At 46.3% G+C, this 58,103-nt stretch overlaps 1 long non-coding RNA gene and 1 pseudogene across 1 annotated transcript; one reads left to right on the forward strand and one right to left on the reverse strand.

The window, feature by feature from the left end:
• The first annotated feature begins 5,509 nt into the window (after positions 1-5,509).
• LOC148143192 (uncharacterized) lies at positions 5,510-15,820 on the forward strand. The gene is made up of 3 exons (XR_015751138.1): positions 5,510-5,624; positions 12,120-12,224; positions 15,748-15,820. It is a non-coding gene; the product is annotated as an uncharacterized LOC148143192 (long non-coding RNA).
• Positions 15,821-29,854: 14,034 nt separating this feature from the next.
• LOC148143193 (uncharacterized) lies at positions 29,855-32,140 on the reverse strand (annotated as a pseudogene).
• Positions 32,141-58,103: the final 25,963 nt, after the last annotated feature.

Raw genomic sequence — 58,103 nt, forward strand, 5'->3', positions numbered from 1 at the left:
TTAAGTCAGGGAATTAAAGGTTGTTGGGACAATGCAGGGAAGAGGAGCTTAGACAATGGATGCATCAGCCCTGATCTTAATGTAGGCTGGAAGGGCCAAATGGCCTACTCCTGCTTCTATTACTATGAAACTATAACCCTGCATTTCCCATGGTTAACCCACTTAACCTGCATATCCCTGGGCACTGTGGGCAATTTAGCATGGCCAATCCAAATCAAGACCTGTGAGTAATGTAGTGATGTGGAGCCAGAGGGTGGGTAGGCCACCCTGATGCCAGTCGCCCTGAGAGCTAGACGGTGGGTTGGCTGTTCTGAGCACTGTCATCCTGATAAGGGGTAATCGGGACGGGCTGTCCTAGAGGTGGTCGAAAGGTGTCAGAGCAGAGAGCCAGAAGGCACGTAGGGGCGGGCTGAGATCCGGAAGGCTTGTGGGCTACCCTACACGCTGTCGTCCCAGGGAAGGGGACGGGCTGTCCTGGAGGTGGCCGAAAGGTGTGCCAGGATAGCCCACTGCTCGGAGGTGCAACAGGGTGGGTGAGAGCCCAATGGTACGTAGGGGCAGACCGAGAGCCAGAAGGCGGGTAGCCGTCCTCAGCGCTGTCACCCCGGGCAGGTACCGGGGCGGGCTGCCCCAGAGGTGGTCAGAAGGTGCTGAGGGTGGTTAGTGAAGCCGGAATGTGGGTAGGCTGTCCTGACCGCGGTCACCCTGGGCGGGTACTGGGGCGGGCTGTCCTAGAGGTGGTCGAAAGGTGTGTCAGGGCGGACCGAGAACTGGAAGGGGCATGGGGTGGACCGAGAACCGGAAGGTGGGTAGGGGCGGGCTGCCTTAGAGAGGTCGGAAGGTGGGAGGGATGGGGGCTTGCTGCGTCTGTATTGTCTGCACTTTTGTATGTAACAGGACTGTCTAATGTACAACTGTCACTGCTGTTGTCTCTTTATATCTTTGTGGAACTGGGATTTGAGGTTTGTCCTCATGTCCCTGAAAAATGTATGGTAGGTTTGGGGCCTGACTTTGCTGCTCCTCTCCCTTGTAAAATTGCTGTCTCTTGTATGCAGCTGTAAATGTAACTGTTTGTTGTAAACTGTTTTTGTAATTTGTTTAATAAAATAATATGTAGTGATGTGGAAAATGAATATCAGAGAACAATAGAAAGGGACAAGGAGAGTAAATATACCAGCAATGAAAACTGGATACTAATGTCACAAAAACTGAAATGATACATGGTGAGTCTGAATGCGTGCCACATTGTAACAAAAGTGAATGAATTAACTGCACTCATTGAAATGAATAATTATGGTCTGAGACTCCTTACAGACACATGGCTTCAGGATGGCAAGGATTGGATCCTGAATATTGAGGGGGGAGTCAGATGGGAAGCTAGGTAAAGGCAGAGGGTTGGCACTGCTCATCAAAGCACTGAGCACACGGTAGTCTGGTGTCAGCTCGGGTTTCAGGGCCTGATTTCTCTGTCCTCTGATCTCCCTGTTCCCACTGAGTAAGATGTTGGTCTGTTCTCAGCTTTGCTGGACTTCTGCTGAAGCTTTCACACCTCTTTTACAGCTTCCAGAACAAGAAAACATTCAGAGCTGAAAATGTGTTGCTGGAACAGCGCATCAGGTCAGGCAGCATCCAGGGAACAGGAGAATCGATGTTTCGGGCATAAGCCCTTCTTCAATAAAACATTCAGTCAATCGAAAGCCAACCCACAATCTCAGCCTGTCACCCATCCAGACACAGAGTGTAGTCACAGCAGGGAATCAAACAAGAAAAATGAAACAAAATCAGAAATAAATAAAGGCTTAATGTTTGTTCATTAGGAAGTAAACCAGAAATAGGGCTCTCCCAGGATTCTGATAGTGCCCTACTTGAGGAATTCTCTCTCCATTCGATGTAACTATTAGTACTGTTGGGACAAAGTAACTCGTGTGCCAAATCATTTAAAGCAAGGTAGTCAGGAGAGGAGACCTTGAGCAATTAACTAGCTTTATTCGTTGCCATTGGGGAATACCTCAAAATAAAGTCCGACGTATTCCAATAAAATACAGAATGTTACAAGTTTTATGGTAAAACACAAGCCCCACTCTCCAATAATAATGCAACTGAGGGGCAGTCGTAAGGTTCACATACATTGTCCAGACCTACATTTCTTAATTTCTACAAAACTGAATGTTATCTTATACTGCAGGTTCAGCTCAGCTCGAATTACCACTAAGGGACAGAGAGAACCAATCCATCATTCTCTGAAGCAGCACAGTCTAATGGCCTGAGGAGCAGAGACAGCTATCAAAACAGAATTCCTTAGCCAGGGCTCAGACAGCATTATGTTAACAGGCTACGTTTTACTGCAAACATTGCTTTGTGACAAAATGACTTCCATGCAGTTTTGTCAATTTTGATCACATTCTCCCACAATCCCTCCTTTTTTATTAAAAAGAGGAGATTGGGGGTGTCAGCAAAAGGGGGAGTATACCCAGAGCCAGGGGTTGGTGCTTGGAGATCGGACTGATAGTCCTCGGGTTCAGTAAGGACAGGGGCAGAAGGCTCCAGGGATTGGGAATCATCATCAGGGGTTTATCAGGAATGGGAAATCTCAGCATCTGGGAGATCACTGGAGGGGAGGGCCACAACAGTGAACTGAGCCGAGCACAGGATTGTCTGCGGGGTGACTTTGATATCCAATCGAGCAGTTCCAAAGGCAGGGGAAAAGAAAGCTGCAAGTTACTCAAACTCCATAAGGGCTCGCTTGGTACGAGTTCAGGACGGATGGGGATATGGGCACATACCTAGCAGCTAGAGTGGTTGACCTTCTGTGCATAAAAAAAGTATTTAACTGTAATTCCTGTTTACTAGAGGTTATCAGGCCCAATCAAACATAGTTAGTGAAAGAAAGATAAGGAATAGTGCAGTGAAAAGCAGAATGATCAGGCTGAGCCATTCACGGATGAAGGCTGAAGATGTGTCTCTGACGGGGTCTTCTGGTGTTCCTCCAGGAGGTGGCGCTCGTTTGCATTGTATTGTGTGTGTCCATGCGGCCTCCCCTTGACCCTGACTGCTGACCGGGTAACCCAGCAGGACTAGGAACGGGCCTTTCCATCTCAGCTCCAATATGCCCCGGTCCTAATGCTGAGGCTTGGCGTACCCATGAATGTAAACTCTGAAGAGTTTTGGTTAACTGACCAACAAGAGTGTCAGCTGTTTCAGCCATTGGGATGGTTTTGATTAATCTACTAAATACATCTACTCTTATTCGACAATGTTCATAACAATGTACGCGAGGTGATTCTATAAAAGCAAGTTGTAGACAGGGAAAAAGGCCGACCAGGCAAGGAGGTGGTTAACAAACACACTCTCTCTGGATCAATGATGCTGGAAGAGCACAGCAGTTCAGGCAGCATCCAAGGAGCAGGAGAATCGATGTTTCGAGAATGAGCCCTTCTTCAGGAAAGGGCTGAAGAAGGGCTCATGCCCGAAACGTCGATTCTACTGCTACTTGGATGCTGCCTGACCTGCTGCGCTTTTCCAGCAACACCTTTTCAGCTCTGATCTCCAGCATCTGCAGTCCTCACTTTCTTCCTGAGAATTGAGTCTGGCAGTATTCCAATCTTGAGTCAGACTGGTTCTATTTCCAAATTCATAAAATATTACATGGATTGACTGCCTGGAAATTGTGTGCTTTTTGAGCAAAATTGAATACATCTGCAAATATAATTCTGCCAATACAAATTCACCCCATAGAATTGTGTGTGGGTGCATGTGAATGTGTACATGCTTGGTAAAGTGTGAGTGTGATGGAGGAAAAGCCTGAGAGAGTATTGGGTGTGTGTGTGTGTGTGTGTGTGTGTGTGTGTGTCTGAGGGGGAGCATTTGTGAGAGAGGTATTAATACAAGCAAGGGGTTGCATTTTGCTAAAACAAGAAAGGGCAGGACTTGTACAGATAATGGTAGGGCCCTGGGTCATGTTATAGAACAGACAGACATGAGAGAGTGGTGTTCAGGTACATAGTTCGTTAGAAGTTGCATCACTGATTGACAGGGTAGTTAAGAAGGCATTGAGCAGCATAGCATTCATTTTCACACCATTGAGTACAGGGGTTGGGACATCATGTTGAGGTTGTACAGAATGTTGGTGAGGCCACTTTCAGAGTACTGTGTACAGTTCTGATAGCCCTGTAATCGGAAGTATTCTTATCACAGAGGGTTCGGTAAAGATTTACCGGGACGTTGCCAGGACTGGAGGGTTTGAGTTATAAGGAGAGGCTGGGACTTTATTCACTGGAGGAGAGGAAGTGAGGGGTTGACATCATTGAGATTGATAAAATGAGGAGTGGAGGTAAGCTGAATAACAAAGGGCTCTTGCTTAGCGGTCGGCGAACTCAAAACTTGGGGGCATATTACTTAAGGTGAGGAGAGAGATTTAAAAGGAACCGGAGGGGCAACATTTTGAAAGAGGGTGGCTTTGTATGTGGAATGAACTTACTGACGATGGGGTAGTTGCCGGTACATTTACAACGTTAAAACAGCATTTGGATGGGTAGATGAATACAAAGGTTTAGTGGGATATGGGCCAAATGCAGGCAAGTGGGACTGGTTTAGTTTGGAATCCTGGTCGGCCTGGACGAATTGGACCAAAGTGTCTGTTTCTGTGCTGCATACCTTTACTGAAACCAGTAGAATTATGAAAGGGGCATGACAGGATAGATGTAGATAAAATGCTCCTTTATGGGGAGGGTCATACAATCCCAACAATGTGGAAGCAGACCATTCAGCCCATCTATTCCTCTCTGGCCCTCTGAACAGTATCCCAACCATACCCAACCCCTTACTGCGTATTCCCCATGGCCAAGCCACCCTAACCTGTACATCCCTGATCACTATGGGTAATTTAGCACGGCCAATTCTCCCTAACCTACACCCGAATCTATAACTTACCTTCTCAAGAATGTAATTTAAATGCAGAGCTTTTCTAAGAAAAATGTCAGTCTGACTCAACATTGGGACACAGACAGAATTCACACCTATTGTCTCTACTTATAAATAGGGCAACGTCTCTTCGAAATGTAGATTCATTTAGATATAACTGCGTCACTTTACATTTTATGATATCCCTTTGAATGTGCCCACATCCCTTTGAAATGTAATCTCGTCTATTTAAACCTCTTTATTTGCAGAAGTAGCCCGTTAAAATGTCCATGTCCCTCTAAAATGCAGATTTCCCCCTTTAGATATGACGCCGTTCCGTTAGATGTCGGAATAACTGTTTAAATTGAGCCGTGAGCTTTCCCAATGGAGACAGGGCTCCTGGAAACGTGGCAGTGTCCCCCCTGCAGCTGCAGAGCGAGACAGGAGAGTTTGTTTTTGTGAATGAACAGTTGTAGCGCGAGGTGGCTGTTGCTTGGTGACGGTGAGGCTCCCCGGCCCCGCCCATCCCCCCGTGCAGACGTCACGCGGGGGCGAAGGCGGTTGGGAGGAGAAGTCGCTCGAGCGGGGAAGCGGTGGGGAGTCGGCCGTTAGGAAAATGGCGCCGTGCGGCTCGGGGCAGACACCCGTCACTGGGCACCGCCGCCTTCCTGGCGCAGCTGCTGTGTCACGGCCACACCGGCCGGCTGTACAGCAGCCAGGAGCCGGTGAGCATTCTGGAGGCGGATGGGGTTAAGGGCCTGCTTGGGAACTCGTCGGCCTCCTGGGTGGTGGAGTTCTACTGGTCGTGGGGCGGCCCCTGTGTCAACTATGGGGCCACCTGGAAGGTACTGGGCCCGGGAGGTGAAAGGTGAGGCAGGTTGTGGGGGACGGAGGGGAAGGAATGTGGGGCCTGTCCTGTCATAGTGACATTTTACACTCACTTTCCATCTGCTTTTACTGGCGCTTGTGCTGTTTCCCCCTCACTGTGTGTTTAATCCTTGTGCTGTTTACCCCCTCACTGTGTGTTTAATCCTTGTGCTGTTTACCCCCTCACTGTTTGGTTTAATCCTTGTGCTGTTTACCCCTCACTGTGTGTTTAATCCTTGTGCTGTTTGCCCTCAACCACACTGCTGTGGGTCTGGAGAACTCAGTGTTGAGTCCTCCGGGCTGTTGACTACTCAGACAGAAGATGAGGTTTTGTTCCTCCAATTTGTGGTTTGGTTTGTTGTGGTAATGGAGGAAGCCAAAGATAGTCATGTCAGAAGGGGAGTGGGAAGGGGCATTAAAATGGGAAGTCCGCTCAGCCTCTGCGGACCCAGCTGGGATGCTCAGTTCCCCAAGTTTACGCTCGCTTTCCCCGATGTAGAGAAGACCACAATTGGCAAAGCACAGCAGGTCAAGCAGCATCCGACCAGTAGGACAGTCGAAGTTTTGGGCACGAGCCCTTCATCAGGAATGATGCATGGATGTTCAGAGGGGCATCAGTGTCCTTCTGTGCCAGTTGTCAGACAGGTGCAGCAGGCAATGAGCAAGGCAAGTGGTGTATTAGCAAGAGGAATTAAGTTCAGAAGTGGGGATTTCTTCCTTCAGTTAGGGGGTCATTGAATATATTCAAGGCTGAGTTCATCTGATTTTTATGTGAATGTTCTCAAACTAAACCAGTCCCACCTGCCAGTGTTTTGGCCCATATCCCTCCAAACCTTTCATATTCCTGAACTTATCCAAATGTCTTTTAAACATCGTTACTGTACCTGCATCCATCACTTCCCCTAGACATTTAGTCCGCATGTGCACCACTTTGTATAAAAAAAATTGTGCCCTTCAAGTCTTTTTAAAATCTTTCTCCTGTCACCATCAAAATTTGCTCCCTAATCTTGAAACCCCAACCCTAGGGGAAGGACACCCGTCGTTCACCTCATCTCTCCCCTCATGATTTTATAAACCTTGATAAGGTCACATCTCCACCTCCTATGCGCCAGTGAAAAAGTTCCAGCCCATCCACCTAGATGCAGGTAGGTCCATAACCAGTCATGATCGGTTCAATGCTGGTCCCAATTCTCTCGGTGTCCAGGATAGCAAGAGACCACAAGACATAGGAGCAGAAATTAGGCCACCAGGTCTGCTCATTCCATTCAATCGTGGCTGATAAGTTTCTCAGTTACATTCTTCTGCTAGAAGCAAAGTGAAAATGGAGGGAGTGAGTGTGGGATGGAGATTTTTAGCTTCCAGGGAATAAGAGAGGAAAGAGTTCACTATAATTTGGAATTTATGGGATCGGCTGATGAACCGAGGAGTGTCAGTTGGAGTTTAATTTAGAGAAATTAGAGATTTGCATTTTGGTCAAGCGATCCAGGCAGGACTGACACAGTTAAGGGGAGTGTTGCAGAATAAAGAAACCTTGGAGTGCTGGAGTCTCAGGTGGACAGAGTAGTGAAGGCGGCGTTTGGTTTGCTTTCCTTCATTGCTCATAGCATTGAGTATAGAAGTTGTGAGATCATGTTATGCACACTTCCCACTCGAACGTGTGATCTAACTGCTTAACTGTTTTTAGTGAATATAATACACACCTCCCGCCGCTGCCATAACGTGGTTTGTTTGGAAGCCCTAACTTTCAGAGCGATTAGATTTATTTTAGATTTTATTACTTAGTGTGGAAACAGGCCCTTCAGCCCAAACCGACCCTTCGAAGAGCAACCCACCCAGACCCATTCCCCAACATTTACCCCTTCACCTAACACTATAGGCAAATTAGCATGGCCACTTCACCTAACCTGCACATCTTTGGACTGTGGGAGGAAACCCACGCAGACACTGGGAAAATGTGCAAACTCCACACTGACAGTTGTCCGAGGTGGGAATTGAACCCGGATCTCTGGCACTCTGAAGTGCTGCTGCTGCTGCTTCAGGTGGTTGTGGGGAATAAGATCATGATTAGACTATTTATAGCCAATAGAGTCCAGTTCATGGAGATGTGATACATTAAACAATTTAGATTAAATCTTTCATCTTTTAGAATGGGGTTCTGTTCTTTGGTATGTTAATCAGTAACTTTCAGTAACTTTCTCAAGAACGTAATTTAAATGCAGAGCTTTTCTATCAAAAATGTCAGGCTGACTTGACATTGGGACCCAGACAGAATTCACACCTATTGGTGGGTAGGCTGGGACTTTTTTCACTGGAGCACAGGAGGTTGAAAGGTGAAGGTATTGGGTGCCTCATTAGCAAGTTTGCAGATGACATTCAGATTGATGGAATATCAGATAGTGAAGGGGACTGTCAGACGATACCGCAGAATGTAGATTGGAGTGTTGGGAAGAGAAATGGCAGATGGAGTTCAATCCAGACAAATGCAAGGTGATGCATTTTGGAAGATGCAATTCAAGAGCAAGCTATACAGTAAATGGAAAGGTCCTAGAGGAAATTGATGTACAGAGAGATCTGTGTGTTCAGGTCTATTGTTCTCTGAAGGTGGCAACGCATGTCAGTAGAGTGGTCAAGGCAGTATACAACACGTGTTCCATCATCGGACGGATTGAGTAAAAGGGCTGGCAGGTCATGTTAAAGTTATATAAGATTTTGGTTTGGCGCATTTGGAATACTGCGTACAATTCCAATCGCCAGATTTCCAAAAGGATGTGGATACTTTTGGAGAGAGTGCAGAGGAGGTTCACCAGGATGTTGCCTGTTATTGTTTTAAAAAATTCTCAAGGTCAGGTTCGTAGGAGAGTAGTCTGACACAGAACAAACGACCAAGAGGCGAGTCTGCTAGAATATGAGCATTTTATTCCCCGCAGCGTCGCCACAACCAGGTCTCATACTTACAACGGGTCTGGCTTATACTCACTCTACATGTTACCGGAACTGGGAGCCGTCAGTTCTCGTAGAGCGGTTGCCAACAACCCACGCTCGGCGGTTAAACGTAACCCCGGAGCAGACTCCCGGGTCTGGTTTATACTCACTCTACATGTTACCGGAACTGGGAGCCGTCAGTTCTCGTAGAGCGGTTGCCAACAACCCACGCTCGGCGGTTAAACGTAACCCCGGAGCAGACTCCCCGAACTGGAGACTTTTCCAGCTGATATACTCTTTTCCAGATATAAACATTCATGTGAACAGCAGAGCAAGGCTAAAAAACACATTCCATTCTGGTTACATACAGATAAGAAGATTCACACGGGGAGGTGTGTAATAAGATTCACACGGGACTAAGCAACACCTCCATTCCGGTTAGATTCACACATGTATTGGGACATAATTTTTAACCGTTTTACACCACAGTTATGGAGAGCGCGAGCTATAAGGAGAGATTGAGTAGATTAGGATTATTTTCATTGGAAATAAGGAGGTTGCGGGGGGGGGGGGGGGGGGTCCTGATTGAGGCCTAAAAACCATGAGGGGTGTAAACAGGGGTGGATAGTAAGAATTATTTTCCCAGAGGGGAAGACTTAATTACTCAGGGTCACGAGTTCAAAGTGAGGGGGGAAAGGTTTGAGGGAGATATACATGAAAAGTTCTTTACACAGGGTGGCGGGCGCCTCGAATGCATCGCCAGTGGAGGCAGTAGGGGTGGGATCGATAGCGTCATTTAAGATGTATCTAGACAGAGACATGAATCGGCAGGGAGCAGAGGGATACAGATCCTTAGAAAATAGGCGGCAGGTTTAGATAGAGTATCTCGATCAGCATAGCCTTGGAGGGCTGAAGGGCCTGTTCCTGTGCTGTAAGGTTCATTGCTCTCTTTATCGAGGTTTACAAAACCATGAGGGGCGTAGATAAGGTGATTGGCATGTGTCGTTTCAAGATTAGGCTGCAAATTAAGGTGAGAGGAGAAAGATTTTAAAAAACACATAAGGAGCACCTTTTTTTTAAACAGTGGTTTGTGTGGAATGAATGTCCAGAGGAAATGGTGGATGCAGGTTGAGTAACAACGTTTAAAAGACATTTGGATAAGTACATGAATAGGAAAGGTTCAGAGGAATATGGGCCAAACCCAGGCAGGTGGGACTAGTTTAGTTTGTGAATATAGTCAGCATGGACTAGTTGGGTTAAAGAGTCTGTTCTGTGCTGTATGACTCTAACTGTTCTGTACTGGTCTTAAAACCATTTTACTTGCCTTCCCCCATAAACATCCACTTCATGGTTGTTCCAAAATCAGATGAACTCAGCCTTGAATATATTCAATGTCCCCCTAACTGCAGGAAGACATCCCTACTTCTGAAATCAATTCCTCTTGCTAATATACCTCTTGCCTTGCTGATTGCTTGCTGCATCCGTCTGACAACTGGCAGTGACTGGTGTGGAAGGATGCTGAGGCCACTTTTTACGTCCACACATCATTTCTGAGGAAGGGCTCGTGCCTGAAACGTCGATTCTCCTGCTCCTCGGATGCTGTCTGACCTCCTGTGCTTTTCCAGTGCCACACTTTTCGACTCTCATCTCCAGCATCTGCAGTCCTCACTTTCTCCCCATCCCAATATGTCACCATTTGAACAACGTACCTCCTTTTGGCAGTTATTTTTTCATAACCGAGGTTATAACTTCACACTGTGGGACTGCATTTGCTGTGCGTTTGCCAATTGAGACACAGACCTGGACCAACCTTTCCCGACTCTGTCCCCTCCCTGGATTCACTCGCTTTCTTTTCAGTTGCTGCAAGTCAACAATTTAACCCCAGAATGAAAAAATGAAATGGTAAAGACAGTGCCGTACTCACAGATGGCGGATAGAGGAAGGAAGTTGCAGTCTGAGGTGAAGCTCGATCTTCATTTGGAGAGAAGCAGCAGCTTCAGAACCTGATGGTCCATCTTCCGCATTCAGACAATTGGGGAGTTCTGATTGGCAGGAGGACCAGGCTCCTTGTCTGGCTTCTCATTGGTCCATTTGAAGAAGGGTTTGCACTGTTTCTGTAGACAGAGCATGCGCGGCTTTTGCTGAACCAGCATAGAGTCAGAAGTGTACAGCATGGAAACAGACCCTTCGGTCCAACCCGTCCATGCCGACCAGATATCCCAACCCAATCTAGTCCCGCCCCTCAACACCTGGCCCACATCCCTCCAAACCTTTCCTATTCATATACCCATTCAAATGCCTCTTAATTGTTGCATTCGTACCAGCCTCCACCACTTCCTCTGGCAGCTCATTGCATACACGTACCACCCTCTGTGTGAAAAAATTGCCCCATAGGTCTCTTTTATATCTTTCCCCTCTCACCCTAAACCTATGCCCTCTAGTTCTGGACTCCCCAACCCAAGGGAAAAAACTTTGTCTATTTATCTTGTCCATGCCCCTCATAATTTTGTAAATCTTTATAAGGTCAGCCCTCAGCCTCTGACACTCCAGGGAAAACAGCCCCAGCCTGTTCAGCCTCTCCCTCTAACTGTACCTCTTATGCTCGCATCCAAGTCATTTATGTAAATGACAAAAATAGAGGACCGAGCACCGATCCTTGTGGCACTCCATTGGTCGCAGACCTCCAGTCTGAAAAACAACCCTCCACCACCACCCTCTGTCTTCTACCTTTGAGCCAGTTCTGTATCCAAATGGCTAGTTCTCTCTGTATTCCTTGAGATCTCACCTTGCTAATCAGTTTCCCATGGGGAACATTGTCAAACGCCTTACTGAAGTCCATATAGATCACATTACTGCTCTGCCTTCCTCAATCCTCTTTGTTACTTCCTCAAAAAACTCAATCAAGTTTGTGAGACATGATTTCCCACACAAAAAGCCATGTTGACTATCCCTAATCAGTCCTTGCCTTTTCAAATACATGTACATCCTGTCCCTCAGGATTCCCTCCAACAATGTGCCCAACACTGACGTCAGGCTCACTGGTCTAAAGTTCCCTGGCTTGTCCTTACCACCCTTCTTAAACAGTGGCACCACATTAGCCAACCTCCAGTCTCCTGGCACCTCACCTGATATGCACAGTATGCTCTATGGAGATGCTGTTCCTGATGGATTTAAAGTGTCCAAATGCCACAATTTCAACCCCCCCCCCCCCCCAGTCACTTGATATAACCGTGCAGGGTCCTCGCTATTTTTGATGCTCATGTTACCTAGAACCCTCATGATTATATCAATCTCAATGAGGTCACCCCTCAACCTCCTGTGCTCCAGTGAAGAGAGTCTCAGCCTCTCCTTATAACTCAAACCCTCCAGTCCTGGCAACATCCTGGTAAATCTTTACTGAACCCTCTGTAATAGTATTCTTCCTATTACAGGGCCACCAGAAGCGTTCTCAGTACTCTACAAGTGGCTTCACCAACATCCTGTATAACTTCTAAATGATGTCCCAACTCCTTTATTCAATGGTGTGAACAAATAAGGTAAGTGGGCTGAATGCCTTGTGAAGCACCCTTCCAACCAGTGATGCAACTTTCAATGAAGTATGTACCTGAACCCCTCCCTCTCTTCCCCCCCCCCCCCCCCCCAATCCCTCTGTACAAGTCCTGCCCTTATTTTAGGAAAATGCAACCCCTCACTTTTATCTATACCTCTCTCATACGTACGCTCTCTCTCAGATGTACACACACCCTCTCACAGGCTTCTCCTCCATCACACTCCATTTACAAAGCATGTGCACACACACACGCGCGCACACACATATAACGATGGGGTGCATTTGCAGAATAATATTTACAGATATATTCAATTTTGCACAAAAAGCGCACAACATGCAGGTAGTCAGTCCATATAATATTTTATAAATTCCTAGTTTCGAAATAGAACCAGTCTGATTTAAGATTGGGATACTGACTCACCGTTCATGCATTGTCTGGGCTGAGCTGTCACCTGTTTTTAAAAAAAACCTTAAGTGATCTTGAGAATACGACTTAATAATAGTTCTGCGATCTACACATTAATGAAATAAAACCTGCAACCCATTCTAAAAGATGAAAGACTTAACAGCAATCTATATTTGTCAATATATCATATCAGTTGCATGACACAGATCTTTTGCTCTTAACTCTGTGTCTTATGATCCTGCTCCACAGCTACCCGATGAAGGAGCAGCACTCCGAAAGCTAGTGCTTCCAAAGAAACCTGTTGGACTATAACCCGGTGTTGTGATTTTTAAACCTTGTCCCACCTAGTCTAACAGCAGTATTTCCACCTCCTTTCTAATGAACACAACCCATACTTCCCAGTGCTGCCAGCAAACTGCCGATGAAACGATGCAGTGCCTGCACTCCCGAAAAATTTAAACTTCTAACGAAACCAGCTACTCAGTCACTGCTCCATCTGATACACAACATTGGAAACTTAGTACAGGAGGCTGCAAGAAATGAGCAGCTTTAAAACAAAAACCACTTGGAGCTCTAAGCTTTCAATGAGAGTCTGAGTCCGGCAGAACGTTCAGGTAACCTTTATTGTGTCCCAACATTGTTACAGCTTCAGATGCCCCCAGCAAAGATCACTTTTATCTAAGTCACAATGTTTAAACCCAAATGGAGCATATAAGTGCAAAGTTACTTTCAACCATTTAATAAAACACTGCAAATTTTATTTCATATGAAAATACATTCATTTTATAATTTGGATAAGATCTTTACAAAGGAAATATACTAAACAAAATAGCTTTCCTGAGTATCAATATTGACGACAGTTATGCAGCTATTATTTGGCAATTGACCAACTAATTGAAATAATTTTAGAATAAATTAGCTGCTTCATTATTATATATTGAGATATTGCATATCTTGGCTCTCACCCAAGTATTCTCCGAAGGAAAAAATGCATCTGGATGGGGACATGAATAGGAAGAATTCAGAGGGATATGGGCCAAATGCTGGCAAATGTGTCACTAGATTAATTTAGCATATCTGGTTGGCCTGGACTGAAGGGTTTGTTTCTGTGTGCTCATTACAGATGCCCCTCTTCTGGGATCCCCATACCAGCTGTTATTTTCATGAAATAATCTGACAATTGTTGACTTCCATCAACCTATTCCATCCAGAGAAATTTCCTCTCCCTGCAAAGTGTGGTTCACGTTGGCAGTCCTCAGGAACACACTCTATAATGCGCAATGTTCTCAATACCTGTTTAACGTTCAGTGGGGAAACTATTTTCAGTCCAACAGGAAAACAGAATTCCTCCGAAATGTTTTTGGCAAATGCACTGCTCCCACGAGAGCTCATGGGCCCACAGTTCAAAGCTTTCAACAGCTTTTTTTTCTCATTTCCCCGCCTTCCCAGGATGCAGAATTTCTCCCACCAGAAATTGTTTGCCCTGAAAAAAATCCAGCAGGAACATGATTATGGAGCTATCAGTAAAAATGCTTCATTTGGCTCACCAAGGTTGGAAATGGAAGAACATTTCTGTTCAAAGCTACTGTTCGTTTGCCCTTTCAAAATTCCTTGAATTTAAGGTGTTCCATTGTAGCATTTATTTATGATCCATTAAAAGCAGTATCCAGTCTCATCTGAGTGAGGAACCGACTCAACAAGCGAAATAACTTTTCTGTCTGCTCTTTAGATGTGACAAACTCTCCCTCTCTGTTGATGCAACAGGATTACCAGAGCTGGAAGTACCACTCTCGGAATATAATTGCTGATTGACAGTTTACTTGAACTGTTTAACATAAGGATTTAAAAGCTGCTAGCCCGATCTCGCACAAAGCACTAAAACAAACTGTTCACCCGTGCCTGTGCAGAGGAGAAATTTCACTTGGAATAGATCACAAAATAAGAACTCTTACCAGACCCACAACTCATGTGTTTCCCACGGACAAAGTTAAACATCACACAACACCAGGTTATAATCCAGCAGGTTTGTTTGGAAGCACTAGCTTTTGGAGCGCCGCTCCTTCATTAGGTAATTGTGGAGAATGAGATCATGATCATAATTTATATCCAAAGGAGTCTAGGGTCATGGAAATATGACACATCAAACAATTTTAGATTAAATCCTTCATCTTTTAGAATAGGTTTCTGCTCTTTGGTTTGTTAATCCCAGAACTTCTTTTTTGTTACCTTCTCCAGAATGTCATTCAAATGCAGAGCTTTTCTAACAATAAATGTGAATTCTGTCTGCGCCCGAATTTTGTCAGACTAACATTTTTCTTAGAGAAAAACTTGACATTTAAATTACATTTTTGAGAAGGTAATTTATAGATTAGGGTGTAGAGGTCAGGGTGGATAGGCTGTGCTAAATTACCCATAGTGACCAGGGATGTGAAACTGAGGGTGGATTGGCCATGGGAAATATGGAGTAAGGGGGTGGGTATGTGTGGGATGCTGTTCAGAGGGCCAGTGTGGAATAGATGGGCTGAATGGCCTGTTTCCACATTGTTGGGATTCTATGACTCCCACCACAAAGGAGCGTTTTATCTGCATCTATCCTGTCAAGCCCCTTTCAGAATTCTACTGGTTTCAATAAGATCACTTCTGGTTCAGAGAGGTAGACAGCACAGAAATAGACCCTTTGGTCCAACTCATCCATGGCGACCAGGGTTCCCAAACTAAACTAGCCTCACTTACGTGCGTTTGGCCCAAATCCCTCTAAACCTTTCTATTCATGTACCCATCCAAATGTCGTTTAGACTTTGTAAACGTACCTGCATTGACCACATCGTCAACAAGTTCATTCCACGTGTAAACCGCCCTCTGTCAAAACGTTGCCTCTCGGGTTCCTTTTAAATCTCTCTCCTCTCACTTTAAAGAAGTATGCCCCCTAGTCTTGAGCTCCCCAACGCTCAGGAAGAGCCTTTGCTGTTCACCTTACCTCCACTCCTCATGATTTTATCAATCTCAATAATGTCACCCCCCCCCAACCTCAAACCCTCCAGTCCTGGCAACATCCTGATAAATCTTTACCGAACCCTCTCTAATAGTATTCTTCCTATTACAGGGACACGAGAACCATACTCAGTACTCTGAAAGTGGCCTCACCAACATCCTGTACAACCTCAACGTGATGTCCCAACTCCTTAACTCAATGTGGTGAACAATGAAGGCAAGTATGCCAAATGCCTTCTTAACCACCCTGTCTCGCAGTGAAGCAACTTTGAAAGAACTGTGTACCTGAACCCCACCATGTCTCTCTCTTACAGCATGACACAGGGCCCTACCATTAACTGTACAATTCCTGACTGTCCTTGCTTTAGCAAAATGCAAGCCCTTGCTTTTATTCATACCTCACTCATACACACGTGCTCTCTCAGACACGCACACATACACCCCCAACACACTCAGGCATATACTCCATCACACTCTTATGTGCACTCATGCATAAACTCACATATCACTTTTTGGGCAAATTTGTATTGGCAGAATTATGTTTGCAGATACATTCAATTTTGCTCAAAAAGTGCACAGTCTGCAGGCAGTCAATCCATGTAATATTTTATAAATTCCTACTTTGGAAATAGAACCAGTCTGATTCAAAATTGGGACATTGACAGACTCGAACCTCACACCTTTATCGGGGCTGTCTGGGCTGACTTGTCACTTTTTTAAAAAGAAAACTGAAGTCATCTTGAGAATGTGAATCAAAAGATGTTCTGGGATTTACATATTAATGAACTGAAACCTGCAACGCATTCTAAAAGGTGAAAGACTTAACAGGATATATTGAACAAACCAAGATTGCTATCAGTTGCATGACACTGTGATCTTTTGGTATAAAATCTGTGTCTTATGATCCTGCTCTACAGCTACCCGATGAAGCAGCAGTGCTCCAAAAGCTCACATTTCCAAATAAACCTGTTGGACTATAACCTGGTGTTGTGTGATTTTTAACTTCATCCAGGCGAGTCCACCACCGGCTCTTCCACATCATTTCTAGTGAGCACAGCCCACACCTCCCAATGCTGCCAGTAAACTTTACAACGCCGATGAAATGACACACTATGCCCTCCTGAAAAATTCCCAATTTCTAACGAAACTGGCTGCTCATTCACTGATCCATCTGATACGCCACATTGGAAGCTTAGTGCAGGAAGCTGAAAAAAATGAGCAGCTTTAAAACAAAAACCTTGGAGCTCAAAGCTTTCAATGAGAGTCTGAGCCGGGGGTAAATTCAGGTAACTTTTATTGAGATCCAACTTTGTTACAGCTTCAAACCCCCTCAGCAAAAAGGCAGAGAAAAAGTAGCTGCTTTTTAAACAGTTCAAGGTCAAAACGCACACGCTACCCCACCACCCCCCTATCTCACTTCTTTACTATTGGTGACCACCAAGTTGTCCTTTTGTAATTGGATCCTTGGTACAGCCTTAACCTGGAGGAAGTGTTGTCTCACTCGGCAATTTCAACCCATACCCTGTATCGCACCATCTGCTGCAGTGGGATTCAAACCCGGGAGCCCCTGGAACTGGGTTGGTAGTCCAGTCGATACTGGCACTCAACCATCGTGCCTTCAATCCCTCTGCGATGGTACATGAACTCCCTGGTGCCTCTGGAGGTTGGTAGAGCTGGTGAAGCCCTTCCCGCACAGGGGGCAGCTGAAGGGCCTCTCTCCTGTATGGACCCGCTGGAGGGTCAGCAGGTTGGAGGCCTGGGTAAATCTCTTCCCGCACCCGGGGCAACTGAAGGGCCTCTCCACCGTGTGGACCCGCTGGTGCCTCAACAGGGTGGAGGAATCGCTGAAGGCCTTCCTGCACACTCTGGGCAGCTGAAGGGCTTCTCCCCAGTGTGGATCCGCTGGTGGGTTAGCAGGGTGGAGGAAGTGCTGAAGCCCTTCCCGCAGACGGGACAGGGGAACGGGCTCTCCCTGGTGTGGCTGCGCCGATGAGTCTCCAGACAGACGGGACACAGAAGCTTTTCCTGCAGTCGCCACACTTCCATCGTTTCTCCACAGGGCTGGATTCCTCGGGTTTCTCCATGGCCGAAGCTTCAGTTACACACAAATGCGTGTGGAGCCCCTCCCCACCGTGAATTCCTCTTCCCAGGCCGTATAACTGTTTCAGGCTCAACACTCAGAGCGCTGCAACAGTAGGGTCTCTCATTCAGTCCCACTGATGCTGAAAACGTACTCAAAGAGGAAACAAAACGCTTTGCTCCTTCTCACAGAATCATAGTTGAAAATCATTGCGGTCCCGATGGATTGAGTGACTGTCAGACATTGACGTCAAAGTGAGGACTGCAGACGCTGGAGAGTCAGTGTCGAAAAGTGTGCCGCTGGAAAAGCACAACAGGTCAGGCAGCATCTGAGGAGCAGGAGAGTCAATGTTTCGGGCATCAGCCCTTCATCTGTTGATTTTGAAGCTTCAGTCTTCAGATCTTCAAATACACTGTTAAAAACAGATTACAAAAGTCATCACTATCAGTGCAGGGTAGAAATTCAGAACAAGCAATTCTATTTTGTGGAATATTCTTTTATTTTGTTATTCCACAAAATTGAAAGCACTCCCACACCCTCTTCCCCCTCTGTTCTCACTCTGCTCTATCTAATTCTCCTGAAGGTGCTGATTCAGGATCTTACAGGGGCAGAAAAGTAAAAACGTCAAGACTGACATCTCTCTGAATTTTGGATACCTCCACCTGAAAGTTAATACCTTTCACAACACTGGGATCCTGCTGAGAGTGAGCAGGTCTGATTTAGGGAAGCAAAAAAAAAGTGTCAATTCAGGGTGAACCTGCAACGCAGCTTCTTGAGGAAGGACCAGACACAAAATGGTTAACGACCCTGGGAAGGTGGGAGCAAAATGAGACATCAAGGCATTAACACCGACACACTTCAGTCAAACTCTTCTGCTCCCAGTCAGGGCAAAACATGCTCTGAAAGTCCAGCCTTCACAACCACACTTCTGCTTCGACTGAAGACAATTAGAGTCACACAGCACGGAAACTGACCCTTTGGCCCAACCTGCCCAGATATCCTAAATTAATCTAGTTACGTTTGCCATCACTTGGCCTCTATATGGGCCGGGTGCTGGCAGCTGGGACTAAATTGGGTTGGCTATCTTGTCAGCAAGGACGGGTTGGACCGAATCGTTCCAAGGGTACGGAGGCGGTGACCAGAGAGACTGTCGCTGGAGACAGTCATGTCTTGCCCGCAGATATGGATCGCATCTGGAATAAGGCCACAGGGATTAGCATAACCAGGAGAGGCCAGACTCGGCCATTAATTTGGCAAGTTTAGTCTTGAGTCTGGTTAAAACATTCAACAAGGCCGGCCGCCTGAGGATAAGCTCCAGGCAGTTGCTGACAAATACAAAGCTGGGAACAGAGTTCTCCGTTAATATTACCTACAAAGTTGGTCCATTGACCGAGCTAATGCACGCAGGTATACTGAAGCAGGGAATTATTTCCTTAAACAAAATCTTCACCACAGTCTCAGCAGTAGCATGAAGAGGAGGGAAGGTTTCAATCCACTTACAAAAGACATCAACAATAAGCAAAACACATTTATAGCAACTCAACTCATTTCTCCAACTCAATGAAGTGCAGTTGATTCGGTCTGTTTCTGTGCTGTACATCTCTATGACTCCAGTCGCATTTGCCATCACTTGGCCCTGACCCAACTGAACCCTTCATATTCATATGCCCATCCAGGGGCCTTTTAACTTGTCATCGTATCAGCACCCACCACTTCCTCTGGCAGCTCACGCCATCACTCAAGCGACTCCACGTTGAAAGTGTCTGATCTGGTGCACCAGATGACATCAGGATAATCTCAGATCATTCCAGATCGCATCGATACTCAGTCAGTGGCTTTCCCGATCAGGATGTTGTACGTGATCAAACAGGTCCATGGGTAGGCGATCCCCCACCTCTTAGTTCAAGTATCTCTACGAGAACTCCCTTGCTGGAGGTCCCTTGGAAACACTTCAACTGCACTTCATTGAGTTGGAGAAATGAGTTGAGTTGCTATAAATGTGTTTTGCTTATTGTTGATGTCTTTTGTAAGTGGATTGAAACCTTCCCTCCTCTTCATGCTACTGCTGAGACTGTGGTGAAGATTTTGTTTAAGGAAATAATTCCCTGCTTCAGTATACCTGCGTGCATTAGCTCGGTCAATGGACCAACTTTGTAGGTAATATTAACGGAAAACTCTGTTCCCAGCTTTGTATTTGTCAGCAACTGCATGGAGCTTATTCTCAGGCGGCCGGCCTTGTTGAATGTTTTAACCAGACTCAAGACTAAACTTGCCAAATTAATGGCCGAGTCTGGCCTCTCCTGGTTATGCTAATCCCTGTGGCCTTATTCCAGATGCGATCCATATCTGCGGGCAAGACATGACTGTCTCCAGCGACAGTCTCTCTGGTCACCGCCTCCGTACCCTTGGAACGATTCGGCACCCTTCTCAGTCCACGTCCACCACATGACCGAAGCAATGATTGGTTATGTTCTTGCTCTAACTAATGTTATGCGTGCCTTTCACTCCCAGGAGCGTGCGGCCTACAGCGATGTTCCCTCCCTTTCAGCCTTGTCACGGGTAGAACCTGGTTCGTTGGTGCTCGTCAAGAACTGGACTGGCAAAGGTCTCCAACCTCGTTGATGGCCCCTTCCATGTTTTACTTCGCACCCCTACGGCGGTCCCAGTCGCTGGGCGCTCAGCTTGGGTCCAACTGCACCGTTGTAAATTGATTGACCGCACCAATCAAAAGGGGGGAAGAGGAGGAGAGAATCCTGGATCTCAACAAAAGGAGTGGACCCTGTCCAGTTGGGTTTTGAATTTTGCTGTTGTTCTAATGTTAATCTTATTACAGATACTTGAACTAAGAGGAGGGACATTTGGGGATCGCTTATCTCCTCACCTTTCTGATCACGTACAACATCCTGATGGGGAAAGCCACTAACTATGGATGCGACCAGGAATGATCAGAGATTATCCACCACCCATGCTGAGGAGATGTCGTCCAGTGCACCGGACCAGACGCCCTTGACAAGTGGAACGTGTTGAAGATTGATTATTGCAATGGACTCTTACATCAGAAAGACCAGATGGTCCATCTGGACAGTAGAAATCAGTGACAGTTATCATGTCGTTACCATGTTTTTTTAATTTTACCTGCAGACGCAAGCCTCATGAAGATAAAAATGATCAACCCTGTTATTATGGTAAATATGCCCAGGAACATTATCCCTTTTTGTAGGACGGGCCGACTCGAGAAAAGGGAATCCTGATAGGGGAAACTCCTCAATCCACAAACAACTTATTTATACAGGCCCATAGAACGCTCTTCACCCCAGAGGCAGTAGTATGTTACTCCTCTCTATCGGGAGATGACTTACTTGCCCCGTCTCCAGTCCCCGATTCCATTCTATTCATCAGACTCCCTACTGCCGACCCCGTGAAGAGAAATATCACTTTCCAATACCTCGGGTCTGTGTATACAAACAGCTGGTCTAACACTGGCTGGGGTACAGCAGGCCTTATGCGGCACATGGACCTGGAACGGAACCCTTCCCTTGCACATTTATCGGCCTTTTCTCTTTTCAGAATCTGATACTGTCACCAAGACCATGTACAATAGAGCTAAGGGAGAGCCCAATGTGAACAGCATTCTGAAGACCATTGTCTCCCATACAGTGCGAGTGCTCGAATCCCTTGGCCCATTTTTACAACGCTCAAGCGACTCCTCTGTGCCACCGTGGGCGGCACGGTGGCACAGTGGTAGCACTGCTGCCTCACAGCGCCAGAGACCCGGGTTCAATTCCCGCCTCAGGCGACTGACTGTGTGGAGTTTGCACATTCTCCCCGTGTCTGCGTGGGTTTCCTCCGGGTGCTCCGGTTTCCTTCCACGGTCCAAAGAAGTGCAGGTCAGGTGAATTGACCATGGTAAATTGCCCGTAGTGTTCGGTAAGGGGTAGATGTGTAGGGGTATGGGTGGGTTGCGCTTCGGCAGGGTGGTGTGGACTGATAGGGGAAACTCCTAAATCCACAAACAACGTATTTATACAGGCCCACAGAACGCTATCCACCCCAGAGGCAGTAGTATGTTACTCCTCTCTATCGGGAGATGACTTACTTGCCTGTCCCCAGTCTCCAATTCCAATCTATTCATCACTGTTTCCACACTGTAAGTAATCTAATCTAAAACGTCGACCCTTTACTCCTGTAGATCTGACCAGACCCCCTGCTGTAACCTTTCAGTAACCTACTTTGACAAACTCTCCCTAATATACACCAAACCAGACTATTATTTCTTAAGGTAAAGGTAAAGCTACCAATTTCCTTGTCCTGGATGGCAAAGATGTCCCTCATAAGGTCACCATCGGAGCCCTTGTTCCCACAACAGTACCTTGTCCTGGCCAGTGGACAAGTCGATGGAACCTCCATCTGAGGAGGATGCAGCGGTCGGTGTCAGCCAACCTTGCTCCAACTGGAAGGATCCCAAGGGACTGGGTGACAATACAGGACACCCAAAAGGCTGGGGAATCCAGAGTACCCTGAGGTTGGAAGGATCGGCAGGAGTGACAAGTTAAAAGAACCGCAATTCCCTCTTTTGCGGCCTGACCATTTTTGGAAATAAGACTAAAGAGGCTCTGGAACAGAGTTAACAGGGATTATCAGACCTGTGTCTTTACTCTGTGCAGAATCGGCATGCCTTAGACTATATACTCACCCGGGAGGGTGAGGTCTGCACCATTGTCCAAGATAAATGCACTATGAGCATTCCCGATCTCACTGGCAATATTCCTCAGATACAAGAAGAGATCCAGGCATTCCTTGACAGAATGACTGAAGGGACCAGTTGGGGAAACTGCAGATTGGGCTCATGGTACAATTGGCTTATCAATTTAGCTATGTTTGTTTGTCGGTATTGGTATTGTTGGGTATTTAATTGCTAGGCTTATGAGGTCCCTTTGTGATATAGATTTGCCCCAGAAGATGCTCCTTTTGCGATCCGATGGCTCACCCACACGTGTCGATGACGATGATAAATATGACCAGATGAGCTGCGAAGTTGGTGGTGTTGCTCTGCAGGATGTTGATGGCTGGACCACCTTGAAGGGCATTCGTTTGGATTAGCCTTCTCTTTCAGTGATCGCGGTGCAATCAAAGGGAGGAATGAGGGTGTGGGCATCTGGGTGAGAAAGTATATAGTCTTAAAACTTGCCTTTAAACATTCAGACTAAAATGTAATGCTGAATTGTTGAATACATTTACTGCACTAGAAAATAAACAGGCAGGAAGGCTCAGAAAGAGGAGAGAACTTAAAGATAGGGACACCTGGGCTCACCAAGTGATAACAGGATGCTGTGAGGCAATTAAGAACGTTTGCCTCAGCATCAGTGAATCTGTGTGAACAGGACACCAAGTGATAACATTCACAGCCGTTCCCTTGTGAGACCATTTTAGTGCTGAGGCTGTTGAATCCCGTAGAAAATTAACTCTTAGTGCTGATCTGCTATGGATTGAAATGAATTGCATTTTGGGACTTTATGATGATATTGAGTAGCCATTACTGGTTATTAAATACAAACTCTGTAAAAGGAAATATTGATAAAGCTTTACCTTACTTGCTGCAGCCGAAGCTCCAGCGGAGGAAACAGGCCGCGGGCACACTTCCGGCTTCTGGATGGCCACGCCCCCTGGCCCTGGTCCCGCCCCCTCCTCCGCCAAGGCGACGCGTAAGACCCGCCCCTTCAGAACGCAGACCGTAAACCCCGCCCACCCAGGTGTATTTGGATGCACTGGCTTCTGGAGCGCTGCTTCTTCTGCCGGTAGGTGTGCTGCAGGATCATAAGACACAGAATTAATACCAAAACATCATAGTGTCATGCAACCGATGCAATATTTGGAACAAACCTGGACCGCTGCTTTGCTTTTAGAATGGGTTGCAGGTTTCAGTTCCTCAATATATAAATTCCAGAACTTTAGATCAGATTCCCCACAGTATGGAAACAGGCCCTTCGGGCCAACAAGTCCACACCGACCCGCCGAAGAACAAAACACCCAGCCCCATTCCCCGTCACCAAACACTACGGAGCAATTTAGCTTGGCCAATTCACCCTAACCCGCACGTCTTTGGACTGTGGGAGGAAACCCACACAGACGCGGCCCCGGGGAGGGAATTGAACCGGGGGCTCTGGTGCTGTGAGGCAGCAGTGCTAACCACAAAAAAATGAGGAATAGGGATGCAAGGCAGGATTTCAGGGAGCTAGGGTGGAAACTGAGGGCAAGAACAAACAGAGTGGTTATCTCTGGTTTGTTGCCTCCTTTCCCAGGTATCTGACCCTTGTCTTTCGTGTCCTCCCGTACCCTTCCTGTTAGCCCTTGACTCCAGTCTCCTTTTTGTTATTTCTTCTACTGCCTCCACCATCATTTTGGCTTTCTGTTTCTGCTTCTCGTCTTCCCTTTTCACATACACTTTCTGTGCCTCACGTAACAGCTCTTCCATCTGTCTTTCACTCCATCCATCTAATTTCTGTAATTTCTTTTGTATGTCCAGCCATGATTTCGTTACAAACTGGACCTTTAAGAGTCCCTGTGCTATCTGATTATCGGGATCCATTCCCAAACACTTCCTTGTGGCCTCCTTGAGCCTTTTAAGAAATGCAGAAGTGGTTCCATCCTTCTCTTGTCGTACTTCAAAGTCCTTAACAAAGTTTTATGATCATGGTGCCGCCTCTTTAATTCCTAATATTCCCATTTCTCATAGATCCCGCATTGACTCCCTATCTTCTCTGTCATTATTTTCCAAATGAGGGTCAACATTTGGGAATTTCTGTTCTGCTGGGGCCCCTTCTTCCCCAACTGCGTGCCTCTTTTCCCATTTCTATAAAGCTGCTCTCCTAATCATACCTCGTTCTTCCCCTGAAAATAACGTTCCTAAAATTGCCATCAGTTCTCCCCAGGTATATAAATTAGGCCCTAGGAATTGCTCTAATTGTTCTTCTCGTCCAACCGGATCCTCTATTAAACTTTTCATTTCCTTTGTAAAGACCCTAACTTCACTGCTCGTTAAGGGAGCGTTTACATATCCGATTGTACCTTCCCCAATCGGAACCTCTCATAAGGGACATAATTTTACATTTTCCATTATCTCTGCCCCTCCTTTACATGTGGTGGCTCGAGTGACTCTGCCCCCCCGGGTTCTGCATCTTTTAGTTCAGAGTCCGTTCCCATTTCTGTGTCTGGACAGGGTTCTACTTCGGGAGCTGTAGGCTCGTTCTGGGGAGTAGTATATGGGGCGGCAAACACATCAACGGATCCCATTGTGGCTTCCCTTGTTCATTCTTTTTCTGTTCTTTCCCTGATTCCTCCCTATTCAAGGGACATAATTTTACTCCCGCGCTCCCTATCCAACAAACCGCATAATCAGACTCTTTTTGACTGTACGCTTCTTTCCGATTGACAAATATATTAAGATCTTGACACAGCCAATCCTCATCGGACCCATATTTGGGCCAAAAAATACCAGGCGCCTTAATATTTTATCTAGTCCAGACAAAACAACAATAGTTTACCATTGTAGCTTTATCTTTCCCCCGCGTCCGGGAGTTGTGTTCCCAATTTCCCAACATTCTCCCCAAAGGACTGTCGGGTGAAATATATTCCCCTTTAACGTTATTTACTGATCGATCGTTACCCAGCCAACTCCCCGTGCCTCCCATTGTTGCTAATTTAATTAATCTTAACGAGGTCCGGTGTCACCTTCTTCCACACCCCCTTTAGGGTCCTGACTAGACACCTTACTCGTCCAATTAATCTGATTAACTATATGCTTTTTGAGACTTCAACTGTTCTCCATAAATCACTTTTATGTAAGGATAAAAGAGATTAGTTAGAAACTGATAGTAAGGCAGTCATGACCTGTAAAAAGAACAGGAGTTAACATTTTATTTCATTATCTGTAAAATCCTTAACGTTAAGAGAAATCATGTTAAAATTTCCATAGTAGAAATCAGATTCAAAACAGTCCCGGATCTCAAGCTCCAGGGAACAAAGCAGAAACATTCAATCACCAACAAACAAATGTGCATTCAAACCAAATCAGACCGGGTTAAACTTTCTAGTTGCTGTACAGCTCTTTCTCTCTCTCACACACACATAGACACCGTGTCTCACAGACACTTTGAGCTTTCCGCAACGGCTCCTCTAGCTTTTGAATATTCATCTGGACGTCTGGTCATAAGTTAGTTATGAAGGGCATCCTCAGTAGCCCTTCAACTACTAGCCCTTCTGACACTGGCTGTTTTCCATTGACATATGCTTACTTTTATATATCACCAATTCCCCATACTTTTATATGTCCTGACCACCAAGGCAAGACATAAAAGGTCTCTCTTCCGACCTTGGTCTGTGCACAGAGTTACCTGGTCATTTCGGTGCGCCCCGTTCCGCAGCAATTCTTGCAGCAAATACCGCTGCCCCCGGTCACCCGGATATATCCTTTAAGACCTTTCCCTACCCGGGTCCTGTGCACAAGAGCTGCCCGACCTAACCCGCCGCGTCTGCCCGCCTTGTTTCCAGGATCGTACTCGCCCAAACCGCGAACGACAAGCAAGGGAGTCGGAGATCACCGAAATCGGCGAGGTGCACCTCCCCGGTCATCCCAAGAGTGTCGAGCGGTCTGAGTCCTGGATCCCGGAACGAGGCCCCCAATTGTGAGAAACAGAACTCACTCACAAATCAATCAGCCTGAGACAAATCAATCTTGGAAACAAGAACAATTTATTACAGTCTTCTAAGTACTGGACGCTTCTGCAATCAAGCAGAAATGCGCGCCAAAACAGAGCATGTTAGCTTTCTTATTCAGTTTACAAATTGCGGAATCACTTTATTGCGGAATCAGTATACTTCAGCTTCATTGTGAAATACCCCTGCTGCTTCTTTTTGTGGTCAACTACAACACTTTAAAGTTATTTCCAAGCTTAAAACTATTTTCTTTAAAAGACCCTCTATATTTATTAAAGTCGTAGCCTTATGTATGCTACATGCTACAAGAATTCCGCTTCCCTTCCCCCTACTACACCCCCTCACCCATCTGCAAAAACAACATTTCTAATCTCCCACAGAAAGAGGGATAGGGATGTAAGGCAGGATTTCAGGGAGCTCAGGTGGAAGCTGAGGGCTAGAACAAACAGAGTGGTTATCTCTGGTTTGTTACCCATGCCACGTGATAGCAAGGCAAGGAATAGGGATATATATCAGCTGAACACGTGGCTGCAAGGATGGTGCAGGAGGGAGGGTTTCAGGTTTTTGGATAATTGGGGTTCATTCTGGGGAAGGTGGGACTTGTACAAACAGGTACAAGTTGAACTTGTACCTGTTTGTACAAGTTCAACCAGAGGGGTACTAATCTCCTGGGTGGGAAATTTGCTGGTGCTATTCGGATGGGTTTAAACTAGCTCAGCAGGGGGATGGGAACCGGGGGGTGTAGCTGTAATGCACAGGAGGATGAGAGTAGGAAGGACAGGGACTGGATTTCAGGGTCACAGGAATGTGCTGGTAGACAGTGAAGTGATTTGAAGTGTGTCTCCTTCAACGCCAGAGTATCTGCAATAAGGTAGGTGAGCTTGCAGCACGGATAGGTACCTGGGACTTGGATGTTGTGGCCATTTCGGAGACATGGAGAGAGCAGGGTGAGGAATGGATGTTGCAGGTTCCAGGGTTTTGATCTTTCATTAAGACCAGCCAAGGCGGTAAAAGAGGGAGAGGCGTGGCCTTGTTAGTCAAGGATAGTATAACGGTGGCTGACAGAACTTTTGATGAGAACTCATCTACTCAGGTAATGTGGGCTGAGGTTAGAAACAGGAGAGGAGAGGTCACACTGCTTGCAGTTTTTTTATAGGCCTCCGCAGAGTTCCAGGGAGGTGGAAGAGGGGATTAGCAAAATTATTCTGGGTAGGAGTGAAAGGAACAGGGTGGTCATTATGGGGGACTTTAACTTCCTTAACATTGACTGGAAATGCTTTCACTCTAGTACTTCGTATGGATCAGTTTTTGTCCAGTGTGCGCAGGAGGGCTTTCTGACACAGTATGTCGAAGGCCGACAAGAGGGGAGGTCACTCTGGATCTGGTGCTTGGCAAATGAACCAGGCCAGATGTTTGATTTAGTGGAAGGTGAACACTTTGGAGAGAGTGACCATAATTCAGTTAGGTTTCATTTAGCGATGTAAAGGGATAGGAACATGCCGCAGGTCAAGAGTTATCGATGGGGCAAGGGCAATTATAATGCAATTAGGCAAGACTTAGGATGCATAGAATAGGGTAGCAAAATGCAGGGAATGGGAACAATTGAAATGTGGAGCTGGTTTAAGGAACAGATATAGTGTGTCCTTGATAGGTATGTCCCTGTCAGGCAGGAAGTGATAAGGTAAGGGAACCGTGGTTTACAACAGAAATTGCATCTCTTGTTACAAAGAAGAAGGAGGCTTATGTGTTGATGAGGCAAGATGGTTCAGATGAGGCGATGGAGAGTCACAGATTAGCTAGGAAGGATTTCAAGAGAGAGTTAAGAGCAATGAGAGGACATGAGCAGTCCTTAACAAATAGAATAAAGGAGAACCCTAAAGCTTTCTATAGGTATGTGAGGAATAAAAGGATGATTAGGGTAGGAATAGGGCTAATCAAAGACAGAAGTGGGAAGTTGAATGTGGGCCCTGTGGAGATTGGAGAAGTGTTAATGAATATCTCTCATCGGTCTTCACTCAGGAAAAGGAGAATATTGTAGAGGAGAAGAATGAGGTACGAGATATTAGACTCGAAAGGATCAAGGTTAGTTGCACACAGGTGTTATCAATTCTAGAAGGAGTGAAAGTAGACAAGTGCCCTGAGCCCGATGGGATTTATCCGAGGTTTCTCTGGGAAGCGAGGGAGGAGATAGCAGAGCCTTTGGCTTTGATATTTGAGTTGTTATTGTCTCCAGGCTTAGTACCAGAGTGGAGGATTGCAAATGTTGTGCCCTTGTTCAAGAAGGGCAGCAGAGATGACCCAGGTAATTATAGACCAGTGAGCCTTACTTCTGTTGAAGGAAAGCTTTTGGAAAGGAATATTAGAGATCGGATTTATAATCATCTAGCAAGCAACAATTTGATTTCAGATAGTCAACATGGTTTCATCAAGGGCAGATCGTGGCTCACAAACCTTATTGAGTTTTTTGAGAAGGTGACCAAGCATGTAGATGAGGATAGGGCAGTTGACGTGGTGTACATGGACCTCCGTAAAGGTTCCACATGGTAGGATGTTGGAGAAAATGCAGAGGCATGGGATTGAGGGTGATTTAGCAGTTTGGATTAGAAACTGGCATTCTGAAAGAAGGCAGCGAGTGGTGGTTTATGGAAAATATTCAGCCTGGAGTCCGGTTACTAGTGGAGTGCCACAAGGATCTGTTTTGGGACTACTGCGGTTTCTCATTTTTAAAATTACTTAGGTGCAGGCAGAGGTGGATGGATTAGCAGAATTGGGCTGAGAGGTGGCAAATGGAGTTCAATGCAGCTAAATGTGAGGTGATTCACTTTGGGAAGAAAAACAGGAAGCCAGTGATCTTGGAGTCCATCTGCATAGATCCCTGAAAGTTGCCACTCAGGTGGATAGTGCTGTGAAGAAGGCATACAGTGTGTTAGGTTTCGTTCGTAGAGGGATTGAGTTCCGGGGAACCGCAATATCACGCTGCAACTATACAAAACGCTTGGAATATTGTGTATAGTTCTGGCCCCCATATTTCAAGAAGGATGTGGGAAGCATTGGAAACGGTGCAGAAGAGATTTACCAGGTTGTTGCCTGGTCTGGAGGGAGGGTCTTCTGAGGAAAGGCTGAGAGACTTGGGTCCGTTGTCATTGGAAAGAAGGAGGCTAAGAGGTGATTTGATAGAGACATATAAGATGATCAGAGGATTAGATAGGGTAGACAGTGAAAGACTCTTTCCTAGGATAGTGACGTCAGCTTGTATGAGGGGGCATAACTACAAATTGAAGGGTGATAGATTTAAGACAGATGTCAGAGGCAAGTTCTTTATGCAGAGAGTGGTAAGGGCGTGGAATGCCCTACCTGCTAAGGTAGTCAACTCAGCCACATTAGGGAGATTTAAACAATCCTTAGGTAAGCGCATGGTTGATTTTGGGATAGTGTCAGGGAACGAGCTGAGAATAGTTCACAGGTTGCGTAACATCGAGGGCGGAAGGGCCTGTTGTGCGCTGTATTGTTCTATGTTCTTTGTTCTATGTTCTAAACTTAGTGCAGGAGGCTGAAAGAAATGAGCAGCTTTAAAACAAAAACCTCTTGGAGCTCAAAGCTTTCAATGAGAGTCTGAGCCCAGTGGTAAGTTCAGGTAACCTTTATTGCAACCCAACTTTGTTACAGCTTCAGATCCCCCCCAGCAAAAAGGCAGAGAAAAAGCAGTTGCTTTTTGAGCACCTCAAGGTCAAAGTGCACACACCACACCTCCCCTTGTCCCACCACCCTCACTGTCTTTACTATTGGTCAGCACCAAGTTGTCCCTTTGTAATTGGATCCTTGGTAAAGCCGTAACCCGGAAGAAATATTGCCTCATCAGCAATTTCAACCCATACCTTGTCTCCAAGTATGTTTCTCCCCGCTCATTTGCCAGGAAGGGGCAGTGCAGTGTCAACCAGACTGCTGTGGGTCTGGAGTCACGTGTAGGCCAGACCGGGTAAAGGATGCAGCTGGAATGACTGAGTGAATCCTTTTCCACAATGGCGGTTCCCTTCCCTAACAAGGGAGAGAGTGAATCAGATGGGGGCTTTCTCCCCCGCACCACCCCTCCCTGAAACAGTCTCATCGTTAGATTCCGAACTCCACATTTCTGACCGAATGCCAATTCTGCCATCTGTCATGGGGGGATTCAAACCCGGGAGTCCCCAGAACCGGGTTGATAGTCCACTCGATAATGGCACTCGGCCGTCACTCCTTCAATCCCCCTGCGATGGCTCGTGAACTCGCTGGTGTTTCCGCAGGTTGGAGGAGTAGGTGAAGCCCTTCCCGCACTGAGAGCAAGTGAACGGCCTCTCTCCGGTGTGGATCCGCTGGTGCCTCAGCAGGGTGGAGACCTGGGTAAAGGCCTTCCCGCACTCTGGGCAGCTGAAGGGCCTCTCCCCCGTGTGGACCCGCCGGTGGGTCAGCAGGTGGGAGGAATACCTGAAGCCCTTCCTGCACTCGGGGCAGCTGAAGGGCCTCTCCCCCGTGTGGACCCGCTGGTGGGCCAGCAGGGTGGAGGAATTCCTGAAGGCCTTCCCGCACTCGGGGAAGCTGAAGGGCCTCTCCCCCGTGTGGACCCGCTGGTGCCTCAGCAGGGTGGAGACCTGGGTAAAGGCCTTCCCGCACTCTGGGCAGCTAAAGGGCCTCTCCCCCGTGTGGACCCGCTGGTGGGTCTGGAGGTTGAAGGAGCAGGTGAAGCCCTTCCCGCACTGAGAGCAGGTGAACGGCCTCTCCCCCGTGTGGATACGCTGGTGGGTCATAAGGGAGGAGACGTGGGTAAAGGCCTTCCCGCACTGAGAGCAGCTGAAGGGTCTCTCTCCTGTGTGGATCCGCTGGTGGCTCTGCAGGGTGGAGGAGCAGGTGAAGCCCTTCCCGCACCGAGAGCAGGTGAACGGCCCCTCCCCGGTGTGGACATGCTGGTGCCTCAACAGGGCGCAGGAATTGCTGAAGGCCTTCCCGCACTTGGGGCAGCTGAAGGGCCTCTCCCCCGTGTGGATACGCTGGTGGATCCGCAGATTGGAGGAGCAGGTGAAGCCCTTCCCACACTGAGAGCAGGTGAACGGCATTTCCCCGTGTGGACATGCCGGTGACTCCGCAGGGTGGAGGAATCGCTGAAGGCCTTCCCGCATTCAGGGCAACTGAAAGGCCTTTCCCCCGTATGGACACGCTGGTGCCTCAGCAGGTTGGAGACCTGGGTAAAGGCCTTCCCGCATTCAGGGCAACTGAAGGGCCTCTCTCCCGTGTGGACATGCTGGTGGGTCAGCAGGGTGGAGGAATTGCTGAAGGCCTTCCCGCACTCGGGACAGCTGATAGGCCTTTCCGCCGTATGGACCCGCTTGTGCCTCAGCAGGGTGGAGGCCTGGGTAAAGGCCTTCCCGCACTCTGGGCAGCTGAAGGGCCTCTCCCCCGTGTGTACACGCTGGTGGCTCAGCAGGTGGGAGGATGTGCTGAAGGCCTTCCCGCACTCTGGGCAGCTGAAGGGCCTCTCCCCCGTGTGGACCCGCTGGTGGGCCAACAGGTAAGAGGAATGTCTGAAGGCTTTCCCGCAGTCGGTGCAGGGGAATGGCCTCTCCCCAGTGTGACTGCGCCGATGAGTCTCCAGGGCAGACGGGACACGGAAGCCTTTCCCACAGTCACCACACTTCCACGGTTTCTCCACGGGGCGGGATTCCTCGGGTTTCTCCATGGCCACAGCATCAGCTGCACACAAACACGTGTAGAGCCCCTCCGTGCTGTGAAATCCCCTTTCCAGGCCGTATAACTGTTTCCGGCTCCACACACAGTGCGCTGCAACAGTGGGGTCTCTCGTCCAGTCCCACTGATGCTGAAAACGTCCTCAAACAGGAACCAAAAAGCGTTGATCCCTCTCACAGAAATCACAGTCAAAAATCGTTGCGGTCCTGATGGATTGAGTGACTGTCAGACATTGACATCAAAGTGAAGACTGAAGACGCTGGAGAGTCAGTCAAAAAATGTGGCGCTGGAAAAGCACAGCAGGTCAGGCAGCATCCGAGGAGCAGGAGAGTCAATGTTTCGGGCATAAGTCCTTCATCTGTTGATTTTGAAACTTCAGTCTTCAGATTTTCAAATACTCTGTAAAAAGAGATTACAAAAGCCATCACTATCAGTGCAGGGTAGAAATTCAGAACAAGCAATTCTATTTTCTGTGGAATATTCTTTTGTTGTTCCACAAAATTGAAAGCACCATCCCACTCTCTCTCCCCCTCTGTTCTCACTCAGCTCTAACTAATTCCCCTTAAGGTGCTGATTCAGGATCTTACAGGGGCAGAAAAAGCAAAAACATCAATACTGACATCTCTCTGAATTTTGGATACATCCACCTGAAAGTTAATATCTTTCACAACACTGGGATCCTGCTGAGAGTGAGCAGGTCTGATTTTGGGAAGCAAAAAAAAAGTGTCAATTCAGGGTGAACCTGCAATGCAGCTTCTTGAGGAAGGACCAGACACAAAATGGTTAATGACCCCGAGACGGTGGAAGCAAAATGAGACATCAAGGCATTAACACCGACACACTTCAGTCAAACTCTTCTGCTCCCAGTCAGGGCAAAACATGCTCTGAAAGTCCAGCCTTCACAACCACACTTCTGCTATCACTGAAGACAATTAGAGTCACACAGCACGGAAACAGTCCCTTTGGCCCAACCTGCCCAGATATCCTAAATTAATCTAGTCACGTTTGCCATCACTTAGCCTCTATCTGGGCCGGGAGCTGGCAGCTGGGACTAAATTGGGTTGGCTATCTTGTCAGCAAGGACGAGTTGGACCAAAGGGTCTCTTTCTGTGCTGTACATCTCTATGACTCCAGTTGCATTTGCCATCACTTGGCCCTGACCCATCTGAACCCTTCATATTCAGATGCCAGTCCAGGAGCCTTTTAACTTGTCATCGTACCAGCACCCACCACTTCCTCTGGCAGCTCACGCCATCGTTCAAGCGACTCCACGTTGAAAGCGTCTGATCTGGTGCACCATATGACATCAGGATAATCTTGGATCGTTCCAGATCGCATCGATACTCAGTCAGGTTTCCCGATCAGGATGTTGTACGTGATCAAACAGGTTAGTGGGTAGGCGATCCCCCACATCTTAGTTCAAGTATCTCTACGAGAACTCCCTTGCTGGAGGGTCCCTTGGAGACACTTCAACTGGACTTCATTGAGTTGGAGAAATGAGTTGAGTTGCGATAAATGTGTTTTGCTTATTGCTGATGTCTTTTCGAAGTGCATTGAAGCCTAACCTCCTCCTAATGCTACTGCTGAGACTGTGGTGAAGATTTTGTTTAAGGAAATAATTCCCTGCTTCAGTATACCTGCGTGCATTAGCTCGGTCAATGGACCAACGTTGTAGGTAATATTAACGGAGTGGCAACATTCACAGCCGTTTTAGTGCTGAGGCTGTTGAATCCCGTAGAAAATTAACTCTTAGTGCTGATCTGCTATGGATTGAAAAGCATTGCATTTTGGGACTTTATGATGATATTGAGTAACCATTACTGGTTATTAAATACAAACTCTTTAAAAGGAAATATTGATAATGCTTTACCTTACTTACTGCAGCCGAAGCTCCAGCGGAGGAAACAGGCCGCTGGCACACTTCCTGCTTCGGGGTGGCCACGCCCCCTGGCACTGGTCCCGCCCCCTCCTCCGCCAAAGCGGCACATAAACCCCGCCCCTTCCGACCGCAGATGGTAAACTCCCGCCCCTTCCGGACGCAGCTCGTAAACCCCGCCCCTTCCGGACGCACTCGTTAACCCCGTCCCTTCCGAACGCAGCTCGTAAACCCCGCCCCTTCCGAACGCAGTTCGTTCACCCCGCACTTTGGAACGCTGCATGTAAACCCGCCCCATCGATACCAAGCCCCGGCTCTAGGGTACAAACTCCTTTCCACCTCGCGAACCAAACCCCGCCCCTACGCCGCGGACCCCGCGCGAGTCAAACCACGCCCCCTGCCCTCACGCGCAACCGCCCACAAAGCCGCGCGCGTCTAGGATAGCCGCCTTGCCCCGCCTACTAGCTCGCGACCATCTCACGAGCACGCCCCGCCCATGGGCTCCGCCCACCCTCCAATCTAAACCCCGCTCCTTATGGTACACCCCGCCCACCCAGGTGTATTTGGAAGCACTGGCTTCTGAAGCGTTGCTCCTTCTGCGGGTAGCTGCGCTGCAGGATCATAAGGCACAGAATTAATTGCAAAACATCACAGTGTCATGCAACCGATGCAATATTTGGAACAAACCTGGACCACTGCTGAGTCCTTCATCTTTTAGAATGGGTTGCAGGTTTCAGTTCCTCAATATATAAATTCCAGAACTTTAGATCAGATTCCCTCCAGTGTGGAAACAGGCCCTTCGGGCCAACAAGTCCACACCGACCCACCGAAGAGCAAAACACCCAGCCCCATTCCCCGTCACCTAACACTACGGGGCAATTTAGCTTGTCCAATTCACCTTAACCTGCACGTCTTTGGAAAATGGGAGGATATCCGCGCAGACGTGGGAGGGGGGGGGGGGGGAATTGAACCTGGGGCTCTGGCGCTGTGAGGCAGCAGTGCTAACCACAAAACAAAGAGGGATAGGGATGTAAGGCAGGCTTTCAGGGAGCTAGGGTGGAAGCTGAGGGCTAGAACAAACAGAGTGGTTATCTCTGGTTTGTTGCCTCCTTTCCCAGGTATCTGACCCTTGTCTTTCGTGTCCTCCCCTACCCTTCCTGTTATCCCTTGACCCCAGTCTCCTTTTTGTTATTTCTTCTACTGCCTCCACCATCATTTTGGCTTTCTGTTTCTGCTTCTCGTCTTCCCTTTTCACATACACTTTCTGTGCCTCTCGTAACACCTCTTCCATCTGTCTTTCACTCCATCCATCTAATTTCTGTAATTTCTTTTGTATGTCCGGCCATGATTTCGTTACAAACTGGACCTTTAAGAGTCCCTGTGCTATCTGATTATCGGGATCCATTCCCAAACACTTCCTTGTGGCCTCCTTGAGCCTTTTAAGAAATGCAGAAGGGGTTCCATTCTTCTCTTGTCGTACTTCAAAGGCCTTAACAAAGTTTTATGATTTTGGTGCTGCCTCTTTAATTCCTAATATTCCCATTTCTCATAGATCCCGCATTGACTCCCTGTCTTCTCTGTCATTATTTTCCCAATGTGGGTCAACATTTGGGAATTTCTGTTCAGCTGGGGCCCCTTCTTCCCCAACTGGGTGCCTGGTTTCCCATTCCTATAAAGCTGCTCTCCTAATCATACCTCGTTCTTCCCCTGAAAATAACGTTCCTAAAATTGCCATCAGTTCTCCCCAGGTATATAAATTAGGCCCTAGGAATTGCTCTAATTGTTCGGCTAGTCCAACCGGATCCTCTATTAAACTTTTCATTTCCTTTGTAAAGACCCTAACTTCACTGCTAGTTAAGGGAGCATTTACATATCCGATTGTACCTTCCCCAATCGGAACCTCTCGTAAGGGACATAATTTTACATTTTCCAATATCTCTGCCCCTCCTTTACGTGTGGTGGCTCGAGTGACTCTGCCCCCCCCCCCCCCCCGCCCCCCCAGGTTCTGCATCTTTTAGTTCAGAGTCCGTTCCCATTTCTGTGTCTGGGCTCGGTTCTACATTGGGAGCTGGAGGCTCGTTCCGGGGAGTAGTATATGGGGGCGGCAAACACGTTAAGGGGTCCCATTGTGGCTTCCCTTGTTCATTCTTTTTCTGTTCTTTCCCTGATTCCTCCCTATTCATGGGACATAATTTTACTCCTGCACTCCCTATCCAACAAACCGCATAATTGGACACTTTTTGACTGTACGCTTCTTTCCGATTGACATATATGTTAAGATCTTGACACAGCCAATCCTCATCGGACCCAAATTTGGGCCAAAAAACACCAGACGCCTTAATATTTTATCTAGTCCAGACAAAACAACAATAGTAGTTTACCATTATAGCCTTATCTTTCCCCCGCGTCCGGGAGTTGTGTTCCCAATTTCCCAACATTCTCCCCAAAGGACTCCCCTTTAACGTTATTTACAGATCGATCGTTACCCAGGCAACTTACCTTGCCTACCATTGTTGCTAATTTAATTAATCTTAACGAGGTCCGGTGTCACCCTCTTCCACACCCCCTTCAGGGTCCTGACTAGACACCTTACTCGTCCGATTAATCTGACCAACTATATGCTTTTTGAGACTTCAACTGTTCTCCATAAATCACTTTTATGTAAGGATAAAAGAGATTAGTTAGAAGCTGATAGTAAGGCAGTCATGACCTGTAAAAAGAACAGGAGTTAACATTTTATTTTATAATCTGTAAAATCCTTAACCTTAAAAGAAATCATGTTAAAATTTCCATAGCAGAAATCAGATTCAAAACAGTCCCGGATCTCAAGCTCCAGGGAACAAAGCAGAAACATTCAATCACCAACAAACAAATGTGCATTCAAACCAAATCACAACAGGTTAAACTTTCTAGTTGCTGTACAGCTCTTTCTCTTTCTCTCTCTCTCGCTCTCTCACACACACACACACAGACGCCGTGTCTCACAGACACTTTGAGCTTCCCGCAACGACTCCTTGAGCTTTTGAATATTCTTCTGGACGTCCGGCCATAAATCTCCCAGTCCGGATCGTACTCGCCCAAACCGCCAACGACAAGCAAGGGAGTCGGAGATCACCGAAATCGGCGAGGTACACCTCCCCGTCATCCCAAGAGTGTCAAGCGGTCTGAGTTTTGCATCCCGGAACGAGGCCCCCAATTGTGAGAAAGAGAACTCACTCACAAATCAATCAGCGTGAGACAAAGCCTTGGAAACAAGAACAATTTATTACAGTCTTGCAAGTACCAGACGCTTCTGCAATCAAGCAGAAATGCGCACCAAAACAGAGCATGTTAGCTTTCTTATTCAGTTTACAAGTTGCGGAATCACGCCTCCCTTTTCCCATCCGATCATAAGCCGATTACCTCACTTGTTAGTTATTTTCTTATCTGGCCATCCTGCTGTCCTTGTCTGCATTCTTTGTTCCTTGTTTGTTACAGCTTGTTCTTTTATCCAGTTTCTCTTGTCATACTATAAGCTTTATTGTGAAATGCCCCTGTTGCTTCTTTTTGTGGTCAACTACAACACTTTCAAGTTATTTCCTAGCTTAAAACTATTTTCTTGAAAAGACCCTGTATATTCATTAAAGTCTTAGCCTTACGTATGCTACATACTACAAGAATTTCGCTTCCCTTCCCCCCACTACCCCACCTCACCCATCTGCAAAAACAACATTTCTAATCTCCCACAGAAAGAGGGATAGGGATGTAAGGCAGGATTTCAGGGAGCTAGGGTGGAAGCTGAGGGCTAGAACAAACAGAGTGGTTATCTCTGGTTTGTTACCCGTGCCACGTGATAGCAAGGCAAGGAATAGGGAGATATATCAGCTGAACACGTGGCTGCAAGGATGGTGCAGGAGGGAGGGTTTCAGGTTTTTGGATAATTAGGGCTCATTCTGGGGAAGGTAGGACTTGTACAAACAGGACAGTCTTCACTTGAACCAGGGGGGTACTAATATCCTGGGTGGGAAATTTGCTGGTGCTATTCGGGTGGCTTTAAACTAGATCAGCAGGGGGATGGGAACCGGGGGTGTAGCTGCAATGCACAGGAGGATGAGAGTAGGAAGGACAGGGACAGGATTTCAGGGTCACAGGAATGTGCTGGCAGACAGCGAACTGGTTTGAAGTGTGTCTACTTCAACGCCAGAGTATCTGCAATAAGGTAGGTGAGCTTGCAGCACGGCTAGGTACCTGGGACTTGGATGTTGTGGCCATTTTGGAGACATGGATAGAGCAGGGTGAGGAATGGATGTTGCAGGTTCCAGGGTTTTGATCTTTCATTAAGAACAGCCAAGGCGGTAAAAGAGGGAGAGGCATGGCCTTGTTAGTCAAGGATAGTATAACGGTGGCTGACAGAACTTTTGATGAGGACTCATCTACTCAGGTAATGTGGGCTGAGGTTAGAAACAGGAGAGGAGAGGTCACACTGCTTGGAGTTTTTTTATAGGCCTCCGCAGAGTTCCAGGGAGGTGGAAGAGGGGATTAGCAAAATTATTCTGGGTAGGAGTGAAAGGAACAGGGTGGTCATTATGGGGGACTTTAACTTCCCCAACATTGACTGGAAATGCTTTCACTCTAGTACGTCGTATGGATCAGTTTTTGTCCAGTGTGTGCAGGAGGGGAGGTCACACTGGATCTGGTGCTTGGTAATGAACCAGGCCAGGTGTTTGATTTAGTGGAAGGTGAGCACTTTGGAGAGAGTGACCATAATTCAGTTAGGTTTCATTTTGCGATGTAAAGGGATAGGAACATACCGCAGGTCAAGAGTTATCGATGGGGCAAGGGCAATTATAATGCAATTAGGCAAGACTTAGGATGCATAGAATAGGGTAGCAAAATTCAGGGGATGGGAACAATTGAAATGTGGAGCTGGTTTAAGGAACAGATATTGTGTGTCCTTGTTAGGTATGTCCCTGTCAGGCAGGAAGTGATAACGTAAGGGAACCGTGGTTTACAACAGAAATTGCATCTCTTGTGACAAAGAAGAAGGAGGCTTATGTGTTGATGAGGCAAGATGGTTCAGAAGAGGCGATGGAGAGTTACAGATCAGCTAGGAAGGATTTAAAGAGAGAGTTAAGAGCAAAGAGAGGACATGAACAGTCTTTACCAAATAGAATAAAGGAGAACCTAAAGCTTTCTATAGGTATGTGAGGAATAAAAGGATGATTAGGGTAGGAATAGGGCCAATCAAAGACAGAAGTGGGAAGTTGAGTGTGGGCCCTGTGGAGATTGGAGAGGTGTTAATGAATATCTCTCATCGGTCTTCACTCAGGAAAAGGAGAATATTGTAGAGGAGAAGAATGAGGTACGAGATATTAGACTCGAAAGGATCAAGGTTAGTTGCACACAGGTGTTATCAATTCTAGAAGGAGTGAAAGTAGACAAGTGCCCTCGGCCAGATGGGATTTATCCGAGGTTTCTCTGGGAAGCGAGGGAGGAGATCACAGAACCTTTGGCTTTGATATTTGAGTCGTCATTGTCGACAGGTTTAGTACCAGAGTGGAGGATTGCAAATGTTGTGCCCTTGTTCAAGAAGGGCAGCAGAGATGACCCAGGTAATTATAGACCAGTGAGCCTTACTTCTGTTGAAGGAAAGCTTTTGGAAAGGAATATTAGAGATCGGATTTAAAATCATCTAGCAAGCAACAATTTGATTTCAGATAGTCAACATGGTTTCATCAAGGGCAGATCGTGTCTCACAAACCTCATTGCGCTTTTTGAGAAGGTGACCAAGCATGTAGATGAGGGTAGGGCAGTTGACGTGGTGTACATGGACCTCCGTAAAGGTTCCACATGGTAGGATGTTGGAGAAAATGTAGAGGCATGGGATTGAGGGTGATTAAGCAGTTTGGATTAGAAAGTGGCTTTCTGAAATAAGGCAGCGAGTGGTGGTTTGTGCAAAATATTCAGCCTGGAGTCTGGTTACTAGTGGTGTGCCACAAGGATCTGTTTTGGTACTACTACGGTTTGTCATTTTTATAAATGACTTAGACGCAGGCATAGGTGGATGGATTAGTAAATTTGCAGATGACACTAAAGTCGGTGGAGTACTGGACAGTTTGGAAGAATGTTATAGGTTGCAGGGGGACTTGGATAAACTCAAAATTGGGCTGAGAGGTAGCAAATGGAGTTCAATGCAGCTAAATGTGAGGTGGTTCACTTTGGGAAGAAAAACAGGAAGGCAGTGATCTTGGAGTCCATGTGCATAGATTCCTGAAAGTTGCCACGCAGGTGGATAGTGCTGTTAAGAAGGCATACGGTGTGTTAGGTTTCATTCGTAGAGGGATTGAGTTCCGGGGAACCGCAATATCACGCTGCAACTATACAAAACGCTGGTGCGGCCACACTTGGAATATTGTGTATAGTTCTGGTCCCCATATTTCAGGAAGGATGTGGGAAGCATTGGAAACGGTGCAGAGGAGATTTACCAGGTTGTTGCCTGGTCTGGAGGGAGGGTGTGATGAGGAAAGGCTGAGAGACTTGGGTCTGTTCTCATTGGAAAGAAGGAGGCTAAGAGGGGATTTGATAGAGACATATAAGATGATCAGAGGATTAGATAGGGTAGACAGTGAAAGACTCTTTCCTAGTATGGTGACATCAGCTTGTACGAGGGGGCAGAACTACAAATTGAGGGGTGATAGATTTAAGACAGATGTCAGAGGCAAGTTCTTTATGCAGAGAGTGGTAAGGGCGTGGAATGCCCTACCTGCTAAGGTAGTCAACTCAGCCACATTAGGGAGATTTAAACATTCCTTAGATAAGCGCATGGTTGATTTTGGGATAGTGTAGGGGAACGAACTGAGAATAGTTCACAGGTCGGCGCAACATTGAGGGCCGAAGGGCCTCTTCTGCGCTGTGTTGTTCTATGTTCTTTGTTCTCTGTTCTAAACTTAGAAATGAGCAGCTTTAAAACAAAAACCTCTTGGAGCTCAAAGCTTTCAATGAGAGTCAGCCCGGCGGTAAGTTCAGGTAACCTTTATTGCAACCCAACTTTGTTACAGCTTCAGATCCCCCCCACCCAGGAAAAAGGCAGAGAAAAAGCAGTTGCTTTTTGAGCACCTCAAGGTCAAAGTGCACACACCACACCTCCCCTGTCCCACCCCCCTCACTGTCTTTACTATTGGTCAGCACCAAGTTGTCCCTTTGTAATCGGATCCTTGGTACAGCCGTAACCCGGAGGAAGTATTGCCTCACTCAGCAATTTCAACCCATACCCTGTCTCCAAGTAAGTTTCTCCCCGCTCATTTGCCAGGAAGGGGCAGTGCAGAGTCAACCAGACTGCTGTGGGTCTGGAGTCACGTGTTGGCCAGACCGGGTAAAGGATGCAGCTGGAACGACTGAGTGAATCCTTTCCCACAATGGCGGTTCCCTTCCCTAACAAGGGGGAGAGTGAATCAGATGGGGGCTTTCTCTCCCGCACCACCCCCTCCCTGAAACAGTCTGATCGTTAGATTCCGAACTCCACATTTCTGACCGAATACCAATTCTGCCATCTGTCATGGGGGGATTCGAACCCGGGAGTCCCCAGAACCGGGTTGATAGTCCAATCGATAATGGCACTCGGCCGTCACTCCTTCAATCCCCCTGCGATGGCACGTGAACTCGCTGGTGATTCCGCAGGTTGCAGGAGTAGGTGAAGCCCTTCCCGCACTGAAGCAGATGAAGGGCTTCTCCCCGGTGTAGATCCATTGATGCCTCAGCAGGGTGGAAGATGTGCTGAAGCCCTTTTCGCACTTGGGGCAGCTGAAGGGCCTCTCCCCAGTGTGGACCCGCTGGTGGGCCAACAGTTGGGAGAAATGTCTGAAGGCCTTCCCGCAGTCGGTGAAAGGGAATGGCCTCTCCCCGGTGTGACTGCGCCGATGAGTCTCCAGGACAGACAGGACACGGAAACCTTTCCCACAGTCGCCACACTTCCACGGTTCCTCCACGGGGCGGGATTCCTCAGGTTTCTCCATGGCCACAGCTTCAGCTGCACACAAACACGTGTAGAGCCCCTCCCTGCCGTGAAATCCCCTTTCCAGGCCGTATAACTGTTTCAGGCTCCACACACAGTGCGCGGCAACAGTGGGGGCTCTCGTCCAGTCCCAATGATACTGAAAACGTCCTCAAACAGGAACCGAAAAGCATTGATCACTCTCACAGAAATCACAGTCAAAAATCGTTGCGGTCCCGATGGATTGAGTGACTGTCAGACATTGACGTCAAAGTGAGGACTGCAGACACTGGAGAGTCAGTCAAAAAATGTGGCGCTGGAAAAGCACAACAGGTCATGCAGCATCTGAGGAACAGGAGAGTCAATGTTTCGGGCATAAGCCCTTCATCTGTTGATTTTGAAACTTCAATCTTCAGATGTTCAAATACTCTGCAAAAAGAGATTACAAAAGTCATCACTATCAGTGCAGGGTAGAAATTCAGAACAAACAATTCTCCTTTCTGTGGAATATTCTTTTGTTGTTCCACAAAATTGAAAGCACCATCCCACTCTCTCTCCCCCTCTGTTCTCACTCCGCTCTAACTAATTCCCCCGAAGGTGCTGATTCAGGATCTTACAGGGGCAGAAAAAGCAAAAACATCAAGACTGACATCTCTCTGAATTTTGGATACATCCACCTGAAAGTTAATATCTTTCACAACACTGGGATCCTGCTGAGAGTGAGCAGGTCTGATTTTGGGAAGCAAAAAAAAGTGTCAATTCAGGGTGAACCTGCAATGCAGCTTCTTGAGGAAGGACCAGACACAAAATGGTTATCGACCCCGAGAAGGTGGAAGCAAAATGAGACATCAAGGCATTAACACCGACACACTTCAGTCAAACTCTTCTGCTTCCAGTCAGGCAGAACATGCTCTGAAAGTCCAGCCTTCATAACCACACTTCTGCTCTCACTGAAGACAATTAGAGTCACACAGCACGGAAACAGACCCTTTGACCCAACCTGCCCAGATATCCTAAATTAATCTAGTCACGTTTGCCATCACTTGGCCCCTATATGGGGCGGGAGCTGGCAGCTGGGACTAAATTGGGTTGGCTATCTTGTCAGCAAGGACGGGTTGGACCGAAGGGTCAGTTTCTGTGCTGTACATCTCTATGACTCCAGTTGCATTTGCCATCACTTGGCCCTGACCCAACTGAACCCTTCATATTCAGATGCCCGTCCAGGAGCCTTTTAACTTGTCATCGTAACAGCACCCACCACTTCCTCTGGCAGCTCACGCCATCGCTCAAGCGACTCCACGTTGAAAGCGTCTGATCTGGTGCACCATATGACATCAGGATAATCTCAGATTGTACCGGATTGCATCGATACTCAGTCAGTGGCTTTCCCGATCAGGATGTTGTACGTGATCAAACAGGTTAGTGGGTAGACGATCCTCCACCTCTTAGTTCAAGTATCTCTACGAGAACTCCCTTGCTGGAGGGTCCCTTGGAGACACTTCAACTGGACTTCATTGAGTTGGAGAAATGTGTTGAGTTGCTATCAATGTGTTTTGCTTATTGCTGATGTCTTTTCGAAGTGGATTGAATCCTACCCTCCTCCTAATGCTACTGCTGAGACTGTGATGAAAATTTTGTTTAAGGAAATAATTCCCGCTTCAGTATACCTGCGTGCATTGGCTCGGACAATGGACCACACTTTGTAGGTAATATTAACGGAGAACTCTGTTCCCAGCTTTGTATTTGTCGGCAACTGCATGGTGCTTATCATCCTCAGGCGGCCGGCATTGTTGAATGTTTTAACCAGACTCAAGACTAAACTTGCCAAATTAGTGGCAGAGTGTGGCCTCTCCTGGTTATGCTAATCCCTGTGGCCTTATTCCAGATGCGATCCATGTCTGCGAGCAAGACACGACTGTCTCCAGCTGAGAGTCTCTCTGGTCACCGCCTCCGTACCCCTTGGAACGATTCAACTCCCTTCTCAGTCCACTTCCACCACATGACCGAAGCAATGATTGGTTATGTTCTTGCTCTAACTAGTGTTATGCGTGCCATTTACTCCCAGGAGCGTACGGCCTACAGCGATGTACCCTCCCTTTCAGCCTCGTCACGGGTAGAGCCTGGTTCGTTCGTGCTCGTCAAGACCTGGACTGGCAAAGGTCTCCAACCTCATTGGGATGGCCCCTTCCAGGTTTTACTTCCCACCCCTATGGTGGTCAAAGTCACTGGGCACTCAGCTTGGGTCCAACTGCACCATTGTTGATGGGTTTTGAATTTTGCTGTTGTTCTAATGTTAATCTTATTACAGATACTTGAACTAAGAGGAGGGACATGTGGGGGATCGCTTGTCTCCTCACCTTTCTGATCACGTACAACATCCTGATGGGGAAAGCCACTAAGTATGGATGCGACAGGAATGATCAGAGATTATCCACCACCCATGCTGAGGAGATGTCGTCCAGTGCACTGGACCAGACACCTTTGACGTGATGAAGATTGATTATTGCAATGGACTCTTACATCAGAAAGACCAGATGGTCCATCTGGACAGTAGAAATCAGTGGGAGTTATCATGTCGTTACCATGTTTTTTTGATTTTACCTGCAGACGCAAGCCGAGTGAGGATAAAAATGATCAACCCCGTTATTATGGTAAATATTTTAAGGATGCCCAGGAACATCATCCCATTTTGCAGGACGGGCCGACTTGAGAAAAGGGAAGCCTGATAGGGGAAACTCCTCAATCCACAAACAACGTATTTATACAGGCCCACAGAATGCTCTTCACCCCAGAGGTAGTAATATGTTACTCCTCTCTATCGGGAGATGACTTACTTGCCCCGTCCTCAGTCCCCGATTCCATTCTATTCGTCAGAATTCCTACTGCCGACCCTGTGAAGAGAAATATCACTTTCCAATAGCTCCGGTCTGTGTATACAAACAGCCGGTGTAACACTGGCTGGCGTACAGCAGGCCTTATGCGGCACATGGACCTGGAACGGAACCCTTTCCTTGCACATTTATAGGCCTTTTCTCTTTTCAGAACCTGATACTGTCACCAAGACCATGTACAATAGAGCTAAGGGAGAGCCCAATGGGAACAGCATTCTGAGGACCATTGTCTCCCATACAGTGCGAGTGCTCGAGTCACTTGGCCCATTTTTTACAGCGCTCAAGCAACTCCTCTTGCAAAACGTCGACCTTTTACTTCTGTAGACCTGACCAGACCCCCTGCTGTAACATTTCAGTAACCTATTTTGACAAACTCTCCCTAATATACACCAAACCAGACTATTGTTTCTTCAGCTAAGGTAAAGCTACCAATGTCCTTGTCCTTGATGGCAAAGATGTCCCTCATAAGGTCACCATCGGAGCCCTTGTTCCCACAACAGTACCTTGTCCTGGCCAGTGGACAAGTCGATGGAACCTCCATCTGAGGAGGATGCAGCGGTCGGTGTCAGCCAACCTTGCTCCAATTGGAAAGATCCCAAGGGACTGCGTGACAATACAGGACACCCGATAGGCTGGGGAATCCAGAGTACCCTGAGGTTGGAAGGATTGGCAGGGGTGACATGTCAACAGAACCGCAATTCCCTCTTTTGCCGCCTGATCATTCGAGGAAATAAGACTAAAGAGGCTCTGGAACAGAGTAAACTGGGATTATCAGACCTGTGTCTTTACTCTATGCAGAATCAGTATGCCTTAGACTATATACTTGCCCAGGAGGGTGAGGTCTGCATCATTGTCCAAGATAAATGCACTATGGGCATTCCCGATCTCACTGGCAATATTACTGAGATATAAGAAGAGATCCAGGCATTCCTTGACAGAATGACTGAAGGGACCAGTTGGGGAAACTGCAGATCGGGCTGATGGTACAATTGGCTTATCAATTTAGCTATGTCTGTTTGTCAGTATTGGTATTGTTAGGTATTTAATTGCTAAGATTATGCGGTCCCTTAGTGATATAGATTTGCCCCAGAAGATGCTCCTTTTGCGATCCGATGGCTCACCCACACGTGTCGATGGCGATGATAAATATGACCAGATGAGCTGCGAAGATGGTGGTGCCACTCTGCAGGATGTTGATGGCTGGACCACCTTGAAGGGCATTCGTTTGGATTAGCCTTCTCTTTCAGTGATCTCGGTGCAATCAAAGGGAGGAATGAGGGTGTGGGCATCTGGGTGAGAAAGTATATAGTCTTAAAACTTGTCTTTAAACATTCAGACTAAAATGTAATGCTGAATTAGATTACATTACAGTGTGGAAACAGGCCCTTCGGCCCAACAAGTCCACACCGACCCGCCGAAGCGCAACCCACCCAGACCCCTATATTTACCCCTTACTTAACACTACGGGCAATTCACCTGACCTGCACATCTTTAGACTGTGGGAGTAAACCAGAGCACCCGGAGGAAACCCACGCAGACACGGGGAGAACGTGCAAACTCCACACAGTCAGTCGCTTGAGGCGGGAATTGAACCCGGGTCTCTGGCGCTGTGAGGCAGCAGTGCTAACCACTGTGCCACCGTGCCGCCCACAATTATTGAATACATTTACTGCACTAGAAAATAACAGGCAGGAAGGCTCAGAAAGAGGAGAGAACTTAAAGATAGGCACACCTGGGCCCACCAAGTGATAACAGGATGTTGTGAGGCAATTAAGAACGTTTGCCTCAGCATCGGTGAATCTGTGTGAACAGGACACCAAGTGATAACATTCACAGCCGTTCCCTTGTGAAATTAATGATAGTCTGTTAGAAATGGGGTAAAGTGTTGTTTTTGCAGATATAGAAAAAGCATACAGAAAAGGGGTACAGCAAGAGAACTATTAACCCTACAGGTATTTAGGGAAGAGTATCTTTACGTTTCAGTGTATAATTGTGGTTAATTAAACACTAACTTTGGTGTGTAATTATTATCACAAAAAGTTATTTTTTAAAAATTATGCTTTCAGCAAAAAGCTGAGATAATCAAAATGCGTAAGGTATACAAAACGATACAAGTTAATGAAATGTCCGAGGATGGAATGTACCAGCAGAATTGATACAAAATGTTAAACCAGATCTTGATGTACTGTCGACAAAATAAATGTATGTGTCAGCACTTACAGAAAGGAAGGTTGCCAACCTGGGGAAGGGGGAAGTAATAAGGGTGGAGTGCAGCTGGGCAGTGGTCTGGCACAGTAAGAGAGATTGGGTAAATAGGAGTCTGGAGAGATGACCTCACTCAGCTCAAAGGGTATAACTGTACACAAACCTGAGTTCTAATTTGCCCATTTGCTTCTGCAATTGAAGCCCTCAGTTGCAAGTTCGCAATAAATTGTCTTGTTTCCAGTTTTGGTGGTCTCGTCTAAATTTTATTGAATTTTGTTTCTAACAGATTTGGGGGCTAGTTCTGGGATCCCAAACTCCGGTCGCTCGGCATTCTTGGAGAAACGGAAAAGGTGCACCTCGCTGATTTCGGGATCTCTGGTTTCCCCTTGTTTCCGCAGCGGCTTTGGGAGAGCGTGATCCGGACTGAGAGACCCTGAAAACAAGATGGGCAGACACGGCAGGTTCGGTCGGGTGACTCTTCTGTGCACAAGACCCGGGTAAGAAAGGTCTTAAAAGATTTATCCGGGCGACCGGGGTAGGCAGCGGTAGTTGCTGCCAGTTGGATATATCCGGGGAACCGGAGTGCTGGTGACTGGAATAGGCAAACCTGATCAGCCAGGGTGGATGGCCGTTGGTACTGTTGCCAGGTGGATATATCCGGGTGGCCGGCAGCGGCAGTTGTTGCCAGTCAGATATATCTGGGTATCCAGGGAACCGGGGTTCTGGGCGACCGGGTTAGGCGAACCCAATCAACCAGGGTAGGTAGCAGTTGTCACTGTTGCCAGGTGGATATATCCGGGGAATTGCTGCGGGACAGGGTGCACAAACACGCGACCGGGATAGTCAACGGTAGTGGTTGCCAGGTATTGCCGTGGGATAAGGGCGCGCGGATTCGACCAAGTAACTCTTGTGCACAGACCAAGGTAAGAAAAGGGATCTTTAAGTATTGCCTTGGTGGTCGGGGATGTACGAGAAGTACGGGACGTACGAGAAGTATGGGAAATTGGCAACTTTCAAAATAAAGTGTTTAATTGGCTAGATTAATCTGATGAGTAAGGTGTCTACCTGATTCGATCACCCAGCCTTAGACCGGTTGTTAAGAGGGAAAATCCCCCACGCGAAGGTTAGGACCCTGAAATGGGTGTGGAAGAAGATGACACCGGACCTCAGTAAGGTTAACTAAATTACATAAAGAAACGGCCGACTATTAAAATGGGAAACAAGAATAGTTGTTTAAGTGTCGAAGGGGACATGAGAGGGACGTCCGAGGACCACATTCCAATGGACAGTCCTTTAGGAAAAATGTTAAGAGATTGGAAGTACAATCCTGGATGCGAGGAAAGGATAAAAAAAATGATAAAATGTCAATGAAAAACAGCCTTAAAGTCAAGAGGAATCAGATTATGCTTCATGTCAGAAGGGCTAGTAGCTGAAGGGCTTCTGAGGGTGCACTTCGTAACTAACTTATGGCCAGACGTCCAGAAAAAATATTCAAAAGCTAGAGGAGTCGTTGCGGGAAACTCAAAAAGTGTCTGTGTGAGAGTGTGAGAGTGTGAGAGAGTGAGAGAAAAGAGCTGTACAGCTCGTAGAAAGTTTATCCCTTTGTGATTCAGTGTGAATGCACATTTGTTTGTTGGTGATTGAATGTTCCCTGGAGCTTGAGATCCGGAATTGTTTTGAATCTGATTTCCATTATGGAAATTTTAACATGATTTCTTTTAAGGTTAAGGATTTTGCAAGATTATGAAATAAACTGTTCTTTTTACAGGTCATAACTGCTTTACTATCAGTTTCTAACTAATCTCTTTTATCCTTACATAAAAGCGATTTATGGAGGACAGTTGAAGTTTTAACTTGAACAGACAAATCCTTTTAAGGCAGCTCTGGTTATTTCACGACCTATAGCATTGCAATTGAGCCATGACTGGTCAGGACTACTTGGGAGGACTAGTTTTGGATTTGAATCAGGGGACTGGAACCGGGTGATTGTGGTGGATTTCAGAGTTGGGAACTGTGTGCATTTTGCATTTTGAATATTAAACACTGACTAAGTGAATTTATAATATATAAATATATATTTACAAGTAAGATTCCAAAATGTATAGTTAGGAACAGGCTTTAAAGAAAAGCAAGCATCAATTGATAAACTGTATTTGAGATTACAGGGAGCAAGAAAAATTGCAATATTTCTTGAAAAGAATCAAGGTCTAAACAAAACATTGGGTGATGAGGAATGGCCATGAGGTGGCCCTAAAGCTGTTCAGTTGGTTAAATCAGCTCAGTAATTAATCTGGCAACGTAACATGAGAAGCAGAAACAGAAGGCAAAAATAATGATAAGCCACAGTTAATGAGGTAATAAAGAAAAGGACAAAACTAAAAGGAGAAGGAAACCGGAATGGTGGCGGGCAGCATGTTGAAAATAAAGTGAGGAGAAAGGATCGGGGAGGAGATGTTAAGGGGTCTGGTAAACAGGAACAAGGATCAAGGATCAAAGTGGAAATCCCCACAGGCGGGATGTTATTACTGTGGAAAGACAGGTCACTTTAAGAGAGAGTGTCCAGAGCTGAAAAAGGAAGTAAAGGCAGTGCCGTTTATGAACCTTGATGAAAAATAGGGGTGTCAGGAATTCCTGCCCCCGGGGACCCACCAGGAACCCTTGATAAATTTAAAGGTGGGACCTTACAAAGAGGACGTAGTTTTCCTAGTCGAGACGGGGGCAGCAAGGTCATCCTTAAATTTTAAGCCCAAGGGAGTGGGAACAAAAACAAAAGTTAATTGGATTATGGAAACAGTTTTGTGATGAGAGGCATGAAGAATCAGTTTTGCGTTCATGACGAGATATTGCCACCAAATTGGGGATCGAATTAACTGCAAAAGGTGCTATGGAATCTGTTGAGGTTCTTAAAAATGAATGTGCTCGAGCAAAACAATGACAGAAACAGAACGAGAAGTCACAAGTGACTGGTAAACAAACAGAACTGCGCGATTACAGTTTTAAAAATGTTTTAATCACTTGGTTGTGTTTCCATCCTGAATTATATAATATATATAATTAATAATTAATATTTATAATAATTCAATTGTGTTAGCCTGAATCAATATTAATTGGCAGGATTCCTTCATACATTCTCAGTGACCTGTCTTATTGATTCATGGTTAATTTAAAACATGACTGCATTAATTCATTGTTAATTAAAGAATGGAAAGCTACATTACTGGCCAGAGTGTGTGCAGGCAGTGGGAGCAATAGCCTTATTGGTAGAGGAGAGTCGGAAACTTACCTTTAGGGGAGCCTTAGTAGTCAGCACCCCACATCAGGTACGGTCAGGAGAAGAAAGGGGCATGATTAGAAGAGCTGCTCTGAGGGAATGGAAAAGAGACATCCGGTGGGTGAGGGAGTGATACCAGCCAAAACCAAATTCCCCAATGTAGACCCCCATTGGAAGGGTATGGATGAACACGATAGAGGAAAAATGAGGGACTTTCGAGAAATGGTCATTTTGGGTATTAAAGAAGCAGCACCTAAATCTCAGAATTCTTTTAAAGCTTTTGAAGTAAGACAGGAAAAGGAGGAAGCCCCATCAGCCTTTTTACAGGGATTAAAAGAAGCCTGTAGAAAATATTCGGGAATGAATCCCGATGATCCGGTAGCACAGGGACTTTTAAAGGTCCAATTTGTAACTAAATCATGGCCGGACATACAAAAGAAATTACAGAAATTAGAGGGCTGGAGTGAAAAACAGATAGAAGATCTGTTATATGAGGCACAGAAAGTGTGTGTGAGAAGGGAAGTGGAGAAACAAAAACAAAAAGCTAAAATAATGGTTGTAGCAGTTGAAGAAATTACGACGAGAAAGTTAGAATCAGAGAACAGAGGAGGACAAGAGAGACAGAGAGCAGATGGTAGGGGAAGGAAGCAACTGGCAGGATGGTATTACTGCGGAAAAACAGGACATTTTAAAAGACAATGTCCAAGGTTCGGATGACAAAGAGAAGCGGTATCATTGATGATTTTTGATGAAGATTAGGGGAGTCAGGGGTTCCCTCCTCCTGTGACCCACTGGGAACCCTTGATAAATTTAGAGGTGGGACCTGAAGGAGAGGAAACAGTGTTTTTAGTGGATACGGGAGCAGCACGATCATCCCTAAGCTTTAGACCTAGCGGTGTTAAATTAACTAACAAAGGTCTCAAGGTTTCTGGAGTAAAAGGCAAAGAATTCTTAAATCAGAATGCAGGACAATGGCTCACAGACTCTAGGATCTTGAAATATGAGACAATCTTAATAGAACAGGATGACCTTGTGTTAGTCACAGACAGTTGCTTGAATCCAGCTGCATTTCTGTGGCGGAGAGAGGGGGGTGGCCCCTGTCAATCCAGAACATGACTGCCTTGATATTACTGAATATCAGACTAAAGTGCGAATGAACTTAAGAGACGTACCGTTGCATGCGGGAGCTCGGTTGTTTATCGACGGGTCCTCCCAGATGATTGAGGGTAAAAAGCACAATGAATATACTGTAGTAGACAGGATAGAGGGAAGCATTATCGAGGCTGAAAGACTGCCTAACGGCTGGTCAGAGTTCAATGATAAGTTTTTAACGAACTGTATTGTGGCGCTCGGCTCTTCTTTGTCTATTCTTAGGAATAAGAATACAGACACCGCCACTCGAGTTTGCAGTACATCGAATACAACCGGGTGATTGGGTCCTGATCATGACCTGGAAAGATACCAAACTGCACCCGAGCTGGGAGGGACCATTCCTAACCCTCCTAACTAGTGAAACAGCTATTCGGACTGCTGAGAAAGGGTGGAGTCATCACACTCACGTTAAAGGTCCTGTGAACGCCCCAAAGGCGGAGTGGCAGGCTCATCCTACAGACAACCCTCTGAAAGTTAAGAAAGAAAGAATGAACGGAGACAAAAGACTCTTTTAACGTTTGCTGATATATATATATATATATATATATATATATATATATATATATATTGTTATTGATTGTAAGGGCTGTGTGACACCTAAAATGTTAAGACAGGATGGTAGGCAGAGTTCAGAGATGGGTAGATACTGGTATAGTATTGTAATGTTAGTAGTACTAACTATTCAAGGAAGTGGGAAAAATCACTTCACTACGCTGTGCCAGAATTATGCTAAACAAGAGGGACTTGCTGACTGTTGGGTCTGTGCAGAAGTCCCACACCATGGCGAATCTGGGATCCCCACCTTGGTAATACCGCTCACTAAAAAAGAAGTGTACGATGCACAATAATTTGATGTGGGTTCAAATAATACAAAGTGGAGATTTGAAACAAGCAAATATAGCTTTGCGGGATGGTTCCCAAGGCCAGCTCCAAAGCATCAGGGCGCTATTGATAGTCTTAGAATTTCCCCACCGAAAGGAGCAGTAAACACCACCTGTTTCTGTAATCAGAATGATGCTGCACCTTTCCAACTGGGAAAATCATCTTGTGTCCACACCAGTCAAGCCACTGCCACGACCACTCCCCAAATATTAAACGGAACATATTGGGTATGCGGTCTGAAGGCCTATCCATTTATTCCCGGGAAAAAATATGTTCGTGTGATCAAATGTGTCATGTTATGAAGTTGACGAAACACTTCCCCAAAACCAGAAAGGTTGGAGTGGCTGCTGTTACCTCGCTTATATAGTCCCTCACCTCCGAATAGAAAAGCATGAGCCCAACCTGAGAAAGGAGGGGGGGATAAGACGCAAGACCAGAGAGGTCTCAGAAGGAGACCGTCTATTGTGGACACTACTCCCAATACGGCACTACAAGGGCAGGGGTGAAAATACAGAAATAGCGGCTGCCCTTGAAAATTTAATTAATGATACCACCGGCGCGATGGGAGAAACTCAATCCCAAATATCGGCCATAACCACTGAAATGATTGCCACAAGACTGACAGCTTTACAGAATCGAATGGCTTTAGACTATCTTTTGGCCGAAAAAGGGGGAACCTGTGCTCTGATTGGTAAAGAATGCTGCACCTTCATCCCAGACATCTCTTCCATAGTGGAAGATAAGGTGGAAATAGTAAATAGAGAAATTGAAGATGAACTCCGAAAAGATGAAGGATGGGGATGGGGTAACTGGAGATTGACCGGGTGGGAAAACGGTTAGTGAATTTAGGCATTTATGAGCTACTAATAATTGTAGGTTTACTGATAGGGTTTAATGTGATAAAATGGATAATGACTAAGCTGGTAATGTCTTTGGGAGGACAACAACCAATAATGGTACAAACTTAGAAGGTCAGAAATGACTAGATTGTGAACCTCGACACCATAGGGTGAAAAGAGGGCAGAACATAAGATTGCAAAAACAACAAATGGTTAAGAAAAGAAATGGGGGAATTGTTAGAAATGGGTAAAGTATGTTTTTGCAGATATAGAAAAAGCATACAGAAAAGGGGTACAGCAAGAGAACTATTAACCCTGCAGGTATTTAGGGACTTTTCAGTGTATAATTGTGGTTAATTAAATGCTAACTTTGGTGTGTAATTACTATAACAAAAAGTTCTTTTTGTAAAGTTATGCTTTCAGCAAAAAGCTGAGATAACCGAAATGTTTGAGCTATACAAAACGATACAAGTTAATGAAATGTCCGAGGGTGGAATTTACCAGCAGAATTGATACAAAATGTTAAACCAGATCTTGACAAAATAAATGTATGTGTCAGCATTTACAGAAAGGAAGGTTGCCAACCTGGGGAAGGGGGAAGTAATAAGGGTGGAGTGCAGCTGGGCAGTGGTCTGGTACAGTAAGAGAGATTGGGTAATTAGGAGTCTGGAGAGATGACCTCACTCAGCTCAAAGGGTATAACTGTACATTAACCTAAGTTCTAATTTGCTCATTTGCTTCTGCATTTGATGCCCTTTCTTGCAAGATCGTAGGATAAATTATCTTGTTTCCAGTTTTGGTGGTCTCGTCTAAATTTTATTAAACATGTTTCTAACAATACTAACGCTCCTGACTAATGCACCTAACCTGCACATCCCTGGGCACTATGGGTAATTTAGAACTGCCAATCCATCCTAACCTGCACATCCCTACACACTATGGATAATTTTGTATTGCAAATCCCCCCCTAAAATGGATAAAGTTAAAAATCACAACACCAGGTTGGAGACCAACAGGTGTGTTTGGAAGCACTAGCGTTTGGAGCGCTGCTCCTTCATTAGGTGGTTGTCGAGAATAAGGTCATAAGACATAGAATTTATGGAAAAACATGACAATGTCCATGTCATTGAAATGACATGTTGAACAAACCTGGATTGTTCAGTCTTTCATCTTTTCGATTGGGTTGCAGGCATCATTAACATGCAAATCCCAGAACTACCTGTAAGGCACCTTCTCAAGAGAACTTAAAGTTTTATAACAAAAAGTGACATTTTAGCCCAGCTCTGCAAGTGAAGTGTAGTGCGGTGCGGTGTGGTCATGAGAGAGAGAAAATGTCTATTTCCATCCTGTATGTCTCTACCTATTTGAGAACAGATGCCTTACTTCTGTTGGTATAAGTATTGTTGTAAATCATAGCTGGGTACTAATAGTTAGATATAAGGGGGAAGAGAATTCCTCAAATAGGGCAGTATAAGAATCCTGGGAGAGCCCTATTTCTGGTTTACTTGCTAATGAACAAACATTAAACACAAGCACCTATTTATTACAAATTTGGTTTCATTTTTCTTGTGTGATTCCCTGCTGTGACTACACTGTGCCTGGATGGTTGACAGGCTGGGAGGTTGTGGGTTGGGGTTTGATTGACTGAATGTTTTATTGTTCCAGAAGGTGTAGAAGGGAACAGGGAGATCAACAGAGGACAGAGAAATCAGGACCTGAAATCTGAGCTGACACCAGACTACCCTGTGATCAGTGCTTTGATTAGCAGTGCCAACCCTCCACCTTTACCTAACTTCCCATTTGAGGACACCCTCAATATTCAGGATCCAATCCTTGTCATCCTGAAGCCATGTCTCTGTAGGAGTGTCAGATTGCAATTATTCACTTCAATGTATGTAGTCAATTCATTCACTTTTGTTACAATGCAGCACACATTCAGACACACCATTTTTAGTTTCAATTTTTGTGATCTTTAGAATCTAGTTTTGATTGCTGGTACATTTACTCTTCTTGTCCCTTTCAATTGTTCTCTGATGTTCATTTTCCACATCACTACATTACTCACTGGCCTTGATTTGGATTGGCCATAATGTCCAGGGATGTGCATGTTAGGTGGGTGAGCCATGGGAAATGCAGGGTTATAGTTTCGGAGTAATAGAAGCAGGAATAGGCCATTTGGCCCATCCAGCCGCTCCGGCATTCATTAAGATCATGGCTGATCTATCCATTCTCTCAGCTCCTCCTCCCTGTATTATCCCAACAACCCTTAATTCCCCTACCATTGCAAAAACCCATCCAACTGTGTCTTGAATATACTTAATGAAGCTGCCTCCACTGCTTCTTTGGGCAGAGAATTCCAAAGATTCACTACTCTCCAGGAAAAGCAGTTCCTCCTCATCTCTGTCCTAAATTTACTCCTCCTAATCTTGAGGCCTGGTTTCATTCACCAGCAGAAATTACTCAATAGGTAGAGCTTCATCCCCACAGTGCAATGAATTCCCACTTTCCACCAAAATCCTGGATGCAACTCATTCAGTTGCTGTCTCACAAATGCAAGATTTCATTGTAACTTCTTCTGTTCCCATTAAGGGCAAAACATCTTTGAAAGCTGCTCTGAAACTCCAGCCTTCACAATCACACTTCTGCTTTCACCAAAGATTAGAGTCATACAACACGGAAACAGCCCATTTGGTCCAACTTGTCTGGCCAAACAGATATCCTAAATTAACCTAATCCAATTTGCCTGCATGTGGCTCATATCCCTCAAAACCCTTCCTTTTCATGTACCCATCCAAATACCTTTTAAAATTCTCCCTCACCTCAAACATATACTTTCTAGTTTTGGACCTTTCTACTTTGGCAAAAGTAACTTGGGTATTCACCCTATCCATGCCCCTTACGAACGTCTATAAGGTCACCCTTCAGCCTCCAGTGCTCGCGGGAAAATATCCCCAGCCATTTGAGTCTCTCCCTGTAGCTCGAACCCTCCAACTCTGACAGGAGCCTTAAAAATCTTTTTGAACCCCTTTCAAAGTTTCACAACATCTTTTCTATAACAGGGAGACCAGAAATGAATGCAGTCTTCCAAATGTGGACTTACACAGCTGCAACATGACCTCCCAATTCCTGTACTCTCTGCTCTGACCAATAAAGGAAAGCATACCAAATGCCTTCTTCACTATCCTGTCTACCGGTGACTCCACTTTCAAGGAACTATTAACCTGCACTCTAAGGTCTCTTTGTTCTGCAACACTCCCCTTAACTGTGTCAGTCCTGCCTGGATTGCTTGACCAAAATGCAAACTACACACCTCTTAAACTAAACTGCCACTTCTTGGCCCATCAGCTCACCTGATCAATTCTCATTCATAGTGAACTCTGTTTCCTCTCTTATTCCTTTGAAGTTGAAAATCTCCACCCCACACACCCTCTCTCCATTCTCAGTTTGCTGAACCTAATCCCTGCTGGACCTCATCCTGAAGGGTCTGCTTCATGCTGATTAACAGGCCCACACTCAGGGTGGAGTGGGGGGGGGGGGGGGACCTAATTGAAACAAGGAATACTGAACAGCCTGGACAGAGTGGAATTTGGAAATCTGTTTCCATTGGTTGGAGGGATTAGAACCAGTGGGCACAGCCTTAGAGTAAAGGGAAGACCTTTCAGCATGGAGATAAGGAGAAACTTCTTCAGCCAGAGAGCGGTGAATCTATGGAATTCACTGCCACAGAAGGCTGTGCAGGCCAGGTCACCGAGGATATTCAAGATTGAGATGGAGACGTTCTTGAGTCTCAAGGTGATGAAAGGTTACGGAGATAAAGTGGGAGAATGTGGCTGAGGAACCTATCAGCCATGATTGAATGGCAGAGCAAACCTTGAATGGTCCAATTTCTGCTCCGATGTCTTATGTTCTCTTGCTGTCCTGGACACACACAGAGTGCATTGAAAGCAGGAGTAGGCTGTTTGGTCTTTCAAGCCTGCACCAACATTCAACAGATTATCGGCAGATTCACAACCATCGAGATGAATAGGTTGGGACTTGTTCACTGGATCACAGGAGGTTTAGAGGTGACCTGACAGAGGTTTATAAAATCACGAGGGGCAGAGATGAGGTGACCGCTGGTATCCTTTCCCTAAGGTGGGGGTTTCAAGTTTAGGCAGCAAATTTGAAGGTGCGAGGACAAAGGATTTTAAAAAGGCGGGGGGGGGGCACTTTTCTTTTTTACACAGAGTGGTTTGTATGTGGAATGAATGTGGATGCAGGTTGAGTAACAACATTTAAAAGACATTTGGATAAGTATATGAATAGGAAAGGTTCGGAGGAATATGTGCCAATCACAGGTAGGTGGAATTAGTTTAGTTTGTGAATATAGTCGGCCTTAGACTAGTTTGACTAAAGGGTCTGGTTCTGTTGGTGTCTGACTCTGTAACTGTTCTATACTGGTGTTAAATCATTTACTTGCCTTCCCCCAGAAACATCCACTTCTTTGGCGTTCAAAAATCAGATGAACTCAGTCTTGAATAATATTCAATGACCCCCTAACGCAGGAAGACATCCCCACTTCTGAACGCAATTCCTCTTGTTAATATACCCCTTGCCTTGCTGATTGCTTGCTGCACCTATCCAGGCAAAAGTGAGGACTGAAGATGCTGGAAATCAGAGTCGAGATTAGAGTGATGCTGGAAAAGCACAGCCAGTCAGGCAGCATCTGAGGAACGGGAAAAATCGACATTTCAGGCAAAACCTCTTCACCTGCACCTGTCTGACAACTGGAAGTGACTGGTGTAGAAGGATGCTGAGGCCCCTTTGCACATCCACACATCATTCCTGATGAAGTGCTCAGGAACAAAATGTCAACTTTCCTGGTCCTCGGATGCTG

The sequence above is a fragment of the Chiloscyllium plagiosum genome, unplaced genomic scaffold (assembly GCF_037043375.1).
Source record: "Chiloscyllium plagiosum isolate Xiang-an unplaced genomic scaffold, Cpla_swu_hap1 HiC_scaffold_27, whole genome shotgun sequence".
Classification (NCBI taxonomy): Eukaryota; Metazoa; Chordata; class Chondrichthyes; order Orectolobiformes; family Hemiscylliidae; genus Chiloscyllium; species Chiloscyllium plagiosum.